Below are 70,418 nucleotides of genomic sequence, written 5' to 3' on the forward strand. Positions count from 1 at the left end.
ATGACGTATGTGATGGTTGAAGTGGTGTCCCAATTCGTAGGGGTTGACTTTCAACCCTACTCCTTGTAGCTCCGTTTCAAGGGCAAGGGTTAAGGGCTAGGGGTAGGGCTAGGGGTAGGGGTAGGGGTAGGGATGAAAAATAGAATCGGAATTGGGCCTTGGTCTCAGATTCTGCGTTAGCTAATGTTACCTTAGCTCGCCGTCATGCCGTGACCTGAGAATCGCTCTGGCCCTGCCCTGACCGGTCCAGTCCTCTTCATGTCGCGTGTTTGATTACGTCTGGGACGCTCGAGGGCGGCCACCAAGTGCTTATAGTGTCTGTGCTCTGTCTTTTTAATTCAATGAAACTTTTTTGATCGCTGAAATGTTATAGGAAGTGTGTGCCGCTGTAAAACCTCACCAAAAAGAACGGAAAGGAACGGAGTAATGCAGCGTTTGGTAACGGAAATGGAGTTACTGATTTTAAAAAAACAACGCGTTACGTTATGGGTTACTGAAAAAAGTAACGGCGTTACTAATAACGCGTTACTACCCAACACTGGTAGAGGATCAGATGAGTCCAGAGACAGTGATGATCTCTGTCAGGTCCAGAACACAAAGGGAGGATGGTGGACTGGACTCTGAGAGAGACAGTGGAGCTGCTCTCAGATCAGTTCAGGAGGGAAGGACCGAAGGAGTGGAGGAGTTTACCAGCTGAGAAGAGAAGCAGAGGACAGAGGTGATGGATCAGTGATTGTCTCTCTCTCTCTGCTCTGATTGGCTGACTGATGTCTCTCTCTCTGGTCTGATTGGCTGACTGTTGTCTCTGTTATTGTCTCACTGACTTTAGTCCAATAGTGCTGAAAGCAGCACAGACTGACTCCGCCCCCCTACTGACCTCACAGTCTCCAGTCTACAGTCTGGACTCTTCACAAGATCATCCAGATCCTTCCCGTCTGAAGACTTCAGGTTGTTCCACCTCAGGTCCAGGTGTCTCAGGTGGGAGGGGTTGGACTTCAGAGCTGAGACCAGAGAAGAACAGTTGATCTCTGACAACCAGCAGTACTCCAATCTGAATAAAGAATAAAATTAGTGAGTTGAGGACTAGGCCTGGGGCGACGTCATCGATTGTACGTCGATGCGTCGTCCGACCAAAACAAAAAATAGCGGTAGCAAGTGGCAGCAGCAACACAAATGAGCCAGTTGACTCTGATCACAGCGAAAACCAACTCGTATTTCTAAGGTATGGGACTATTATACCATAAAAGGGAGCAATTCTGTTGTTTGTCACACACACACACACACACTGTGACACAGGGTTTGCCAACTCTCACGTACTGGCCATGACAGTCACACATTCAACCTCAATCTCACGCTCTGACGCTCACCTTCTCTCTGGACTCATCTCAACTGTTTTCTCTCTTCAGCTTCTTGAGAAAAATCCTCACACACAAATCCTGACATGTATGAACCAATGAGAAGCTGAAGCTTCAAACAACTACAACAGCTCCAGTCAGTGAACTCACCTCAGAGTCTCCAGTCTACAGTTTGGACTCTCCAGTCCAGCACACAGAAGCTTCACTGATGAATCACCCAGCTGGTTCACACTCAGGTCCAGGTGTCTCAGGTGGGAGGGGCTGGACTTCAGAGCTGAGGCAACGACTTCACAGTGAATCTCTGAGAGTCGACACTCACCAAGTCTGTGATTAGAGAAGAAACAAAATGTGTGAGAGTAAAATCAGACAATTTGTACTAAACACACACAACATGTCATCATGTGATCAACATGTGCTCTTCACACTCTGGTTCAGTTCATCTTCTCTCTTTGTGTTGGACATGAAACAATAATCCTCATCAGGGCTGGGCTGGAAAAACCCATTCAGATTCAGATCCACCTCCTCTTGAATCCTCCAACATCCATTCATCAAAGCCCAGATGGATGTTTAATCCAGGCTCCTGCGCCGACACAGGTAGATGTGGTCAGGTGAGCTCAGGTGTAGAGCTGCAGGTGTCACCTGAATAACGCTCATGTAACGGAGGTGCACTCACTCACCCATAAAGGACGTGCAAACCGTTTTGCCAAGCGCTCATTGAGCTCTTGGCAAAACGGTTTGCATTGTCGCCTGCCGAGGGTTCGAACCCCACCTGGGGCAGTCCGAACCAAAACACAACGCAGAGGGCCAGACTGAAATCGGCTACACTCACACACATTGATTTTCTCCAAACATGAAATCAAGTCAAAGAAAATCAAGGTGAAATGTAGAAACATCTTTAGCAGCAGAAGATCTGACCACTAAAGTGTGTGTCCTGCACAGATCTAATCCACACTAAGGACACGCTCCAGGTTGTCATGGTGACATTTAAAATGGACTGATTGATTTCCATGGGTCACTGAGCAGCACACAAGAAAACATTCCACCTTACTAAAAGTGTGAGAGCTGGCGGCTGCACAGTGACTGAGATGGTTAAAGGGATAGTTCACCCAAAATTCAAATTTCACTCATTATCTACTCACCCTCATGCCGACTAAGAGCTTTGAGAAGTTTCAGAGTCCTCCGTTCCTTCTCTGAGTTACGGGGGGGGTCCACGCAGCAGTATTTGTCCATATAATGGTTGTGAATGGGGCCCACTTTTCTTTGTCCAAAACGACACACCAAAAACCATCCAAATACCTCCATGCTGCTCGTCTGTAATGTCCCTCATGTATTGAATTAATAATAATTAATAATAATTAATTTATATTATATATTAATTAATATTAATAATAATTAATTAATTAATAATAATTAATAAGTCTATATTTCAAGCTTGTTTGTAGCGGAAGCTCCCAGTGTCTCAGTTCACTGCTCTTCCTGTGTCTTGCACTGACTGGCAGAACAATTTCTCATGTTGGGGCTTCAATACAAGAGGGACATTACAGACAAGCAGCATGGAGGTATTTGGATGGTTTTTGGTGTCTTTTTTAACGAAGAAATATGGGCCCCATTCACAACCATTATGTGGACAAATACTGCTGTGCGGACCCCCCCGTAACTCAGAGAAGACTTGGAGGACTAAAGAGGACTAAAAAGAGAGAGAAGCTGCTTTGATCGTCCTTCACTCTTCTGACAGTTTGTGTGTCTGTGCTGATGATGGACACACAATTATGACACAGTCAGTCTGTTACACTGGAGCTGTAGCTGCTTCGGCTTCACAACCAGCCACAACTGAACCAGCAGGTGAAGCACAGGTGTGTTAGCGTACACAAACACACAACACTAGCAGCACACACACAGCAGCCTCTAGACTCCAAGGTAACAAGTGTCCAGTCAGGTAGAAACTGTGTGGAGCTGAATGGAAGCAGATCTATGTGCAGGATGTGAAGAAGCAGCTGTGACTGTTGACACACAGTGGCACAGTGACACAGTGGAGCTGCTGTGTGTGTGTGTGTGTGTGTGTGTGTGTGTGTGTGTGTGTGTGTGTGTGTGTGTGTGTGTGTGTGGAACTAATTGATGGTGTTATTGATCATGTCTGGACTCACTCAGCCTTCCTGCAGTTCCTCACAGCTGGGATCAGTCTCATTCGTCCCTGATCTGATGTGTTGTACTTCTTCAGGTCCAACTGGTCCAGAACCTGCTCTGACATCTGCAGCATGTAGGCCAGAGCTGAACACTGGATCTCAGAGAGTTCCTTCTTTGATCTGTTCTTTGACTTCAGGAACTGTTGGATCTCCTGATGAACTGACTGGTCCTTCATCTCCGTCAGACAGTGGAAGATGTTGATGCTTCTGTCAGGAGAGATTTCATCTCTGTCATCACTGTCCTCAGTCTTCATCTCCTTGAGGTTGTTGATGGTTCTCTGGATGGTTCCTGGACTGTTGTCTGTCTGACCCAGCAGACCTCCTAACAGCCTCTGGTTGGACTCCAGAGAGAGGCCATGAAGGAAGCGAACAAACAGGTCCAGGTGACCGTTTCTACTGCTGAGGGATTTCTGCATGGCGCTCTGCAGGAAGTCAGCCAGGGGTGGAGGAATGTTATTGATCTGTGGAATATCTCTCCAGTTTAGCCTGTAAACGTGATGTATTGCTTTTCTCTCTCTCTCTATGTAGTCTTCTCCCAGGAACTTCTTGAGGACCCCTCTCTTCCTGTTGGTGAAACAGTGAAACATGTAGACTGCAGCCAGAAACTCCTGAACACTCAGATGAACAAAGCAGTAGACTGTTTTCTGGAAGATCACACTCTCTCTTTTGAAGATCTCAGTACAGAGTCCTGAGTTCACCAAGGCCTCTGTGACATCCAGACCACACTGCTCCAGGTCTTCTTGGTAGAACATGATGTTTCCTTCCTCCAGCTGTTCAAACGCCAGCCTCCCCAGCTTCAGAAGAACTTCCCTGTCGGCCTCCATCAGCTCCTGTGGACTCGTCTCATGTCCTTCACCGTACTTGTTCTTCTTCCTCTTTGTCTGGACCAGCAGGAAGTGTGAGAACAGGTCGGTCATGGTCTTGGGCAGCTCTCCTCTCTGGTCTGTGGTCAACATGTGCTCCAGAACTGTAGCACTGATCCAGCAGAAGACTGGGACTTGACACATGATGTGGAGGGTCCTGGACGTCTTGATGTGTGAGATGATTCTTCTGGACAGCTCTTTCTTACTGGACCTCCTCCTGAAGTACTCCTCTATCTGGGCGTCAGTAAAGCCTCGGACCTCTGTTACCCTGTCGACACATGTAGGAGGGATCTGATTGGCTGCTGCAGGTCTGGAGGTGATCCAGACCAGAGCCGAGGGAAGCAGATTCCCCTGGATGAGGTTTGTCAGCAGCACGTTGACTGATGACGTCTGTGTGACATCAGACACAACCTCCCTGTTGTTGAAGTCCAGTGACAGTCGGCTTTCATCCAGGCCGTCAAAGATGAAGAGAAGTTTACAGACAGCCAGCTGCTCTGCTGTGACCTTCTGTAATGTTGGATGGAAAACATGGAGCAGCCTGAGAAGACTCAACCGCTGATCTCTGATCAGGTTCAGCTCTCTGAACGAAAGCAGAACCAGCAGACTGACATCTTGGTTCTCCAAGCCCTCGGCCCAGTCCAGAGTGAACTTCTGCACCGAGAAGGTTTTTCCAACGCCAGCGACGCCGTTGGTCAGAACCACTCTGATGATGGGTCTCTGTTGGACAGGTGAGACCGTTGAGATGTCTTCTCTCTGTTGGACAGGTGAGACTGCAGAGACGTCCTCTCTCTTTTGAAGATGCAAATATTTAGAGAACATTTTGACAAAGAAGTTGTTAAAGACTTTGTCTCTCCGTTGGACGGATGAGACCGTAGAGACGTTCTCTCTCCGTTGGACAGGTGAGACCGTAGAGACCTCCTCTCTCTGTTGGACAGGTGAGACCGTAGAGACGTCCTCTCTCTGTTGGACAGGTAAGTCTTTGAAGATGTCGTTGTACTTGATTGTAGTGTCATGGAGGGTCTTCTTCTTGGACGTTGTCTCCAGCTGTCTCACCTCATGTTGGGTATTAACCTCTTCACTCTGTCCCTCTGTGATGTAGAGCTCAGTGTAGATCCTGTTGAGGAGGGTTCCACTTCCTGTTCCACTTCCTGTTCCCTCAGTTCCTTCAGTCACTCGTTCACATCTGCTCCTCAGACTGATCTTATGTTGATCTAAAACCTCCTGCAGACCACGATCTGCTGAGAGAGAAGAGACAGAGTCAGACTGAAGACGGAGAGTCTGACAATCTGATCAGATTATTTTCATCAGCTACAGAAAAACTACAGACAACAAAGAGAAGCTTTGAATCATCATCTTAAATGTCAGTGCTGTGTGATGGAACAATGACTCTGGAGAAAACAACAGGTCCTGGTTTCACAAATGACCACATCAGCAGACAGATGTTCAGTCTCATTCTCACTGGTGTTCAGGTCGTCATTATGTCTCACCTGTCTGTAAGTCAGCTCCAGGTCCAGGACTAAACCACGGAGGTTGACTGTTGGCCTGGTCACTCTGCATGGACAGAGGGATGGATCCTGGAGACTCTGCTCTCAGTCTGAGCTTCTGACCTCTGCAAACACAAACATGTTTTTATTCCCTTCACACTGACACTGCTCAGCATCTGGATCCACTGGCTCAACATCTGGATCTACCTGGACACCAGTCCTACACACACAGTCTGAGCCCATTGGTTCCTCCTGAAGACTCAAAGCTTTACCAACATCTCTCAGCTACAGGTTCATGTTTAAAGAGGCTCAGTCATTTCTTCAAACAGCTGCTCACTCTAGTTTCTATCAAACCAACAGGAGGAAACACAGGAAACATTTGTCAGGGACTATTTATAGCAGTGGATTGATCCACATTTGGTGCTGTAGTGAGTATGTGGGGCAGCAGGACAGAGTCTAAATAAACTACAGTGTGTGTTGATGTCCCCCAGTGACACAGTGTGGTTCACTGATGTGTTTTAATGTGGAGCTCTATGGCTCAGAGGTGGACGTCCTCTCAGCCTGGGACACGTTGGACTCAGATGGAAAATCACCAGACTCAGGCTTCAACCTTTACTGACTCCATTTACTGCATTTAGTCCCTTCACTGAAGAATCTTGTTTCCTGACTCATTAGACATCATCTCTGTGAACAAATCCAGATGCTGCTGCTCAGACAGTGTCTACAGTGAAGCTCTGACATGTGAAACTCATCATTCAGGCTGTAAAATGATCCTGCAAACTGCTGTAAACTCTGTTAGAAACCAGCTCATCAACGTTCACCAAACCACCTGGAATCAGCCACGTCTTTAAAGCTCATGTTGATCAGCTGCAGGAAGAACATGGAGGAGGAACAAGTCCAGATGTTCTTTCAGGTAAAGGTAAAGGTAAAGGTACTTTATTAGTCACATATACAGCTAGTACAGTGAAATTCTTTCTCTGCATTTAACCCATCCCTGAGGAGCAGTGGGCAGCCGCGGTGCAGCTTTCATCAGATCAGTTCAGAAGAAACATTAAACACCTGGGCGATTATATATATATTAAGTGTTTACATAGTCTTGCACAGAAAATACATTTTTTAACAGCGTTTCACCGGCCCTCACCTCTGTCAGTCACCCCCTCCTCTTGCTCTCTCTTTCGCATGCAGGCGCGCGCACGCACACACACACACAAACACAAATACGACAGGTCGCGCTGGACTGCTAATAGACAAAGACAAATACAGTAGATAAACGCGCTAATTGTAGCCTACACTGTGGAAATTACCACAAGCAGCCCTGCGGGAAAAAAGTAGTTTTGTTCCAGTGGTCCTATGACCTCCTTGCTCTGTCCTGAGATGAAGGAGAACCTGTGTTTACTAAAAAACACACACAGAGAATTGTCTGTGAACCTCATGTAAATGTCAGGATTGTATTGCTCTATGCCTCACTACAAACACACATTGGGCCCTAGTTTCTTGGCGCAGCACAGGTGGCGCAAGGTAACGCAGCTGGTCTAATGCAAGTTTCGACCAGCGCAGCCTAGTGCAAAGTCAGATTGGAAGATTGGCAGATCGCGCTGCGCTGAGATAAGCGTGGCCGCGCAGCAGGGGGAGGCGTCACAGATTCAGCTTGGTGCAGTGGAAGTTTTGTGCGAAAATGTCCCGCCGAGGTTGCGCTGAAAGCTTGCCACCTCCAACCAGGTCTACTCTCAGCGCAGGGCGGAGCGCAGCAGGTGCAGTGGAAGTTTGACTGACTGACCTGCAGTGCACACACGTCACCAAGATCTCACAAGCAGATCTCCACAGTTCCAGACACATTTCAATGCAATAAATATCCACAATAACCACTATTTAATGCAACTAATGGAATCAACAGTGAATTTATATCTATATAGATTGTCCCGTCACATCTGACGTCAGATCAAAGCAGAGATCAAAGGCTGTAGCAGGGACGAACTGAAAAGCAGCTGTGGATGTCCCAAAAGCAGGAGGGGAGGGCTTGCGCTGGTCTAAGTCTGACTGCGCGGCCCACCAATCTTGCGAAATGGACCTGGGCCACACCCCGTTGGCGTGGCGAAGCTGCGCTGATGTTAGACTTCACCTGGTCTAAGAAACTAGGGCCCATTTTTTTCATGCCAGACATACCAGGCGAGTGGGCCATTTTTGCAAATAATGTAAATAATATATTTTATGCCATAGTTAGAGCCTTGATTATTTTTCCCCTAATCCCCAAGACCAGACCGAACAGCTATATAACATTTAAAAATAACTTCATAATATTTGTCTGTGTGTTTATATATGTGTGAAATTCGTTTTCCGTTTTTTTTTTCCCCCTCTATATTTGGTCATATAAATGTTTCTACATTCATATGAAAAAAAAGATGTGAAATACTTAATTGTACCTCACAGGGTTGAGGATTTATAAGAATTCATACACAAAGAGACCAGGCGAGAGGAAAATAGAAGAACATTCCAGAGACGTTCTAATATGAGGAGACAGACCACTCTGCCCGTTTTGAATGGGGAAAGCTGCGACGCCAAAGATGGCGCATGTCCCGCCCCTTTTCACCAGCAGCCAATCACCTGCGTTGCCAGAGCTGAACTAGGCCAATCATGTTGTTGCACCAGCGCATGCGCACAAGTAGATTTACGACAGACCTACCTATCTGGTGGCAACAACAACGAAAACGAAATGAACGAAAGAGCTACCTCGGGGCTATGTATACAGAATTCACCACATTCACATCAATAAGCGTTTTACAATGAACCGATCAGTCCACATTTTCTTTAATTTAATTTTTGAATGTATACCGTAGATGACCATTTATTAGCCCGGGCGTTTAATATGCTAAATCGACTTGGAGCCCAGGCGTTTATAAGAACCAGGCGCGTATTTGCAACAGGCTACAATTTATTTTTGCAATGAGCAGCACCAGACCATCATGCAAAGAACAAGGAGGTCACCATAGGAACACTGGAACAAAACTACTTTTTTCCCCGACGCATCTTTATTGACATCAGACAATAAATAAAAAGACAGTTTGTCTGTGTAACCGCGACACAGGGAGCTGATCAGAGCAGTGTTATGAATGATAACGGAAGGGGGGGTCGATCGTGGTAATTTCAACACTGTACATTAGCGCATTTATCCATATCCCTATATCCCTCAGTCTAGCGCGCCTGTGTTTGTGTGTCTGTGTGTGTGTGCGCGCCTGCATGCGAGAGAGAGAGAGAGCGAGAGGAGGGGCTGACTGACAGAGGTGAGAGCCGGTGAAGCGCTGTTAAGAAAAACTTTTGTTTTCTGTGCAAGACTATGGTAAACACTTAATCGCCCGGGCGTTTAATTGAACCGGCGTTTATTATGCCAAATGAGGTCGGACCCCGGCGGCTATTAGAGCACAGGCGCGTATTTGCACGCGGGCGATTATTTGGTCATCTACGGTAGTTTTGTTCGTTTCATTTGTTAACCTAAACTTTCAAACTGGGCCCCCTCCCCTGGGGGCGTTAGCCTCCTGTCCATGATAGCAGCAGCAGCAGCAGCAGCAGCAGCAGCAGCAGCAGCAGCAGCAGTCCACTCCAAAAAAAAAAACACACAGTCCGGGTGAAGCACTGGAGCCTCTATTGTTTTATTGTACCGACTACGAGAGGCTTGTTGTGAGCTGAGAAGCGGCTGTTAGCGGCGGATGCTAACCAAAGCTAGCGGCGGATGCTAACCGCTACCGCTAGTCGAAGTTAGCATCAAGCTAGCGCAGCACAACGCCCCTCATGCTTGTTACCGGTCGAGGCTTTAGTTGTCAGTGATGGTCGGTAATCAGTCCGTGGCTCCAGCGGTTCACTCGGACTGTATTTATTTATTTTAACTGAATGCTGCTGCTGAGACGACATGCTAGCACTTAGCATCCAAGACAGCTAACGTTAGTGGGGAGCGGGGGAGCGGGTGGGAGGGGGGAGCAGACACAGTCACCACACACAGAACTAGGAGCCCATAGGTGATGATTAAGACGGATTTCATGTAAGTCTAGCGTTTATGTTTGGGCAAAAATCTCCAGACTCAAGCCGATATGTCTCCAGGTAGAGCAGGGCAGACCGGTGTAGGTATGCTCGGGCTGCTGTGCTGCTAGCTAGATCACGGACTCAGCCGTTACAGCCGTACAGTGACGGCGGTGTCGTAAATCCGTGAGCATTCGCAGTTGAGTACTCCCTGTGGAAAAGTAGCGATTTAAACGTCATTCTGCGGTAAAGTCTATGTTTTTGCATGTATGTTTTTTCCGCCCTGCTATCACGTTAAAGGGTGGATTTGACCATCCCTCCATTCATTTAGATAGGGGTCTGGTCTCCTTGGGGTTTTAGTGGCGTCGCCAAGATGGCCGCCGAGTGGCATGACTTGCCTAGAAAGACTTTGAACATTCCATAGACCATGTAGGTTATAAATGTGTTTCATCCCCCTGGCACTGGGATTGGAACGCATATTATAGTGTGGCAAGGTGAAGAGGGCCCGGGCGGGGATTGAACCCACACCTCCCGGGTAAGAGTCATGCGCGCTTGCCAGTCACCCAAAGGGACATCCCCTTGGCCAAGTAGCCAGGGCGCATGATCAATTGGAGGCATAGTGACAGGACCACCACTGTCACATCTCTCCCCCTCTTTTCACAAGCACGCCCTCGTGCTTCCACGCAGGCTGCCACACATTAGGAATCCATGGACCCACCCCTAGTGCTACATGGATCCTGCCAACAACGCCAGAATGTGGCAAGGTGAAGAGGGCCCGGGCGGGGATTGAACCCACACCTCCCGGGTAAGAGTCATGCGCGCTTGCCAGTCACCCAAAGGGACATCCCCTTGGCCAAGTAGCCAGGGCGCATGATCAATTGGAGGCATAGTGACAGGACCACCACTGATGTGGCAAGGTGAAGAGGGCCCGGGCGGGGATTGAACCCACACCTCCCGGGTAAGAGTCATGCGTGCTTGCCAGTCACCCAAAGGGACATCCCCTTGGCCAAGTAGCCAGGGCGCATGATCAATTGGAGGCATAGTGACAGGACCACCACTGTCACAATAGCATACAGTAGTTGTGTGCTGTAAGATGCGTTCCAATCCCTTGGCACTGTACTGTAGTTATTATGTAGGCTACAAGATGCGTTTGTCAGCCCTCTGGTCTGGTACTGTTATTATGTAGGTAGGCTATAAGCTGTCAATCTCCTGGCAAAGGTTTCTGCCTACCCACCAGCTAATTTCTGGCTACGCTACTGCCTGAGCAGTTAGTATGTAGTCTGTAATTTCCCAGATTGGGATCAATAAAGTATATCTATCTATCTAAGTATATCTATCTATCTATGAAGACACTGATCAACTCACAGTCACTATGAGCTGCAGGACCTCAACACACTCAACACTGGTAAAGAGGCTGGAGCAGGTCTCTTACCGGGAGTCTGACGCTCGAGGGCCAGGTCCAGGATTGAAGACTGGAGGATCAAGTCTGGATCGGTCACTCTTCACAGACCAGCAGGAGGGTCCAGGTCCAAGACTGAAGACTGGAGGATCGAGTCTGGATCGGTCACTCTTCACAGACCAGCAGGAGGGTCCAGGTCCAAGACTGAAGACTGGAGGATCGAGTCTGGATCGGTCACTCTTCACAGACCAGCAGGAAGGTCCAGGTCCAAGACTGAAGACTGGAGGATCGAGTCTGGATCGGTCACTCTTCACAGACCAGCAGGAGGGTCCAGGTCCAAGACTGAAGACTGGAGGATCGAGTCTGGATCGGTCACTCTTCACAGACCAGCAGGAGGGTCCAGGTCCAGGACTGAAGACTGGAGGATCGAGTCTGGATCGGTCACTCTTCACAGACCAGCAGGAGGGTCCAGGTCCAGGACTGAAGACTGGAGGATCGAGTCTGGATCGGTCACTCTTCACAGACCAGCAGGAAGGTCCAGGTCCAAGACTGAAGACTGGAGGATCAAGTCTGGATCGGTCACTCTTCACAGACCAGCAGGAAGGTCCAGGTCCAAGACTGAAGACTGGAGGATCAAGTCTGGATCGGTCACTCCTCACAGACCAGCAGGAGGGTCCAGGTCCAAGACTGAAGACTGGAGGATCAAGTCTGGATCGGTCACTCCTCACAGACCAGCAGGAGGGTCCAGGTCCAAGACTGAAGACTGGAGGATCAAGTCTGGATCGGTCACTCTTCACAGACCAGCAGGAGGGTCCAGGTCCAAGACTGAAGACTGGAGGATCAAGTCTGGATCGGTCACTCTTCACAGACCAGCAGGAAGGTCCAGGTCCAGGTTCAGGACTGAAGTCTGGAGGCTTTCCTTTAGACCAGTCACTCCTCAGAGACGGACAGGTGGATCCTGGAGACTCTGGTCCGTCCTCCTCTTCCTCCACATTAACTCTCATCTTCAGGACTTCAGTCAGTCTGAGAGGGAAACCAGAAACACTGAACAACACTGATGTTAGCTTCAGATTCAGCAGTTAAGGGGAAATTAAATTCAACAGCTGAGCTCTGAATCCTCTGTTTATTTCACCTCTTAATGTTAAAACTGTTTCATTTTGTGTTGAGTGTAAAACTTTAACACTTTAACAGTAAAAGTTTTGTGTCTTATTCTTTTGGTTTTTAATCAGAATCTGGTCTGATGTGGATCAATTGTGTTTCAGACTCTTTATCTTCTCTGACAAATGATTCAGAGCTCAGCTGTCTGACTTAAGTTCACACACACACACACACACACACACATACACAAAGAGAATATAATATGGTAACAGTTTTTCTTTCTCATGTCGGTGTTTTGTTTTAAAACTATTTACTTAAAAAAAACCTGGTCCCAGTGTGGATAAATCTCCAAACGCCGTCTCAGAAAAAACTAAACGAATCTTTAGTGAAACGATGACGTCTTGGCCTCAGCTCTCTAACCTGTAACCTGGGCAACACCGCTGGACGTAGAAACTACAACAACAACAACAACAACAATGGCGGACTACTGTAAAACTACTCTGACTCTTCTTCCCTCCACACTTCACAGGGACTGAGACTATGAGACTTTAACGGTGAATAATAATGTTGGTTTAACACTAACCTAAAGCAGCTCTTACTCCTGCCGTCTGAACTGAAAACTTTCACTCTCTCTCGCTCCTCATCTTTCACTGGGGCGGAGCCAGGCAGCCAGCTCACCTGCAGGAGTCACAGCACAGCAAGCGTCTAACGGTGCGTTCACACCAAACGTGATGGACGCGATGCCATCGCCCATAACGCAAGTATCGCGTTGCTTGACACATTTGTCACATTTTTCACACATTTTTCACCATCGCTTCATCGCGCTATGATGCAACCCACCTCCCGCTATTTTCTTTCTCTCGTCAACCATGGCTGAGAAATATTAATAAATATAAATACATATGAAATATTAACAAGGAGGAAGCTGTAGGTCCTCTGACCCTCTGCAGGCATCGTTTTTATTACAATCGCGGTAAAAGTACGACGCCGTGTCGTAAAGCTCCGGGAAACGGCCATGAATGTATATTATTGATCTGAGGAAAACACACACTGCCCCGGGTGTTTTTTTTTTTTTTTACACAGCCACAGTTCTTCTCTGAAGGAGGGTCTGGTGAGCGAGACTACAGCCACAGTAATATTCTTCTCCACCATGTTTTGAAATCTGTGTCTGTGACGTGGTTGAATATCAACACTGATTGGATGTCGCGGCACAGCGTTGCGCGATGTCGCTTGAAAAGTTCAAATTTTTCAACTTCAAGCGATGATGCGATGGACGCGTCATCGCTTCATCGCGTCGCTCGTATCGCCCGAAACGCGTCGCCCGACGCGCCATTGCGTGTCATCGCGTCATTTACATTGACTTTTAATGGAAAGTTGTGGCGTTCATCGCGTCCATCGCGTTTGGTGTGAACGCACCGTAAGTTTAAATAATTAGAAAATAACTCACAAACCAGCCATACTTGCTACAGCTTTGTAACTCTTACTAAAATGTTTATGTATGGCGCTAGAATAGTCTCAAAATGAATTGCACACATGCATGCAGAAGCACACAGAAGTGCACAAAAAAAGATTCACAAATGTATTTGGGGTTTATATGACTCAAAACACAAATACATTTTCAGTGCACACACAAATATGTTTCATTCCATATAGTACAAGTAAAAAAATTCCACACAAAAAATAGGATTCATAAACATATTTCCGAGGCATACAGAAATGGAAAAGAATTTACATACTGTATATAGGCTTTACACATAAAAGTAGGCTATTTGCAATCTTTATCAAATACATATTTGGAGCTTGTTGGATTGATATAAGGACTGTTGGACCTGCATTTACAAAGTGCTTTTAATTTGTAAACCTCGCTGCATTTGTGTGTGAGACTTTTGAGACTCCCCTGACGTGACTCCGATTCACAAATGCATTTTTTCTGAGAGGGATCGTCTGTAGCCAATCAGATGTCTCACTCCTTTACAGCCAATCATCTGAGTCCCTCCCCACAAGGGGTGTTTTATGTCGTCATTAAAACGTGCATAGGCGGTCACAGCCTGGAGGTTTTTAGCCCACCGGTAGTGTCTATTTTTTAGCTAAAACAAAGATTTTGTCTCAAACATGTTATTTTGATTATGCACGGTGAAAAACGAGGATCTAGAAGTAGTGTTGGGCAGATCTACTGATTACTCCTTTTAAGAGTAGCCTAATCAAGTTACTGTTCTGATTTCTCGTATGTTGCAAGTTACATTATTCAATTTTCAATTTCAATTTTAATTTATTTAAAAGGGACAATGTACAGTTAAAACATAAATGTTGCTATTTGATGCACTATACCAGATTATAGCTTTAAGCTAATTTGCATCTGTAGTCCCTTGGCAGGTCACAGTCCCTTGGCAGGTCACATTTAGTTATTAGTTAATTTAACCAGCTCTCTCCATGGGTCAGAGAGGCAGACACTCTAACTACATTTAAGTCTAGGCTTAAGACCTTCCTTTATGACAGGGCTTTTAGTTAGGGCTGGTTTAGGTAGCTATGAACCATTTTATAGCTATGCTGCTATAGGCTTAGACTGCTGGGGGACACATCAGCTGTGTCCCAATTCAGGGGCTGCAGCCTTCGGAGGACCCAGCCTACGCGGTCTCCGGAGGCAACGGCTTCGGAGGCTCCTCCGGAGGCCGCATCAACGGTCGGTAAATGGGACGGTCTAGCCTTCGGAGCATTTCCTGATCCCAACGTAAACAACGGCCGAACGTAAACAACGGCCGGACGTTAAACATTTAAACGTGGCGCTTGTAACGGCTCTACCGCTCCTCCACTCCTCCTCCTCCTCCTCCTTTTTTTTTTTTTTTTTCAAGAAGTAGAATCAATACAAGGGCAGTTATCATTAATATACTAATAAACAAACCATTGAACAGCAGCCAGGGGGGGGGGCTTCAGGCTATTAAGTGAATAGAGAATAAAGAGCACAAGTAATGTGTTTTCATAGCTTTCTTATTAAAAGTTGTCACACACACCTCTGCTCCTCACCTGTGCAGCCAGAGCAGAGCAGAGCAGAGCAGCGGGCAGCCGCACCTCCGAGCCGGCCGCAGAGCCGGGTTACCGTGGCTACAGCACAGAGCTGCTCGATAGCTAGCGGCTAGGTTGCTAATAACAACAACGGTGCAGCAAAGCATCTTGGGATACGGGAGGCCGCGAAGGATGGTAGCGATGCATCCTCCGAATGCAGGGGAAAGGAGGACGCATTTGGAGGCTGCATTTGGAGGACCCTTCGAATTTGGACGAATTGGGACAGCCTTCGCGCAGCGCTGTGACGTAATCGGCCTTCAAATGCAGCCTCCGAAGGATGCAGCCCCTGAATTGGGACACAGCTATCTGGTTACATGGAGCCCTCCTCTCCTCTCCTCTCCTCTCCTCTCCTCTCCTCTCTCCTCAAACTGTTAGTAAAAACAGCCTTGCCTTGCCTTTATTCCCTCAAAAAAAAAAAAAAAACCCCAACACAGAGTCAGAGATGACCAGGGCTGGGTAAAAAATTCGATTTAATCGATTCTGGATCGATTTCATTTAAATTTTGTAATATCGATTCACAGCGCGTGAGATCGATCTCTTCCTCCAGTAGTCTCGTGCCTGATGAAGCAGCAGCGCGGTTACGTCTGACGCTCTGACTCACAGTAACTACCAGCGGAGTTTCTTTCTTCCTCTTTGTAGCTGTGCAATGTAGCTATTGCTGTGTTTGATATGAATAAAAACCAAACCAAACCAAACTACGAGCGGAGTTCACGTCAGCTCAGGTGATCTGCAGGTTATTGTTTCACTTGAGCGCTCCGCCGCTGTGTGTGTACGTGTGGCAGCGGTGCAGCGCTGACACACACACAGACATCTACAGGAACCGCATGTTCTTCAAGCCGTAGGTGAGCCAACATAGCCTACTGTATGATACGTGTTACCGCAGAATAAAGTACACGAGCAGCTCCGTGTTTTCAGTGGGACTTTTCTCCTCCACTTTATGACCGTCGGATCATAACACATGACGCCCAGACTCCGGAGGGAGGCGACCTGACCGGGCCGGACTCGTCATAGGAACCGCTCCACACATTCACCGTCACTTTATTTACCATGGGCTCCGTTTCTACATTTCCTCGAAAAGAGGGAGGGAGGGAGCTTTAGCTGCTGCAGACTTGACTTGGGGCAGTTTGAGGTTCTTTTTTTTTTTTTTTACCATTAATATTATTTTTGCACTTAAAGAAACAATGCCTTAATTATAAATTAATTAATTAATGCAATTTGCAGTGATGGAATGTTGCAGTTCAAGTTCACTTTCACTTGCAATTCCTTTCTAATTTCAAAATTGCCCTTTTGAGAATTGGAACAGTTTTATTTATAGTTCAAATTTAAACTGTCACATTTACAAGTTTGCACTTAAAAGCTGTTGTTTATGGTGAAAAGAAAAAAATAAAGAACAGTGTATTTTGTAACACAGAGTTGAGCCATTTTCATTTTGAAAAATGAAAATGGCTAATGGCTTAATCGATTTAGAACCTTAGGAATCGAATCGATTCAGGAAATTGGCCACAATAACCAGCCCTAGAGATGACAGGTCCAACTCTGAGCCTAACTGGAAACCAGCCGTATCCCCTTCCTCAAACACATTTCTGAAATAATATCAGGGGAAGAGTCCAGTTGATCTCTGACCTGTTGTTTTCATTCACCAATCAGCAGGTTTCTATCACAATGTGAAACATGAAGCCTGATGACCAGCCTGTCAGCGTCCTGCAGTCTTTATCTTTATTATCAGTTATTGATTAACACTGATCTTGCTGTTGATCATATATTGCCTTTGCCTGGAATTACTACTGAGTAGTTAATAATTATCTTCAGTCATCGTCCTGCTGTGAACCCAGAGAAAGGAAACGTCCTGGTTTCTGATATTAGACCATGTTCATTAGATCAATAATTATGATCATTACAACACAACAGACAAAGTGTAATAGTTATTTCTCTCATTGTGTTGTGTTTTATTCTCGTCAGGTTTCAATCTCAGTTTTAATCTGTCATTGTGAGCCACTGCCTCCGCCTGTTGCCACTCTCTCTCCCTCCCCTGGACTTTGCCTTTTTATTCTTCTGTTGGTCAAATATTAACTGTTAATGCTGGTATTTCTGTAGCTAATAAAAGTTAAATGATGTTCTGAAGATTCACAGTCTTTGTAATTCATTAGAGTTTAACTGTATATTTAAAGGTGCACCGGTGAGTTAATTTTTTGAGATCTCCCTTATGTATTTGACCTGCGATTGAAATGTAGGCTACTAAAAATATCAAATTGCTCACAACTTTGCATCGAGTAATTGTATCTTGACCTTGTCTCAAGTCCCAGAGTGAATGAATTCCATAGATTTTGTGAAGATTTCAACAGTTTCCAGAGAAAAAGATGTTCCAGTACTGGATGCCAAAGCCTAGTGTGGGTAAATCTCCAAACTCTGTCCCAGAAAAACAAAACAGATCTTTTGAGAAACGATGGCATCATAGCCAACAACAACAACAGCAATGGCAGACTATAGTAAAACTACTCTGACTCTTCTTCCCTCCACACTTCACAGGGACTGAGACTCAGAGACTTTAAAGTATCTATTTTGGGGGCTTTTTCACCTTTAATGGACAGGGGGGTGGGACTAGATAAGCTTTTGCTTCTCCCGCTTTCCCTTTCGGCCACGTGTTGACATGCCCGAAATAAACAAATTGATTGACAGGAGAGTTGAGAGAGAGACAGGAAATGGGAGGCAGATAGGGCTGCTCGACGCGGCATTTGAACTCGGGCGACCTGCAGTGAGGACTATAGCCTCAACACATGGGGCGGGTGCTCTATCAACTGAGCTAAACACCACCCCAGACTTTAACAGTGAAAAATAATGTTGTTTTAACACTCACCTAACGCAGCTCTTTCTCCCTCTGCCGTCTTAAAATGGCGTCTGAACTAAATACTTTCACTTTCTTTCGCTCCTCCTCACTGTTTTCACGTCCAACACCTCAGTCTGGGGCGGAGCCAGGCAGCCAGCTCACCTGAGTCACAGCACTGAAATTTCCTAACAAACCAACCATACATGCTACAGTTTGACAGAAGAGAAACTTGACACATTGTTGATACATGATGTATACAAACATGTCACAGGTGAAGCATTTCTCATCAGCTTTATTTATTTTTTCTCTCCACAATACCTGTTTTCTGCTGACGTTACTACAATAAAGGTTCATTCCCCCAAGTGGAAAGCACACTCCAGAAATGTTATGATCACAAAAATAAGGACAATGATGTATTTTTCCCATTGATCTAATCTGACTTCTGACCAAACGTCACCTTCATGAATGTCAGAAACAAAACAAAAAAGCAGCTAAAACAGTTAATGCACTGTATAACGTAATACTGTGAAGTATCAAAGCCAGCTGCTGGTTGCAGGAGTAAATCTACTGTGTGTTAGTCCTAACTGGTTCTCCTCAGGTGACTACAACTAAAACTGTTATTTCATTTCTTCTTTGGTCATGCAGACTTGTGTTTTTACTGTTTTAGTGCCATTTAAATACTTTTGTCTCTTCTATAGATAAGTGTGCACATACAATACATTGATAAAACAGTTCCCTGCTGGCGATTATCACCTTTACTACACCTGCACACAGGTGAGAGAGCCTGTTTAAACATCAATCTCACGTGAAGACACTGTGCTTTACTGCCCCCTACAGACCATCTAGAATGTGGAGATGTTGTTAGAGCAAAAACCTCCAGTCTTCACCTCGTGTAAAATAAAATGATGAGTTGAACCTTGATAGATGTGACCAGGTCATTCATGTGTCTTCATTCTGTTTGTTGTGTTGTATCATAATAATAATTAGTGGCCTGATCATGTCGACTGTATTGACTTTATCAGCTCTTTTGGGCAAAATTGTAAGTTTATGTTTATTGTAATTGCATAGACATACAATGGAATTTCGTTTGGCAGTCTCTCTCCTGTAACAGCAAAGAACATTTAAAAAAAATAAAATAAAATAAAATTTAGTTTCTGTTTAGACATTTAGTCTAAAATCAGTTCAACTCTGCTGCTCAACACTTGTTTAATTATCTGAAACAGGTGAATTTATCAACTTTATTCTCAGTTTAAAATGTACAACTCAGGTCTGATATTTAAGGCAGAAGCGGACGGCACAGTGAAACATGCAAACAATAAAATCTTGAACCTACATGACCGGAGATTAAAGAACTGTCTTCTGTGACATAAGGAGAAGAGAACAGAGGAAGGAAAACCACCTAAACCACAGGAAGAGTTTTAAAAGGTAACACCACATGAGTTCTGAATATACATGAACACCTCAGAAATACTATGATAAAAGGAAAGTGAAGAAGAACACACTGAACTGCTAATTGTGACAGGAAATCATCAGTGTGCACAGTGTTTGAGCTGCAAACTTTAACATGAACATTCATAAACATTTTTCTGCAAATGAATCAAAAGTGAATCTAACCAGCTCCCAGCATTATGACGTTATAGAGTATTTAATGTCTGTTTATTCAAATAAACTCAATGCTTTAAGTCTGCACTCTCACAGCATGAAATTAGTCAGCCAATCAGAGATGCATGATGTCATCAAGGCCATCGGACTCGCTGACCGAGACTGGGACGCTTGTGGTCAACCAACGCTGGATGAGAGGAGAGGCGGCTGCAAAGGAAGACGGAGAAAAGATTAAAACCAAAACACAACCAGCATTTGTGCACTGTTGTTGTTGTTGTTGTTGTTGTGATCTGCCTATTCTCACCTGCAGCATGTTTTTGTTGATGTTGATGTTGTTGTTTTTGTCTGTCCTGACTTCTCTCTCGTCCTGCCGCTGAGATGGACAGTGCCGCCATCTTACAAACACTGATTCGCTCCTTCTTGGACCCAGTCCCGCTGCCGGTGCTCCTGATTGGCCCGTCGCTGCTGCTGATGACCCTCCCTCCCGAGCTCTTGGTTCTTCCCGCGGCTCGGCTGCTGATTTTCTCGGCCCCGGAGCCACTGAGTTTGGAACCACTCCCCCCACTGCTTATACGGTTCCCTGCTGCTGAGGTGTTGAGCCACCCCCCGCTGCCCCCGCTGCTCACCCTCCTGGGGCTCTGGGCTCTTTGGCTGGTGCTTCTGCGCCCGGTGGCTGAGCTGTAAACAGGTTTCCATTCACCGCTGCCAGAGCTGCTGATCTTGTAGCTGCCAGCTGCGCTGCTGATTCTGCCGCCGCTACCTGAGGTGAATAACTGACCTCCGCTTCCGGCACTGTTACTGCGCCGGACGACACAACTTGAGCTGAGTTTGCCGCCACTCCCGGCACTGGTAAGTTTCGTTCTACCACTTGTGTTGCTGTTTGTTGAACTAAGCACTGGGTCCTCATTTCCACCGATTCTCTCTGCGCTTCTACTCAAACGTCCACTGCTCCCACCATAAACCCTCCACTCCCCGCTTCCCAAGCTGCCTTGCCTCCTTCCTTGACCAAACGTAACCTCTGACAGGCTGTCTTCACTCTCTGACTTCAGTAAGCTGTCGTTGCTAGCTGGATTGCTGATAATGTTGCCGGTACTTCCACCATAATATCTCCCCTCTTGACTCCCTCTGGACGCACCATTGCTGCCAGTCACAGTGTTCCTAGACCTATGACTGGCAATGTAAAGCACTGACTCCATACTTCCTGCCCTGCCAAACCGCCCAGCCTCTGGTTGAATTGTTGCAGGGTGCATGGCCGTCGACTGGCACTCTTCACTCCTTGAGCGGGGTAAGCTAACACGGTTATCCACCCTGTTCTTATTTTCAAAACTGTTTGTGTAAGCCATGAACTCTCCACTCCCTCTTTTACTAAACCTCCCTGTATTTGCTCGGCTTGTCACATTATCTGTGGCCTCTGACTGGCCTTCTTCGCCCTCAGTTTTTGATGCGCTCAGTCTTCTATGTCCAAAACTGCTGCCATAAACCATAAACTCTCCACCACCTTGGATTGTTTTCCCTGCTGTAGCAGCCTCTGAATGACTACTGACTGTACTTGATGAAGTCAGGACAGTGCTACTCAAACTAACTGCTGCCTTGCCACCCCTGCTGCCCTCCACAACTCCTGACTCAATAGCCACACTGCTGCTTATGCTGACAGCCTTTTTCTGATCTCCTCCAACAGACAAACTCTCCCCATTGATCACTGTGACACTCACGCCACTATTACTGCTCTCACCTGCCACGACTTGTTCTCCACTGAATGATACCGACTTGCCTTCCTTTTTTGTCTCAAGAGTGCACGTCTCGACTGATCTCACATGGCCAGTTGGCTCAGTTAGGCATGATTCCTTATTATTACCTTCAGCAACTGGATCCTTAGTCTCAATTTTAACATGTTCTTCTGTAACAACAGGGCAAAGTTCTTTGTCAATCATTGTCATTGACACTTCTGTCTCAGCTGAATTCAGCTGTACACCTGTAGTCAAGCTTGCATCTGTTTTTGTTGAGTTCAGTAATACGTCCGTTACTGCTGAACTTTGCTCTGTGGGGACAGATGAACTCAAAGCCACATCAGAATCTGTTACACTTACACATGTTTTGGATTCTGTGGTACTCAACAATGTTTCTTGAACCTCCACTGTTACTGACGCCATAGGAGCCTCTGTTACCTTGTTGGTATCATGGAAACTCTTGACTACCATTACCTCATTTGTTCCCAGTTCTAGTGTCTCCAAAATATCTGTACTTGCTGTTGTACTCTCAAGGTTGTTGTTGCTGACCTGGCTACTTAATGAAACAGTCGAAATGATTGACTCTGTATCTGCTTTCTCTAATTGCTTTTCTATGTCCTCATCATTCACTTCGCTGGGAGTCTCCTCCTGAACCACCTCAAGGACAACTTCAACCCTATCGCTGCTACTCTCTGAGAGTGGCTCTTGCTGTATTTCTGTTTCTGCAGCAAGTATCGTTTTGATGATCTCGGTTTGAATGTGTGTTTCTGTTTCATTGACATGCGAACTAGCTTCTCTGGCAGTTTGCTCGTATTCATGTATCTGATCCACATCAGACTTCACTGTGGTCCCTTCAGGAAGAACTGAAGAGTTGTAGAGGGAGTAAGCCAGATTGGAAGCTTTGATCGATGTCAGTGTTGAGTTCTGTGGGTGTGTCGTCTGGGCATTTACTGACTGGGTTGCAGTTACTCTTTCAAAAATGGAGGTAACTGCTGGTGTTTCTTTGACAATAAGGCCACTGCCTGACTGGGTTGCAGTTACTCTTTCAAAAACGGAGGTAACTGCTGGTGTTTCTTTGACGGTAAGGGCACTGCCTGACTGGGTTGCAGTTACTCTTTCAAAAATGGAGGTAACTGCTGGCGTTTCTTTGACAGTAAGGGTATTGACTGGCTGGTTTATAGTCACTGATTCGGAAACAGAGGTAACTACTGGTGTTTCTTTGATGGTAAGGCCACTACCTGACTGGGTTGCGGTTACTCTTTCAAAAACGGAGGTAACTGCTGGTGTTTCTTTGACGGTAAGGGTACTGACTGGCTGGTTTGTGGTCACTGTTTCAGAAACAGAGGTAACTACTGGTGTTTCTTTGATGGTAAGGCCACTGCCTGACTGGGTTGCAGTTACTCTTTCAAAAACGGAGGTAACTGCTGGTGTTTCTTTGATGGTAAGGGTACTGTCTGATTGGTCTGTGGTCACTCTTTCAAAAATAGAGTTAACTACTGGTGTTTCTTTGATGCTAATGGTGCTGATTGGCTGGTTTGTGGTCACTGTTTCAGTAACAGTGGTAACTGCTGGTGTTTCTTTGACAATAAGGGTACTGTCTGACTGGTTTGTGGTCACTCTTTCAAAAACAGAGGTAACTGCTGGTGTTTCTTTGATAGTAAGGGTACTGTCTGACTTGTTTGCAGTCACTGTTTCAAAAACAGAGGTAACTGCCGGTGTTTCTTTGACGGTAAGGGTACTGACTGGCTGGTGTGTGGTGACTCTTTCAAAAACAGAGGTAACTGCTGGTGTTTCTTTGAGGCTAAGACCACTGCCTGACTGGGTTGTGCTTACTCTTTCAAATATAGAGGTAACTACTGGTGTTTCTTTGATAGTAAGGGTACTAACTGGCTGTTTTGTGGTCACTGTTTCAAAAACAGAGGTAGCTGCTGGTGTTTCTTTGACGGCAAGGGTACTGTCTAACTGGTTTGTGGTCACGGTTTCAAAAACAGAGGTAACTGCTGGTGTTTCTTTGACGGCAAGGGTACTGTCTAACTGGTTTGTGGTCACTGTTTCAGAAACAGAGGTAACTATTGGTGTTTCTTTGATGGTAAGGGTGCTGATTGGCTGGTTTGCAGTAACTGTTTCAAAAACAGAGGTAACTACTGGTGTTTCTTTGACGGTAAGGGTACTGTCTGACTGGTGTGTGGTCACTGTTTCAAAAACAGAGGTAACTACTGGTGTTTCTTTGACGGTAAGGGTACTGTCTGACTGGTGTGTGGTCACTGTTTCAAAAACAGAGGTAACTACTGGTGTTTCTTCGATGGTGAGGGTACTCACTGGCTGGTTTGTGGTCTGATTTGTGGTCACTCTTTCAAAAACCGAGGTTACTACTGGTGTTTCTTTGACGGTAAGGGTACTGACTGGCTGGTTTATGGTCACTGTTTCAGAAACAGAGGTCACTGCTGGTGTTTCTTTGACTGTAAGGGTACTGTCTGACTTGTTTGCAGTCACTGTTTCAAAAACAGAGGTAACTGCCGGTGTTTCTTTGATAGTAAGGGTACTGCCTGACTTGTTTGTGGTCACTGTTTCAGAAACAGAGGTAACTGTTTCAAAAACAGTGGTAACTACTGGTGTTTCTTTGACAGTAATGGCACTGCCTGACTGGTTTGTGGTCACTGTTTCAGAAACAGAGGTAACTGCTGGTGTGTCTTTGACAGTAAGGACACTGTCTGGCTGGTTTGCGGTCACTGTTTCAAGAACAGTGGTAACTGCTGGTGTTTCTTTGACAGTAAGGGTACTGTCTGACTGGTTTCTGGTCACTGTTTCAAAAACAGAGGTAACTACTGGTGTTTCTTTGACGGTAATGGCACTGCCTGACTTGTTTGTGGTCACTGTTTCAAAAACGGAAGCAACAACTGGTGTTTCCCTGACGGTAAGAGTACTGACTCTCTGGTTTGCGGTCACTGTTTCAAAAAGAGGGGTAACTACTGGTGTTTCTTTGACGGTCCAGGCGTCTGCCACCTGATGATTTCCTCCCCATACACTGATTTCTCTGTCTGGCATCAATATTTCAGAGGCAGCAGGGTATGCTGAAGCACAGGAGGAAAGGAAGGTGGGCCTGGAGTACAGTTGAAGACTTGAGACTCTGTTTGAAATTGTAAAGAGAAAAAAAAGTTGAGAACGGGGCAGAAATTATTGTTCAAACCACAAAGGCATAAAACTAAAGTCCAATGAAAGCATATAAGTTTTTATGTCAAATATGCAAAACGACTGGTTTGTCCTGTTCTGTAATGACGACACATTGAGGTGCATGATGTCATTTATCTGTTAGATTTCTGTTATCACTGGCTCATACCGTTCTTGATTCAATCCGTCCAACAGCATCTTGTAGTCATGTATCTCTGTCTCAAGCCTGTTCTTGATGTCCAGCAGGATGTGATAGTCATAATTCTGCTGAGCTGCAGTCTGCTGCGCTGAGTCCAAGTCTCTGCACAGATCATCTGCTCTCCGTTGCAGCGCAACCAGCTGCAGGACAAAGGACTCAGTCAGCTCTTCCCCAGAGTCCTCCAACAGGATGTTCTACACAAGCACAGAGATGGATAATGGTTAGTGTTGTGTAGAGGGCAGTTTGTGTGTAACAGCGTTTAAAGGGATATTCAGGTATCAGTTTAACCCATGGTCTCCTCCAAAGATCAAGTTTACTGGGTCTTGTCGTGCATTAGACCATGGGTTAAACATACGCCTGAATATCCCTTTAAAATCTTTATTTAAAGAAACACTGGTTGGTTAAGGAGTCTCCAGTACTGTGATGACTCATGTGCACCAGCCTGTGTCAGAGTGGAGTGAATCACTGAGAGTCGCTGTGAGCAGGGTTTGAACCTGCGCGGGGAAACCCCATTGGATTTCGAGTCCAACGCCTTAACCACTCGGCCATCACAGCCCCTTCTTTCTGTCTCAGTCCATCAGACACTGTCACCTGCAAACGACCTCACGTGTGACGCTGAGTAGATGTCTGACATTTTACTTCTTAAAATTCAAAATACACATATGTTGTATAGTTTGGCAGCATCTGGTGGGAGAATGAAGAATAACCCAACATGGTCTCAGTTAGAGGAGGCAGCACCATGGGTTTGAACATCTGTAGGAATCCAGCTATTTAAATCAATAGGTAATCGCCAATATTACGCTGTGAGCAGGGTTTGAACCTGCGCGGGGAAACCCCATTGGATTTCAAGTCCAACGCCTTAACCACTCGGCCATCACAGCTGCTCTCTATTGGCATAGTCAAGACAATTTCAATGTTTGACAACCTGTGAACACTGTCATTATACATCTGAGTTATGTTTTTATGTAGTAGAATCTGCACGTCCTTTATGTTGGCTTTCCCTCGTATTATGGGCTGGGACCCTATTTGTACTGTTGATGAAGTTTGGTGTTGTTCGTGAGCATTATTTGTGGCTATGAGTGGCTTTTTTGATGGAGGTTGGCTCGTGGCTACAAAGACAGCAGTGTTTTTCTATCTGGCTGTCTGTGCTGAAGTCGCTACAACTACGGTGCGTTAGACAGTGGGTTGAATTTACCCTGGAGTAAACCTGCAAATGACCACACATGACAGTTTATAAAAGAATGGATCTGAGGTGCTGAGTAGATGTCTGACATTTTACTTCTTAAAATCCCAAATCTGCAGAGTAAGCATGTTGTAAAGTTTGACAGCATGTCATGGCAGAATGAAGAACAACCCAACATGGTCTCAGTTAGAGAAGCAGCACTGTGGGTTTGAACATCTGTAGGAATCCAACAACCTATATCAATAGATTATGACCAATGCAACGCTGTGAGCAGGGTTTGAACCTGCGCGGGGAAACCCCATTGGATTTCAAGTCCAACGCCTTAACCACTCGGCCATCACAGCTGCTCTCTGCTGACACAGTCAACCTGTGAACACTGTATTTATTCTAACATTCAGTCTTGTCTTCATGAAGTGTAGAATCTGCACGTCCTTTACTTTGGCGCCATCAAGTGGTGGAATTTCAAATAAACCTTCTCTCCTCCTTGGGGAGTCTGAAGATAAGGCTGGAGATTGAGACTATACAGTGATATCAGTGAAAAGCTGTGAGCAGGGTTTGAATCTGCTGTTGGATTTCTAGTCCAACATCACGTCTGGTCACATGTCAAGACGAACAATTGGTCTCTGACCTTTGGCCTAAACCAGGTCATCAGAAACATCCTAGCAAATGAAATGATGATTATTAGTCTTTTTTATGATTGGTTTGTCTATCATGTCTTGCTTTGTCTTGCCTGAGGTCTAAGTATCTGCATAAAATGTTGGAATAGGCAAGGCAGGGCAATTTTTGTATAGCCCGTTTTTACAAACAGTTTGTCTCAAAGGGCTTTACATGGCATCATTACAACATCCTCTGTCCTTAGACCCTCACATCGACTGAGGAAAAACTCCATGGAAAACCCTTTTAACAGGGAAAACCAGGAGAAACCTAAGGGTGAGCAACAGAGGAGGGATCCCTCACCCAGGACGGACAGACGGGACAGAGATGTTGTTACAATGAAATGCAATATAATGAACACCTTCTCTCAGCCCTCAGTTATAATAAATGGTAATAAATATGTATGAGAATAATATCATTATACAAACTAGCGACCCTGACCCTCACCCACCGCAACCAATGACATCACCCGCTCTGTCTCTGAAAGCTCCACACAATACATACCTATTACAAGCCCCGGGTTTTTGGTCACACGTTTATGTCATTTGGTGCCCCCTATGGGCCGACCTTGAAATGTTTTGGATGGTGTATTCTTAGTCCCCTTCTGAAGATATCAACCGAGTTTCATGACAATTGGAAAAACGGGTAATGATTTGGGACCAAAATATGCTATGCCCCGTCCTTTGCAAGGATATTTTGCTTGACGGCAGCCATGTTTTTCGACCGATTTTGCTCATTTATAACAGAAATGACTGCCTCGGTCCCCCGATGCCATGTACCAAGTTTGGTGTTCACAGCATAAATATTTCAAAAAAATCTATTCATTTTACTGTTTTGACATTATGCAAACTAGCAAAAAATCTATTAAAGCAGCGTTAACGGTGCAAGGGGCTTTTTTGTAGAGGACGATCAGGTGGATGTGTGTATGAAATTCTAAGTCAATAGCACTCATGGTGCAGCAGGGCAAGGAGAGCCTTTCAAAGTTTACACTCTATGTTATAGCGCCCCCATTAGGCCGATTGGGGTCAAATTTTGTGAAGAGCATTATTCTTATGCAGTTGAGCAACTCCGTGCACCGACCTCCTGCTCCAGCTGCCTCAGCTCCTCCTCCAGTTCAGCTGCTGCTCCTCTCAGCTCCAACAGCTCCTCCTCAGCGGGGTCAAAGGTCACCTCCAGGGGAATCGACACAGGCACCTGAACACAACACAACTGATTGAAATGCTGTATTCATCTCCTGTAAAATAAGAGCGTGCTGCTGCAGGCGGCTGTCTGTGTACCTGGGTGTTGTACCAGAGTTGGTCCTGGTCCTGGTCGAGCATCGCTGCGTCGGAGTATCTCATGGCGTCCAGCTGGTGCATCAGGTGTGATGGCTCAGCGCTCTGCACCTCCACAGCCACGTCGCCCGTCACCTGGGCCAGGACAGACTCTCGTTCCTGCACAGACAGGAAGTCAGACAGGAAGTCAGACAGGAAGTCAGACAGGAAGTCAGACAGGAGACGTGACGTGGCTGCAGGTGTGCATCATGTGCATCATCCAGGTGAGTGACACTGTTCCCTCTAAGGTGTTTTACTGTGAAATTGCACTCTGTTCCCCTCCTCTTTGCCCAGAAGACAAAAAAAGTTGCACACTCAAATATCCCCGACTAGTTTACTGTTTATTTCTCCCTAATGTGCGCTTCGAATTGTGAAATGTATGACCTTAACCGTGGTCTGTAGTGCAACTACGATTTAAGTTTTTGCTTGAGAATTATTATTACTGTTTCGTATAAAAAATGCTTCTGTGCCAAGAGTTGATGACACCAACTTGATGTTAGTTATTTTTTTCATATTGTTCATATGGCAATAAATGCAAAATCTATTTTGCCAAAACAATATTGTATTTTGTTATCATGAACTGTAACTGACCTAGATATGGAGCAGCCTAGGTAATGTTGTCAAAATAATATGTTATTAATCATTATAGTAATAGCCAATAGTATTGATATTTGGAGTTGGAGAGGTGAGGCCATAGCACCAGCATGTGGATGTACTGTGTTCGCTTAAGCTGTCGCTCACAGTTGCTCAAGCAGCTCATCAGGGGAGTTGAATTTCTGCTCAGGAGTTTTGAAAATTAGAGGGAACATTGTTGTGTGTGTGTGTGTGTGTGTGTGTGTGTGTTTGTTGCTTCACCTGCTGATACTGCATCTCCATCTCCATCATCTCCTGCGTTTCATGGTTCAACACACTCTGCAGCTCCGGCAGCGTGTGACCCACCAGCTCCTCCCCCAGCTGCCTCAGCTCGCTGAGCTCCGCCTCCAGACGGGCGCACTGCTCGCTCTCCCTTTCACTTCTGTTTCACACATGCACAGCAGGGGATTATGGGATACGTCTGCACACACATGCTCTTTACGAATATCACTCTGTGTGTCAAAGGTGTGTGTGTGTGTGTGTGTACCTGGAGTTGAGGTGAGAGATGGTCAGCTCTGCACTCAGCAGATCCAGCTTCACCTCAGCCTGGGCCGAGAGACACTCATTGATCTGTGAGAGAGAGAGAGACATCAGAACCAGGCTCTACTCAAATTACACAACCACAAAAACTATACGTCATTTACTGGGAGAAGAAAGCGCCACTGCTGTAGATGCAGTAAAACCTATTTTTATTATTTATTTTTTGTTTATTATTATTAATTATCATAAGATTATTAGAGCGAGAAAGAGAGCTGAGTGAGTTTTGAAGCTGTTTTTAGAAAAACTTTATTAGCAGCAGCAGTTGAAAGCAGCGACACCAGGCCGATCAGAGGGGGGTGAGCTGGACTCCTATCAGGATCTCAGACATCTTGAGGCAATTGAATCAAGTCAACTGGACTTAGTTTGGTCTCTGAAGACGTTTCGCCCCTTATCCAAGTGGCTTCATTAGTTTCTGTAGACTAGACTGACTAGTCAGACTAAACGTCTTCAAAGACAAAACTACCGTACTTTCTGGACTATAGAGCCACCTGAGTATAAGCCGCACCAGCTAAATTTTAAAAGAAAATACATATATAGGCCGTACCTGAATATAAGTGTCAGGTTTTCATGTTGTAACATGAGATATTTACACAGAAAGACAGTAGGGAACTGTGACAGTCTGTTCTGGTGACGCTCCTCTCCTGCATTTGTTTACAACAAAAGAAAGCAAAAAATCAATAAATGGAGCGGTGGATAACATATACAATGTTACGGCATGTGTGTTTATGTAGTCTTAACTGTCCTAAACAAAAGATTACAGGTGGTTACGGAGTGCGTTTGTGTTGTGGCGCAGCAGAGACAAGAGCTGGGACACCGGGGCGGGGAGAAAGTAGCGGCTTATAGTCCAGAAAGTACAGTAAGTCCAGTTGACTTGATTCAAGATGCCTTTGACCTGGACAGATGAGGATTTGCACAGACAGGATCTCAGACGTTCTTTGGACTTGAGTCAGGACTTGACCTGGATCTGAATCTGGACTCGATCGACCTCATTTAGGACTTGTCAGTCCTGGTGTGATGACTTGACAGTATAACGATCCCCTTGAGGACTTCAGGGTCCTTTAGTTTCCAGAACCGGTTCAGCCTGTTTGTTAATGAAAGGTTTGTTCTTACTGTATAAGATCAGTTTCAGTCTGTGACATTTCAGACTCGCTCCGACTGGTTCTGACCTTTAAGTCTGACAAGTCCTGACCTGAGACACGCATCGGTCTGGATTCCTGCGCTGCTGCTGCACATCATTATCTGTCATATACTTTGATGGTTCCTCTGTGGTGTCAGCAGTGACTCACCTGGTCCTGCAGCTGGGACACGGTCCCCAGGTATCGGTCCAGCTCCCTCAGGACGGTGGGAGACTTTCTGCTCAGCTCCTCCTGGATCAGAAACTCCAGTCTGAGGTTGTCTTCTTCCAGACACTGGACCTGCATCCACCAATCAGAGGAGAAACAAAAACCCATCATTATTTACTCATTTACTTTTATTTTTCTGGTTCCTACACAGCTACGTTAGAATAAACAGCTTTTACAGACTGAACTGAATCCATCCATCCATCCATCCATCCATCCATCCATCCATCCATGTCTAAATAATAAATAAATCCTGTTGTGAACATTAGAAGAGAGAACTTAAATAAAAAGCTACAACTGAGACGTGTTCAGATCTCAGAGACACGTTTCAGTCAAAGCACACCTCCATGTTACTTCTGTATGTTCTCTCGCTCTTTACATGACTTTACATCAAAGAATAAAAGGCAGAATCCAATCAATAGAAAAGCAATCAAGCACTAATCTTCCCCCTGAAACCTCGGTTTGTGTGTTGATTCATGTGGTAGAAGTAGAGAAGTAGAAGTAGAACCAAATAAAAGTGTGTGCATTAATCTCAGTTCAGTTTATTTGATTTGATTTATTTATTAGCACATGAGAGGAAAATATGTAACAAAAACAGCACGATGAAAGCATAGAACAACAAAAATAAAACATACAATATATAGAATACATACAACATATTACAGATGTGCAGGAGAAACAAAAAAAACCCTCAGGGCTTGTCAAGTGTTCAAACATTTAACATAAAAATAAGATGTACAATAACGTGCAATACATCATAAAACAGCTGAGAGAAGTTCTGTTATGTACTGATGTAGAGGAAGACAGGTGGTTATCGCTCAACTTGGGTCAATAAAAAATGAATTATTTGCTTCTTGAAAGAGTTTATACTTGTGCAGCTTCTAATGTGTTTGAGTTTGATTATCTATTGTGTGTGTGTTGTGTGCAATATGTGTTATGTTATGGGATATGTGCAATGCTGTTATGTCTTGTGTTTGCTGAGGTTGTACTGTTTTTTGTCATTGTGGCCATCAAGGCATTTATGGTGCAGCTACAGAGTCCAAGACAAATTTCCCTGAACGGGACAATAAAGTTTATCGTATCGTATTAATGTTCAGTGTATAATGAAGGTCTCTGCTCCTACCTGCTCTAGGTACGACGCCAGCCTGGTGTTGAGCTGCTGCATGGTGAGTCTGTCTGAGGACGGGCTGAAGCTCCGGCTGCCGTGCGGAGCTGCAGCAGGGGCCGTGCTGTAATGCACCGAGGCCCCGGGTGCATGGTAGACACGGTAACCCAGGTAACCTGGGTTCGCCGCGCCTGCACGAAGGATCTGCAACGTGTTCATCTCATCCTCTGAAGTTGGACTTTCTTTAAAGAAATAATAAAAGAGCTAAATGCAGAGTCTGAGTCTGATTCAGCTGCTACATGTTTCCATCCCTTCATCCAGCTGCTGTGAACTCCCCGATGCTGCTGCTGCTGCTGCTGCTGCAGGTGTGTCGGGGCTTGATGGAGCTCAGGTATAATCTGCTTTAACCTTTAAATCCAGATTCCTCATACAGGTTTTGGCAGGATGGCCGTGCCCTGCAGAGATTTACTCTAAAGTTCAGAGACGCATTAAAATCAGGTTTTCACTTGTTGGCAGCTGCTGCTACAGATTATTATTAAGTTGTATGACCCGAGGCAGAGTGACGGGGAGGTTCAAAAGCAAAGACGAGCAGTTGGAGAAGAAAAGCCGTTGTGACAAACACAACGTGTAAAAGGTCAGAGCTGCCACCCAGTCTCTGTAGGTCAGGGTCATCTGTCAAGAACCTCTGAGAACACGGTGACACAGATGGATTAATGTGACTGTCACACCCTCCCTCATTCCTGAGAGAATTCAGCTCCATGTGATGATGAAGACGTGGATCAGTTGGAGGGTTTCTGTGGAGGTGGAGGGGGCCGAGAGAAGACCGAAAGTTACACCTTTATATGTCAGTTTGAGAAGAGAAGACCGAAAGTTACACCTTTATATGTCAGTTTCAGAAAGCAGAACTGAGTATGTTTCCTCACAAACACAAGAAAGAAAGAAAGAAAGAAAGAAAGAAAGAAAGAAAGAAAGAAAGAAAGAAAGAAAGAAAGAAAGATGTTTTCAGGTTACATCAATTCTCTTCAATTCAAAAATAAGCTTTATTTGTACCTGGAGGGTAATTTATTAATATGTGAACACGTCCAAACAGCAAAGTGCAAAGAAGATGAAAAACAGACAGTGCAGGCAATTCATGTTATAACACGATAGATAGATAGATAGATAGATAGATAGATAGATAGATAGATAGATAGATAGATAGATAGATAGATAGATAGATAGATAGATAGATAGATAGATAGATAGATAGATAGATAGATAGATAGATAGATAGATAGATAGATAGATTCCAGGGTGTGTTTGTGTGCGTGCGCAGCACTGTACAGTGTATTTCCTCCCATCCTTTGTCTCTTCTAAGCTCTTAATTATCATACAGACTGAGTCTCTGAAATAAAGAATTCTATAATAAATAAGGCATTAGACATCAGACTGTTTATTTATCCCACACATGGGACATGTGGTTGTTGTAGTAGCATACGAGGTGTAAAAGCAGAATAAGATAAGCAAATATAGATCAATAAATACATTAATCAGTTTTTTTGTTTGTTTTGTCTTTTTGCACTGCTCTTCTCAACCAGTTTTTAATCTTGTTTCTGTGGCTGATATGACATTTCAATTTCCCTCTGGTAACTAATAGTTTTTCTTTCTTGATCTATCTATCTATCTATCTATCTATCTATCTATCTATCTATCTATCTATCTATCTATCTATCTATCTATCTATCTATCTATCTATCTATCTATCTATCTATCTATCTATCTATCTATCTATCTATCTGTCTGTCTGTCTGTCTGTCTGTCTGTCTGTCTGTCTGTCTGTCTGTCTATCTATCTATCGTTCTTTCTATCTATCTATCTATCTATCTATCTATCTATCTATCTATCTATCGTTCTTTCTATCTATCGTTCTTTCTATCTATCTATCTATCTATCTATCTATCTATCTATCTATCTATCTATCTATCGTTCTTTCTATCTATCTATCTATCTATCTATCTATCTATCTATCTATCTATCTATCTATCTATCTATCTATCTATCTATCTATCTATCTATCTATCGTTCTTTCTATCTATCTATCTATCTATCTATCTATCTATCTATCTATCTATCTATCTATCTATCTATCTATCGTTCTTTCTATCTATCTATCTATCTATCTATCTATCTATCTATCTATCTATCTATCTATCTATCTATCTATCTATCTATCTATCTATCTATCTATCTATCTATCTATCTATCTATCTATGTGTTGAGGTTCGGTCTCTGTCCAGTAGGGGTCGCTGGAGGATTCACCGTCTCATCTGAACTCAACACACGAAGCAGAAGCCGTCAGCCAATCAGAGGCCCGCGTCTGTCGGTCCCTCCTGCGCATGCGCACTGCAGCAGCTAATGTTGTTGACATCATGATCATGTCCTAAAGCAGCAGCAGCAGCAGCAGCAGCAGCAGCCGGGCTTTAACGCTGCTTCCCGCGGCTCGCACTCATACACGGCCTCCTCCTCTCCTCCTCCTCCTCCTCTCCTCCTTTTCCTTCCTCCTCCTCCTCCTCTCCTCCTTTCCCTCTCCCTCTTCCTCTCCTCCTCTTCCTCCTCTCCTCCTCCTCCTCCTCTTCCTCCTCCTCCTCCTCCTCCTCTCCTCCTCTCCTCCTCCTCCTCCTCTTCCTCCTCCTCCTCCTCCTCCTCTCCTCCTCTCCTCTTCCTCCTTCCTCTCCTCCTCTCCTCCTCTCCTCCTCTCCTCCTCTCCTCTCCTCCTCTTCCTCCTCTCCTCCTCTCCTCCTCCTGCTGCGGCGCGGCTCCATGGAAACACCTCGAGACTTGGTGAGCTCCGCGGCTCCATCACCGGTCTTTGTTGTGGTTGTGGTGGTTGTTGTGGTTGTGGTGACAGCGGTTGTGTGTCCGTTAACTGAACTGAACACCGGTGCTGCTGTGTGTGTGTGTGTGTGTGTGTGTGTGTGTTGTCTCGGTAACAAAGGCTCGTGCAGCTTGGTCACCGTGGTTACCGGTCATTCTCATGTGTTGTCTCATGTCGCGTTGTTCCGCGGCCGCCGCAGCCAGGTGAGCCCCGCCCACCACCACACATCCATCCCATCCCAGTCCCATCAACCATCAACCATCAACACGCTGCGTTGCTAGGCGACGTTTAAACCCGCCGGCTGGAGGAGAGTGAAGACTGACAGAGACCTGGAGGTCATGTGGTCTGGTCCGTCCTCTCTGCACTGCAGTGGTTCTCAGACCAGACACTGAACAGCAGCAGCTGTCATGTGTTTACTGTACAGGTGTGTGTGTGTGTGTGTGTGTGTGTGTGTGTGTGTGTGTGTGTGTGTGTTCAGGTGATTCTGTGAGGACACACACTGATGCAACCGGTGGTCTGTAACTTCACCGGCCTCACGATTCAGTTCGGTTAGGATTCACAAGTCTACGATTCGATTCAATTATAAGATGCATCACATCCTCAATTTTCTATGTTGCCACGCGCAAGGTGGACTCAATACAGACCCAAAGCGGACGTCCGCTTGACTCGTCCGTACTGGGCGCACAGTACGCCTGACTCTGAAGCAGCGTCAGGCGGCTCACCGCCACTGAAACACTCATGAAACCTCAGATTGAATCCACGGGGCCGTGAGCGACTTACATCTCACTAGGTAGATCACGTCCGCTGCAGCGGCCCTGGGTTTGATTCCACCCGTCAGTCCTTTTGCTGCGTGTTATTCCCCCCTCTCAGTTCTCTCCAGCTGTCCATTTAAATAAATGCATGAAAAGCTGAGCCGGTGGCGGTGACATCACTGCATCGATTCACAATTGTCCAATTAAAGGGATATTCTGGCGTAAGTTTAACCTCATGGTCCAACCAAGGGGGCAGTTGTCGGTCTGAAAAGTGAAGCTCACTTCCGCGTTCAAAAAACTGCAATCCCCCCGGCTTCCTCTGGGGGCTGGTGTCAGAAAGCAGCATTCTCCATAAACCCCCATGTTAAAATCACCGATTTTACATCCTCAGTAAACATGTTAAAAGCCTGGTGTCAGAACGTTTTTGGTCTCAATCGATAGTTCCTACCCCCGCACACACTCTGAGGGGGGTGAATTTTTTTTTTAACTCTACCGTTTTACTGTTATTAGGTTAAAACTCTGGCCAATCAGGGCGCGGAAACGTTGAGTGACAGGTCCGAGCAGCTCCGTGGACAGCTGCTTCGAGGCCAGTGGGCGGGTCCTCGGCCGGCCAATCCAACATGGCGCTGTTCAGGCCGCCATGTTGGAGTCACAAAAACGACTCCCCAAAACCAATGGGTGACGTCACGGACGCTACGTCCATTCTTTTTACAGTCTATGGGTCCAACGCACCGTAACACCGAGTTAGACTCCCCCTGGAGAGATGAAGTCTGCTAACCGCTAGCTTCTCTAGTTGTAGCAACTTTAGCAATGACCGCACCATAACAAACAGCGCAGTATACGGATCCACTATCCACCGATCAAAAAGCCACTTATAGCCACATATAATGCTCAGAACAGCACCAAACGTCATCAACAGTACAAACAGGGTCCCATCCCATAATACGAGGCATCAAACATCTGTTAGCTTAGCCTGGTTTCTATTGAAAAGAGACGAAAACAACTCACCCACTCTCCTCCAGTTATACGCTATGCAGCAACTTTCCACGTCCGAGTCCAGGCACTGACAACACACACCGAGGCCGACTGGCAGCACAAACATCTGGTTTCAGCACAAACATCTGGTTTCAGCACAAACATCTGGTTTCAGCACAAACATCTGGTTTCAGCGGCCACCGACAGGCAGTGACCACCACACTGACCACTTGATTCCCCCAGGTCCAGCATTTAGACTCCACCGGCTCTCTCCCTCTGTCACTTTTAGCCTCCGTTTCCAGCACATAGCCTCCACCGCAGCTGCCCCTCTTTCACTTTTCTCCTCCATTTCCTTCAGCTTGTCTTCAGTAAACTCGGTCTGAAACTGATAGTGGCGCCGATGGAAATGAAACCAGTCGTTGTTGTTCTCAAACTCCATAAACTCAGCCGTGTCCGTGATGTCTCCTTCACTAAATTACAGACAGTCTCTTCCGGGCAACGAACGGCGTCCTGATCGCGCGTGTGATGTCGCGTCTAATCTCACGCTTGTTTACGTGATTCTCTACCTTCATTTCCCTGTGAACACTCGATAATAACTTTTATAAACTGAGAGGCAAGATACATAGGAACTTTGGCTGCATTATATGGAGTAATACACACACATTCATCCTTGAGCTGAGGGACTCTACTTCACTCGGTAATCGCCTCCACGCCAGCTGACTACCTGTACAAGCAGACAGATAGGATATGGGGGAATCAAGTGGTCAGTGTGGTGGTCACTGTCTGCCAGTGGCCGCTGAAACCAGATGTTTGTGCTGAAACCAGATGTTTGTGCTGAAACCAGATGTTTGTGCTGCCAGTCGGCCTCGGTGTGTGTTGTCAGTGCCTGGACTCGGACGTGGAAAGTTGCTGCATAGCGTATAACTGGAGGAGAGTGGGTGAGTTGTTTTCGTTTCATTTCAATAGAAACCAGGCTAAGCTAACAGATGTTTGATGCCTTGTATTATGGGCTGGGACCCTGTTTGTACTGTTGATGACGTTTGGTGCTGTTCTGAGCATTATATGTGGCTATAAGTGGCTTTTTGACCAGTGGATAGTGGATCCGTATACTGCGCTGTTTGTTATGGTGCGGTCATTGCTAAAGTTGCTACAACTAGAGAAGCTAGCGGTTAGCAGACTTCATCTCTCCAGGGTAGGGATGTATATCGTTAGGATTTTATCGATACCGATACCCATACCGATACTCCTTATCGGTACTGATACTTATCGATACTCTTATCGATACTACAACATGTAATTTAGTGTAAAAAATAATGATGTTAAAAGATTCAACCCTTTTTTTTTGTTTGTTTTTTATTAGGGGGGCAGCAACCAGCATAAAAAATTGACAGCAGAGAGGAACACCTCCTTTAAACCCTGAGCAAGTCAACAGTTAACCTGCAGAAGCTGCAGTTAATCTGTCATCATGATAAAATAGGATCTTCTATGGATCTTGATGAATATTTAGCTTTTTTACTCTTAAAGTTGTATTGCTCTGACTCACAGTTCACGTCAGCTCAGGTGATCTGCAGGTTGTTTTCACTTCATTGCTACGACGCTGCGCCCTGTGTGTGCGTGTGTTTCTGTGTACAGCGCTGACACACACACACACACACGCTGCATCCACAGCAGCCGGTCCATGTTCTTCACGCCGTAGACCAGTCAATTTATGAGACGTGTTACCGCAGAATAAACGACACAAGCAGCTCAGTGTTTCCACAGTCGGAGTTTTCTCCTCCTTTCTTACCGGAGTGACATCAGGTCGCTCTGACTGCACTCTGCTCCTCACAGCAGCAACATGAAGCTGCTGGAACCTCCTCTGTCTCCTCACTGACCTGCTGCTGTAGCTACTGGACACTCCCTCCGCCTCCGACATGACTTAAAGTACTTTGCTGGGTCTCGGTGCGAGGCTTCAAACACATGACGACCCGACACAGGCGAACGGACCGGGCCGGACTCGTTCGCTCCACACGCACCGCCGTGTGTCGGCGCGGCGGCGCGGCAGCGCGAAGAGACGCTGCTGAGACTCGCCGGCTTGCCCGGTCCAAGTGCTGATTAGAGCGGCAGGGATCAGCTGCGGTGACCGCCGTGTAGCGGTTCTGTTGCGCTGACAGACCCGGTGGAAATTGGGGGGTGACAAGCTGCTGTGGCGGCAGTGTCATTATTACGTGACGCTTAGGGAGACGTTCAAAAAGTACCGATAAGAGTACCGTTAGTCCAGAATCTTAACGGTACTCTGGTACCGACGCAAAAAGTACCGGTCCACGGTATACATCCCTACTCCAGGGGGGGTCTAACTCGGTGTTACGGTGCGTTGGACCATGGGTTAAACTTACGCCGGAATATCCCTTTAAGGATCTCGATGCATCTGTAGCCACGTTTCCATCAGCGTGTTTAGATGCATCTAGATGTATCGCATCGGAAAATGATGATGAACAAACTAAAATCCCCTGATTCGCACAAACTGAAATACGCTCGTTAGAGCCGGGTTTGGTTGATTCAAAGGGATGGAAACAGTTTTGTTGGAATTAAGTCTGACGTAACCACTTTCATTCCAACTGCTCCCGTGTTGCAGTTCACTCACAAGACGATATCAGGATTTCCGCTACACATCGCCATGGCAAAATAAAAGCCCCCACACCATAATGATGATTCTTTCTTATTCTTTTATATGTTAAAACAATGTAAAGCAGGGTTTCCACTAACAGTCACTATGGACCCCCTACTACTAAAAATTCTAGAGGAAAGACTGAACATGGTGGACAACATAAGATTTGTGTGGAAAACTCACGCGACTTTGTAGTTTTCACCAAAGTCTGTACTTTTAATGGAAACACACAGGATTCAACTTCTTTTGATGCGCATTTCCCAGTAATTCGAATCACTTTGGATGGAAACATGGCTTGTGAATCTATTATTTTCGGTGCCTCTAGATGCAACACGGGCTGATTCACTCAGTCAGTTCTCTATGATCATAAAGAGTGTGGACCATGTTCGACCAATCTCACTAATTGATCGAGCTGCTTTCGAGGCTTTAGATTGGTTCAAGGCTACAGCTTAGAGCCAATCAACGATCAATAACACACTGCAGGTAACTGATTTAGATTGTGTATTCTCCCTCAGGTGGAGCGTCCGTCCAGCAGGAAGCGCCGGGACTCGTTCGGGGTGTTGGACGGTTTGGAGGAGGACCGGAGCAGCTGCAGCACCGAGTCCAGCGGAGCCAGCGGCGGCTCCAGCCCCGAGGACAGCGAGGACGAAGAGTTAGGAGGAGGAGGAGGAGGAGGAGGAGGAGGAGGAGGAGGAGTGAGTCAGCTCATCCCCACCTCCTCCTCCTCCTCCTCCCTGACACTCATCAAGACCAACGGACAGGTGTACACCTACCCCGACGGGAAGGCCGGCATGGGTCAGTGGCCACATGACATCATCATCACACTGATTTCATTCAGTTTTTCCAGCTCCGACTGCCCAAAAATGTTACAAAAAACAGTAACACTTTAATTTACAGGCCGTTAATTATGTGATAATGTCAAGAAACAGCCAAGAAATAACAATTCATTGTGTTATAATGTCTAGAAATAGTGTTTAATTTCATTATAGTAATGTCGAGAAATATAGCCAAGAAATAATGATTGATTGACATGGTGGAGAAAAGTTCTGGCCTTTCCCAAAAAATTCAAAGCATGTGTAATCTTTTGCTTTTATGAAAAACATGACGTCACTATGAAATCGACCGTTATTTCTAGGATGTTTCTAGACATTATGACGCAATTAATTGTTTTGTTTTTTTTACATTATCACCAAAATGAATGGCCTGTAAATTAAAGGGTTACCCAAAAAACAAAAAATACAAAGCATATTATCCAAAACAATAATCTTTCTGTGGAGTTTAGTTTTTAGCAGATTTCTGTCCATCTAGACCTGACGAACACTTTCTTTTGTACGTTGCCTTTTTCTTTCTGCTATAAGTGCAACTGCAACCTGTACGTCAATGCAAAACAGTATCATAGCAAGTATAACTGTCTTAATCTACATAACTTTGCATCATAATGTATGTTTTTGTAATCAATATTTACATTCCTTCCAATTTGATACAAATTAATAAAATAATATAATAAACATTGACCAAATTCAGCCTCTTTTTTTGTTTGTTTTTTGCCCCTAATCAGACAGCGTATCCAACATTTCTAATGTTGCTAAATTAACACTGCAGACATAGTTTTAAAAGAAAAGTCTTCTTCAGAACATTAAGACAGTAGTCCTTATTCATTTCTTGAGTTAATATTGATGGTTTATTGAAAATAAATATGATTACACAGTGGTTTTCAAACTTTTTTAGATCAAGGACCCTAAACTGACACAAATTAGACCACGGACCCCTCATTGGACAAAATTTTGAAACCAACACCAGAAATACACAAATATTTGTTCTGAGACTGAATAACATTACGTTTTTTAGTACAAATTAGAGCCAGTGGTGTGAAACTCTGGAAAAAAATGTAATGTTTCTGGGGAAAATTTCGAGAAAAAGTTGGATACCACTGGCCTACAGGATGTTAAAGGGTGTGTATCTCCTTGTGCATGTTGCCCATTTAAAGGTTAATGACAGATAATCATCCACAGGGCTCTGAACTTTTATCGTGTAAATATATCCCCACTCTCTGCCTTCACAATAAAAGCCCCTCAGTGCACGTTGAGGAGGAAACAAACAGTATAGCAGTAGACAACAACAACAACAACAGTGTGTGTTGTGTTTCACCAGCCACGTGTGAGATGTGCGGCATGGTGGGGGTCCGCGACGCCTTCTACAGTAAAACCAAACGCTTCTGCAGCGTCTCCTGCTCCAGGAGTTACTCCTCCAACTCCAAGAAGGCCAGCATCCTCGCCCGGCTGCAGGTACCCCACTTATACTTAACCAAGAATCATCTGTTCCATATACAGGACATGAAGTTGACTTATACGTGACGAATGAATGGTGTGTGTGTGTTCTTGTACATGCTACGTTGTGAGGACCGGAACAAGTTTTTAACAAACAGAGTGAGGACATTTTTGGGAGTGAGGACATTTTGGCCGGTCCTCACTTTTTCCAAGGGCTGTTTGAGGGTTAAGACTTTAGGTTATAATTAGGTTTAAATTAGGTTTAGAGTAATGGTTAAGTTTAGGTTATAATTAGGTTTAAATTAGGTCTAGAGTAATGGTTAAGTTTAGGTTATAATTAGGTTTAAATGAGGTTTAGAGTAATGGTTAAGTTTAGGTTATAATTAGGTTTAAATTAGGTCTAGAGTAATGGTTAAGTTTAGGTTATAATTAGGTTTAAATGAGGTTTAGAGTAATGGTTAAGTTTAGGTTATAATTAGGTTTAAATTAGGTTTAGAGTGATGGTTAAGTTTAGGTTATAATTAGGTTTAAATGAGGTTTAGAGTAATGGTTAAGTTTAGGTTATAATTAGGTTTAAATTAGGTTTAGAGTGATGGTTAAGTTTAGGTTATAATTAGGTTTAAATGAGGTTTAGAGTAATGGTTAAGTTTAGGCATTTGTTTTGGATGGTTAAGGTTAGGGTAAGGGGCTAGGGAATACATTATGTCAATGACATGTCCTCACAAAGATAGATTTACAAGGATGTGTGTGTCTGTGTGTGTGTGTGTGTGTGTTGCAGGGGAAGCCTCCCACTAAGAAGGCCAAGGTTCTCCAGAAACAGCCTCTGATGACCAAACTGGCTGCGTACGCTCAGCACCAGAACCAGCACGGAGTCAAGAAGAGCCGTGAGTTCCTCCGTCGCCTCGTTCTACTGGTTCTACTGGTTATATTGGTTATATTGGTTCTATAGACCGAATCTCCTTGTTGTTTACATTCTACTTCCGGGTAGAAAACCAGCACGTAATTTGAATGAGATCAATAGTAACGAACGAGAGTTTAGCTATATATCATATTTTTCACGCCCTATCACCGTTTAGACAAATCTGAAATGATTGAAGAAACATTACTATTTCTGTGTGTGTGTTTTGTGTTGCTGTGTGTTGTATTTATTCAGTTTGGGGGAATCACAGTGTCTAGAAAGCATCGGTGGCTCAGCTGACAGGGACAGCTAACGGTAGCTAAGCTAACGGTAGCTAAGCTAACGGCGGTAGCTAAGCTAACAGCAGGACGTCAGCTGTTAAAACCCTCCCGTTGTGGGACACGACATGAAACTACTCCAGTTAGCTCAGTCATGTTGGAACTCAGATATCCGCTGGAGAAAATATTTTTTCATGGAGCGTTTATTGAGTCACTGAGTTATTAAAGTTAAACAGGTAGCTAACCGTTAGCCCAGCTAATCTATGATAACCATGACTAATTACAAAAATGTGCACACGTAAATAGTAATGTTTGTCCAATCATTGGTTTTATAAACTTTACAAACATCAGATTAGTCTAAACGCTGATATAGTGACATGAAAAAGTAGATAAATATAGAGAAACTCTCGTCCGTCACTATTGTTCGAATACTGGTTTTCTACCAGGAAGTAGTTGTAAACAACAAGGAGATTCGTCCTATTGGTTTAACAACGATAAAATTCACCATCTTTCCTCTGACTTTTATTTTGAAGGGCTGAGTGACTTTTATTTTGAAGGGCTGAGCCGTGAGAAGATCTTAGATCCATCTCGGTGTAGTTTTCCATCTCCTCTCAGCTTCAACAGGTCGGTGTCTGTCAGCCAATCAGAAGAGAGGGGGATGAGACTCTGTCTGAGCCTCTCTTCTGATTGGCTGTTGACTGTTTTCTGACCTGGCGACTTGGTGACTGCTTAGTTGTGACATCACAAAGTCACAGAAGTCACAGAGAGCATCAAACGTGTATTAATCCGCCAAGGAAAGTAGATCCCAACACTTATATATGACTCAACGACGTTGTGTTGCAGTTCCCGTGGAGATGTTTGACTGGGGCCGTTACCTTGGAGACGGGGAAGTGACAGGAGCATCGGTCAGCTGCTTCAAACATGTGGGTGATGCACTCACACACACACACACACACACACACACACACACTCAGGTTCTGTTCTGGCTGTTTTTTTAATGTCGTCAACACAACTCTAAAATGCTGATGTCATGGTGGCCGTGGTGATGCTGAGTCATGGTTTGTCTGTGGTCCAGGTCCCGATGGGCCGGCTGTGGGGCGACATCAGTGAAGGCGTCCGGGTGGAAGTCCCCAACACCGACAGCGGTCTGCCCATGAAGGTTTACTGGATCGCTGGCGTCGTTAAACTGGCAGGTACACACACACACACACACACACACACACACACACACACACGGGACTAGGGATGTGCACGGTTCCCCGAGTACCCGGGTACCCGAGTAGGTAATCTGCTATCCGGTTATGAATTTATTACCCGGTTAACCTAGGATTAAAAAAACAGCACGTTAGAGCAACAGTCTAGTGTCAGATCAAACTACATCATCATGCCGTGGTTCGGCTTTTTAGTTTCGGATCAAGCAACGTGATTTTCTGCTGTGTAAAAGCGTTTTTGGATCGAGCCTCGGACTTTCAAACCTTTTACAATAATCTGTGGTGGTTCCCTCGGAGACGACAGGTGTCATCAAGTCTGTTAGAAAATCTGCTGCTTTCAGTTTACAAACATTTTGAAACCTTCCCAGTTATTTCCTGAAACGATGCGAGGCAGAGAGGAGCGAAGGCACCAACATGTAGTGGACTAATAAATAAGCACCGCTAATGATTTAAAAAAAAAAGAAAAGAAAAAAAGTGTTCTCCTCCTCCTCCGAGGCAGCTGCGGCATAAATGCCCTGCATGCGCTCAGCGCTCAGAGCGCATGCAGCGCATTTATTCCCCGGCATAAAGATGCACATCTACCCCGTATGTGCATCTTCAACTCCATCTCTACTCTTATTCTCCAGCTGATATTTAGTCTGACAACGCTGTGTGTCAGTGATGCGACTGTCTGACGGACAGAGAGCATTTATGCCCCGGCTGCTCTCTGTCCCTCAGACATGACGTCATTTTATTTTTTTAATTTTTATTTTTTATTACAGTAATCGGTTACCCGGGTAACACCAGGTTAGGTTACTCGATTAGGAAATTATTCAAAATGCCCATCAACAACATTCAATGTTTGGGGCGAAACCGAGCTCGGTGTGTGTGTGTATGTGTGTATGTGTGTCTCAGATGTTTGACTGACGGATGACGGATCCAATATCAGTGGCTGATGAATCGTGTGCACCGTGACGTATAATCCGTGCGCCTGCATTATCCAATGTGAAAAAAACTACCATACTTTCATCCCAGGTTTAATCAAAAATAGTATTTTGCACAAAGTTTGGTCTACATCGTCTGTTAGATGAGTTATTACACTAATGTTAAGACTCAGAGTGGAATCAAAATCAATTTTCTTTTCTGAATACCTTTAACGTTGCTGTTAATGCTGCAGCCTTTGACTGGAACACCCTACAAAACACATTTAAACTTTCTGTCTTCACCTCTCTCTCTGTCTTCAAACTAAATCTGCTACAAATCACAGACGACTTCTGCACTTGCTAAATAGGCCTTCTTGTCATGCCCTACTGATTAACTGTTTTATTGTATTGTATTGTATTGTATTGCATTGTATTTTTCTAAGTGTAATTTATATAACCTTGTTTTCACTTTTTAGCACTCCCCTCCCCCTTCCCCAATTTCCCGCAATTTGCTTGCCTGGGTAAATAAAGGTTACTCTCTTATTCCAGCACTCTAGTAATAATAAGCTGGTGTAGGTGGATATGATGAGTTAAAACAAACAAAAAACATTAGAAATTTGGACATAATTAAGATATTTACCATAAGAAGCGTGTGCTGCTCTGCAGGTTTCAAGGCTCTGCTGAGGTACGAAGGCTTCGACAGCGACGCCACCAGAGACTTCTGGTTGAACCTGTGTGTCCCCGACATCCACCCGGTGGGCTGGTGTGCAGCTGGAGGGAAACCTCTGGTCCCCCCCCAGAGTGAGTCCACTACCGCCAGGGAGGGGGAGGGCGAGGGGGGGGCGGGGGGGGTCAGGAGGACAGTAAGACAGGTGATTGGCTGATGTCGTCTGTCTGTGTTCACAGGTATCCTACACAGGTTCAACAACTGGAAAACCTTCCTCGTTAAAAGACTGACGGGGTCCAAGACGCTGCCGCCGGACTTCACCTCCAAGGTTACACACACACACACACACACACACAATGATGCTGTCGTTAGCACTTTTGTCTCTCTTGATATCCACAGATACATCTGTCACATTAGCAGCTGGTAATTTTTTTTTGTTTTTGTAACTGAGAATTACCATCGTAGGTATTACGTCTGCCACTGCTGCAACTCTTATGTTTCATTTTCACTATTAGGCTACCATATTTATTTATTATTATCATTACTGTGAATAATCATGCTGCTTGAGCACTTTGTACTTTGCCCACCTCATACATGTTTCGGTATTGTCTAATGTGTTGTCTAATGTCTAATTGTGTCTTTTTATGCCTCACTTTCGTATAGTAGCTTGTGGTCTGTGTAATTCTGTGTATTTTATCATTTTTATGTTATGTGTAGCCTGGACTACAGATGGAAATTAGCTGTGAGCTAAATCTGGTGCAACCATCTTTTCTTTTTTTCCTGCAAATGATTAATGTAATTGCACACTGTCCCTTATTAAACCAATAAACTAAACTAAACTAACTAAAACTCCGAACTCGGGATCTCCCAGTTGAAAACTCAGATTTCCGACTTCAAACCATTTAGAGACGCACCACGACCAGAACAACCAAAAACATGTTGGACCAGGACAAACAGTGCATTCAAAGTGCCTCATGTATCTAAGATGTTTTCATAAAAAAATAAAAAAGAAGAAGCATTTTAAAATTGTTAAACAGATCATTTAAAATCCAATAACAACATGAATTTACTGTGTTACACAACATCAGTAGGGTAACTCATTCAGTGCCAGAGTTGTTTCCCTCAGTGTACAGCCAGTGCAGCACTTTTGAGGATTTCTGCTACTTTTCAAACAGCCACAGAATATGTTGTGCTATGACTAAAATTACACAGAATATCTCAAATGAAAGGGGAGACACTCAACTTTCACCAGGAAAAAAATTAAAGTTCGTAGCATGTTCCACTTTTTAGTTATCCTCATTTGAATACAGCGTGTTTTCTCCAAATTCAGCATTTAGTTGTTTAGTTAATGTGTAACCGTATGTAAATATTGTATATTTCATAACATTGTTGTAATGTATTTTGGCATTTAAAAAGCATTTTACTCTATGTTTTACCGTTGACGGTGACGTAGGAGTTTGGGAAAACCTGAGTTCTGATTTGTCTCAAATGCAGCATAAACCTGCAGTCAAACTGTATTGACAACTTGACGAAGACAGAGGACGAGCAGTTAACTCATTGAGTGCCAGCCCTTTTATAAAATGGTCAGTGCCTGGTGCCAGCGTTTCGGGGCATTTTGAGTAATATTTCAAGACCCACAGAATATTTTGTACTATGACTCTGAAAACACAAAATAGCTCAAAGGAAAGAGGAGACTCTCTATTTAACTAGGGAAAAAACCATTTGTTTGTACCTTGTTCCATTCTTGATTTATCTTAAGTTGAATAGAGCCTGGTTGCACCAAAAAGACCACTTTTTTTCTAGAAAGCTGAGATTTTTGTGAAAGAGAGTCTCTCAAGAAAAACAGTGATTTATCCGTTTTAATTTTGGCTTCAAAAACATGTAAGACATCTGAAAATTTCATTTCACATTTTTCATTAACCCCCCCCCCCCCCCCCCCCAAAAAAAAAACAACAACAACTAAAATACAACAAGTACGAGCAGTTGCTGCCCCTTCACTCTCTCCTACCCAGCATTTACCAGCCGCAGAAAAGTGCATTTGATGTCATTGGCACTCAAGCATTGGATTTTGATTGACATACATATACTGTATGTCAATGGCACTCAATGAGTTAAGGAGGTGATTGAACTCTCAGACTGACAGACTCTCAGACTCTCTGACTGGGCCCCCTCTCCTCTCCTCTCCTCCAGGTGACGGAGAGCATGCAGTTCCCCTTCAAGAAGCAGATGAGGGTGGAGGTGGTGGACAAGACTCACCTGTGTCGCACCCGCGTGGCTCTGGTGGAGCAGGTGAGACACGGAGGGAAAGGTCAGAGGTCGCTGTCCTCCGCCAGAGGGGTAGAGTGACTCTGTGTGTGTGTGTGTGTGTGTGTGTGTGTGTGTGTGCAGGTGATCGGTGGGCGTCTCCGTCTGGTGTACGAGGAGTGCGACGACGGCACAGACGACTTCTGGTGTCACATGTACAGTCCTCTGATCCACAGCATCGGCTGGTCTCGATCCATCGGACACCGCTTCAAACGCTCCGGTGAGTCAGCTGATCCATGAGTCAGCTGATCGGTGAGTCAGCTGATCCATGAGTCAGCTGATCCATGAGTCAGCTGATCCATGAGTCAGCTGATCGATGAGTCAGCTGATCCATGAGTCAGCTGATCGATGAGTCAGCTGATCGATGAGTCAGCTGATCGGTGAGTCAGCTGATCGGTGAGTCAGCTGATCGGTGAGTCAGCTGATCCATAAGTCAGCTGATCCATGAGTCAGCTGATCGGTGAGTCAGCTGATCGGTGAGTCAGCTGATCCGTGAGTCAGCTGATCGGTGAGTCAGCTGATCGATGAGTCAGCTGATCGGTGAGTCAGCTGATCGGTGAGTCAGCTGATCCGTGAGTCAGCTGATCCATGAGTCAGCTGATCGATGAGTCAGCTGATCGATGAGTCAGCTGATCGGTGAGTCAGCTGATCGGTGAGTCAGCTGATCGGTGAGTCAGCTGATCCATGAGTCAGCTGATCCATGAGTCAGCTGATCGGTGAGTCAGCTGATCCATGAGTCAGCTGATCGGTGAGTCAGCTGATCGGTGGGTAGTAGTAGTAGTAGTAGTAGTAGTAGTAGTTTATTCGATCTTTAACACAAAATTATTTACAGTTGAGCATCAATCCCAGTCGGTCAACCTTCCATAAAACCATCATTAGTTCAACTAGTTCATAAATAGATAGAAAAGGTGCAGGCTGAAGCTCTCTAGCTTATAGATGCTGTCTACTACCCTTTAATTCAATTTTCCATTAAATCCATTAGAGCTCTTCATGGTTTCAGAGTCATAGAAAGAAACAAGTATCCAACAATTAACAAATGAAGCCAAAAAATAAAATAAATAGATAATTTCAGTTGCAATCAGAGTCATAGAAAGAAACAATTATCCAATAATTAAAGGGACAACGAGGAGTTTTGGAAAGCGAAGGGTTTTCATACTACATTTCCCATGAGCCTCTGCGCGCACGGTGAAATTCAGAATGTTTTCATTCATCAACAATGAAAGTCAGAGGTTCACATACCGTCGTAGTTCCCACCATAAACCGCGATTTGGCGGCGTTATTCTCATGACTCGCCGGTCAGTGTCCAGGAAACCGAAAGTAAAGAAACGCTGGTCGGCTCGCCCAGCATTTCCACCACCACTAATAATAACAAAATAACCATAGAGACAAAACCATAGATTTATCTAAAATGGACCATTAACAAGTGGTAACGGAGATTCATCCACATTAATATCAGACTTTTTTATAACCAAATAGAAACTCCTCGTTGTCCCTTTAACAAGTGTAGCCAAAAAAAATAAAAGAAATAAATAATTTAACAACATTACAGTTGCAATCAACACCCAACTATTCAATCCTTCAGCTGATCGATGAGTCAGCTGATTGAAAGATAAAGTCCATCAGGTTTTCAGCAGCTGTAGAATCAGTGTGTGTGTGTGTGTGTGTGTGTGTGTCTCCAGATGTGTTGAAGAAGCTGGACGGCCCGGTGGACGCTCCTGGACAGCTGTTTGCCAAGGTGAGAGTCTGGTCACCAGCAGCTGATCGGTTCTGGTTCTGGTTCTGGTTCTGTCCTGGTCCAGGTGGATCTACCTGACTCAGCACAGACCGCCGGCCAATCAGAGGCGGCGCTGGGAGGGGAGGGGCGGGGCCTCAGCCGCTCACGCCTGCGTCCTGTGTTTGTTGCCAGGTGAGGGAGGTGGACCAGACCGGCTCGTGGTTCGAGGACGGGATGAAGCTGGAGGCCATCGACCCTCTGAACCTGTCGGCCATCTGCGTGGCCACGGTCCGGAAGGTGAGCTCGCTGCACAAACACAACATCTTAACAAGAATATCTGTCTTAATTCTAGTCTAAACAATCTCATTCTACTTAAAATAAGACTCATCACATAAAAAGCAGCTTTTTACTTCTTTCAAGCAGATTTTCACTTGAAATAAGTAGAAAAATCTGATAGTGGGGCAAGTGCATGTGCAATCATGTGCTATGGGATAGTGCAATATAAATCGATCCTGCACTTTATTCTTTTTTTTTTTTTTTTTTTTTCAACTTTATTGCAAGGTTTCTCACCTTCACAAACATAGTCATAATCATTTCATTTTCTTAATTGTACCTTGCATTTTTTTTCCAAGTATATATTCCAAAGTAAATAACAAACAATAAAATAAACAAACAATAAGATAAATAAACTAACTAAATAAACTAACATCAACTAATGAGAAAATAAGCAGTGGTGCATGTGTGCGTGTTCATGTATCTGTGTGTGTGTATGCATGTGAGCATCAGTGTTGGGGTGGGGACCATTTAGTTCATCTCCTTAATTTGATTGAATATGTCCACTGTTTTTATCAGCCTTTCTTTACAGTATAACTTATTCCAAATATGTATTTGTTCCCTATTTATAATCATCATATAAGCATCGTGCAATTAAATTCAATTCAATTCAATCTTGCACTTATGCACTCGTCACTTTAGCACATAGCACTTTAACTAGCACTGTAGCTCTTTATAACTTCTCAGTAATCTTTCGGTCCCCTTACCCACTCTTTTAACCGTCTATGGTCAGTTAACTGCTGGTTTATTTATGTAGTTCATATATGTTTTGTGTAAGATGTCGAGGTGTTTTGTTGTCCTAGTCCTGCCTCTTGGACTTTTTACTTTTTGTACTTTTTATCGTCATTGTCTTTATGTCTAACATCAACCTGCCAATGGGACTGGGGATGGAAATTAGCCACTAGGCACATGTCAATGTCCATCAATATGTACTGTTCCCATTTTTAAATAAATAAATAAATCTGAAATCTGAAAATCCTCCTTATTATTACTAGACCAAAAAACTCGCTTTCACTGTCAGATTTTTCTACTTATTTCAAGTGAAAATTTGTTTGAAAGAAGTGAAAATGATCTAAAAACAAGTTAATTTTTAGGTGATGAGTCTTATTTTAAGTGGAAGGAGATTAGTTTAGACTAGAAATAAGACAAATATTCTTGGAAAGATTTAGAAAGAAACCAACTAGAAACCAATCACAGGACCACCCACTGTGGGTTTAAATCCCTGGGTTTCTGGCATTAGTCTCAGAACTGAAGAAGCCTCTTGGATGAAGGTGAAACGTCTTCAAGAAAGAAAAGAAGTCCCGTTGCTTTTTACTACGACTCCACAAGAGAACGATTTAGAGTTTTTGCAGTGCACTGTCGGCCAATCAGATCAGGTAACAGACGCTCTGTTAGCTCCGGTAGCTCCTCATGCTAACAGCAGTGTGTTGCCATAGTAACAGACCCCCCCCCCACAGGTCCTGGCGGATGGATACCTGATGATCGGCATCGACGGCTCGGAGGCGGCCGACGGCTCCGACTGGTTCTGTTACCACTCCACCTCTCCCTCCATCTTCCCCTCCGGCTTCTGTGAGATCAACAGCATCGAGCTGACGCCGCCCAGAGGTGACGACACACACACACACACACACACACACACACACACACACACACACACACTAGTGCTGCACGATTTGATAAAAATGTGTGTTTTGTGATTACAGAGTGTATTTCTCTACTCAAAACATAGGAAATACAACAGCTGAGACCTGAAATAACTAAATATTCAAAATCAGTCAATAAATAAAAGAACCTTCTGTCCAGTTTGCAGATCATTTTCCGAAACCGCTCCTTGTTAAAGGAGAATTCCGGTCATTTTTGACCCCTAAATCGTTGTCCTGATGGTCAGCCAGTGTTGGTTGGAGCAAAAAACGCGACTAAAATTGCTGCAGGCAAACCAGAGTTACCATGGTTACCCGGTGCTAGGGATATTAGCCACAACGCTAATCTATGGGGGCAATTCTTTCAACCACAACAAACACTCAGAAAACAATCAGATATCTCTGGTACATGACTGGAATCCTTAGAGACACCACTGAACTCATATAGTGTACGGTTATACTGAGTATAAACAGTATAAACTTTATGTTTTTACAGTATCAACAGTATAAAGTTTGTGTTTTTGCAGTATAAACAGTATAAACTTTATGTTTTTGCAGTATAAACAGTATAAACTTTGTGTTTTTGCAGTATAAACAGTATAAACTTTGTGTTTTTGCAGTATTAACAGTATAAACTTTGTGTTTTTGCAGTATTAACAGTATAAACTTTGTGTTTTTACAGTATTAACAGAATAAACTTTGTGTTTTTGCAGTATAAACAGTATAAACTTTGTGTTTTTACAGTATTAACAGAATAAACTTTGTGTTTTTGCAGTATAAACAGTATAAACTTTGTGTTTTTACAGTATTAACAGAATAAACTTTGTGTTTTTGCAGTATAAACAGTATAAACTTTGTGTTTTTACAGTATAAACAGTATAAAGTTTGTGTTTTTGCAGTATTAACGGTATAAACTTTGTGTTTTTGCATGTAGCCACTGAAACATCCCAGAAAAACATTACTATCCCATCACAGAGCGCCTGCTCTCCCCGCCACAGAAACTAACACTTATTCCTTGTTGTGATGATTTCTTTACAACAATAAACGGTGGAGCAGAGCAGTGGTAACGTCCAAAATATCTCCGACTATGTCCCGTCTCCTAGGTTACAGCAACCTCCCCTTCAGGTGGTTCGAGTATCTGAAGGAAACCAAGTCTGTGGCGGCGCCGGTCAACCTGTTCAACAAGGTGAGAGGAGGAGGAGGAGGATGATGATAGCGACCATGACAATGATGATGATGACGATAATGATGACAACAACGATAGCCACCATGACAATGACGATAATGATGCATTGTTTTCCACAGGTTTGCAAGGAGACTGTGGCGGTAGCGGATCGTCCGACAGGGGGGCGGGGGTCGCTCCGTATCGCTTTCGCTTTTACCACGCACTGCTGTTATGCATGCGCTAGGGTTTAATATTTTTCCCGAAAATAACATGAATCAGATCCCGGAATAAGACGACCCATTTCCCGGGAAATAGCTGCAGGGTTTTTTTGTTCATTTTTTTTAGCCCATAGGCATTATGTATATGTATCATTCAAATATGCGTTCCTAAATCCCAAAATGACATTTTGTATAAAATTATTACACAGTATTTGTATCATTATTAGTGCAAAAGGATACAGTTTACGCTATCAACAGCAATAATAAATAAAGCTACTGCGCGTCGTGCGCAACATCTGCAGCAGCGCTATGCCAGGTGGATTATGTCCAAGACTTGTCTTCTGAAAAGTTAGGCAACCCTTATATAAAACCAATATTTTACAGAGTTTAGTTATAAAAACAAAATATGTTAAAGTAAACCATTGAGTGATTCCTAAACCATTCTCTTAAACTAAATCAATTACCTGGCTAATGTGCTTTCTTTGGGATATTTCTCATGCTGAGATTCTAAATGTTGCGCAATGCACTTGTTGATCCCCCAGAACACTTGATAACCCGGTCACACAACTTACACTTTGCGTTGTCATTCTCCAGTTTTTGAAAATGCCCCCACACAAAACTGATCACAGACCCAGACATCATTAGCGGAGGCAGCCTGCTGCTGAATAGTGAGCCTGTATTACCGTAGTTACGGTGGCACCGTCGCCTCTATCAACGTTACTGCATTAGACGCGCACCATTGATTTTTTTTTATTAGGCTATTTTCCCGGTTTCCCGTCATAACCTTTCCTGGGAATCGAGAAATAGTTTTGATCAGATTAAATCGAGGGATTAAACCCTAGCATGCGCACTTCTCTCTGTGTGTGAGAGAGAGAATGTCAAAACGGAGCGGCGCTACGCAGAGATGAATGAACGGAACGATTGATGGAAAAAAAAGCAGAATCAATTTGTGGCGCTTGGTCTTGGTTCTGTGGCGCTGCGCCACACATTTGTCTATGAATGGGAAACACTGTGGTGACACTGGCGACAAGGACGATCATGACAATGACAGAGACGTGTTTGACGACGATGATGATGATGATGAGGATGTGCTGTCTTCCTCCAGGACGTCCCGAACCACGGCTTCCGTCCCGGGATGAAGCTGGAGGCCGTGGACCTGATGGAGCCCCGGCTGGTGTGCGTCGCCACGGTGACCCGCATCGTGCACCGGTTGCTACGGATACACTTCGACGGCTGGGAGGACGAGTACGACCAGTGGGTGGACTGCGAGTCGCCCGACCTCTACCCGGTGGGCTGGTGTCAGCTGAGCGGCTACCAGCTGCAGCCGCCCGCACTCAGCCAAGGTACCACGCTGCTACACTCTGGACCAATCAGAGAGCAGAGAGGTTAGGTCAGACTAGAGCACTGTAAAAGAGAGTAAGGACAGCATTGGTCCAATGGCAGCGCCTCCTGGTGGAGGAATATGGGTTTTGCAAAAGCGCCCAAGAACTGACATCTCTGCATTGTTGGTGAATGAGCAGTGTGGTGTTTTCAATAATTTAAGGACATTTATAGATCACCCACGTTAATAGCATCATTGAGGATCCTTTACAGATAAACATTAACACTAGAGCACTGGAAAAGAGAGTAACGACACCACCATTGACTCCCGTGGTAAGGGTTTAAGGGTCTAAGGGTTTAAGGGTTTAAGGGTTTAAGGGTTTAAGGGTTTTGGGCCCCTAGTGGCAGGATATGGGTATTGCAAAAGCGCCAAGAAAACTCATTCACTCCAATGTATGTGTGTTGCCCACTGGCTTGTAAATTGATGAAAACGGATGTGTTTTTGTTTTTAGGTGTCTTGGTCATATCAGATTATACTTATAATTTGTTTATTACAAAATGTAGATTGAAACATTCATGTAGACAACTATTTTTTTTTACTCACCTATGTGTTAATGTTTATCTGTAAAGGATCCTCAATGATGCTATTAACGTGGGTGATCTATAAATGTCCTTAAATTATTGAAAACACCACACTGTTCATTCACCAACAATGCAGAGATGTCAGTTCTTGGGCGCTTTAATGCAATACCCATATTCCTCCACCAGGAGGCGCTGCCATTGGACCAATGCTGTCACTACTCTCTTTTCCACTGCTCTAGGTTAGACTAGAGCAGTGGAAAAGAGTCACGACACACATTGGTCCAATGAGCAAGTGTGGTATTTTCAATAATTTATGGACATTTATAGATCACCCACGTTAATAGCATCATTGAGGACCCTTTACAGATAAACATTAACACATAGGAGAGTAAAAAACAAAACAAAAAAAAAACAGTTATCTACTGTACATTAAAGGGACAACGAGGAGTTTCTATTTGGTTATAAAAAGTCTGATATTAATGTGGATGAATCTCCGTTACCACTTGTTAATGGTCCATTTTAGATAAATCTATGGTTTTGTCTCTATGGTTATTTTGTTATTATTAGTGGTGGTGGAAATGCTGGGCGAGCCGACCAGCGTTTCTTTACTTTCGGTTTCGTGGCGAGTCATGAGAATAACGCCGCCGAATCTCCGTTTATGGTGGGAACTACGACGGTATGTGATCGTCTTCCAACCTCTGACTTTATTCTTGATGAATGAAAACATGAGTCTGTCTTGCGCCGTCTTGCGAATTTCACGGTGCGGAGGCTCATAAATGTAGTGTGGAAACACTTCGCTTTTACAAAACTCCTGGTTGTCCCTTTAATGTTTCAATCTATATTTTGTAATAAACAAATTATAAGTATAATCTGATATGACCAAGACACCTAAAAACAAAAACACGTCCGTTTTCATCAATTTACCAGCAAGTGGGCAACACACATACATTGGAGTGAATGAGTTTTCTGGGCGCATTTGCAATACCCATATCCTGCCACTAGGGGCGCAAAACCCTTAAACCCTTAAACCCTTAAACCCTTAAACCCTTAAACCCTTAAACCCTTACCACGGTAGTCAATGGAGGTGTCCTTCTCCAGTGCTCTAAACGCCACTAAGCTGAAGCTCCGCCCACTGAACCACCGCCTCGTCTCATTGGCTCGTTTCTTCTGCCGTGTCTCAGTCGTGTTGAAACCGACTCATTGATGTGTAAATGTTGTTCAGGTTCCAGAGAACTTCAGTCGGCGGCGTCCAGACAGAGGAAGAAGTCTCAGCAGTACAAGGGCCAGAAGAAGAGTGAGTGTTGGCTCCTCTGATCAACAATCACCGATCAGATTGATTGATTTCACATTAATAGATTAGTCATAGCAGTAGGTTCGTTACCTTTAATTGTTGGTGCAAGCTATTTTTAGAACGGCGGAGCAGAGCCGTGAGCTGCTCAGAGCTACACTACAGAGGCTCATTATGGGATTTCTTCGTTTCCCTCATCAAACTCATCAAATACACAATCCAACAACTCCACAACGCTCTGGTGGACAAGTTGTGAGCTGCACATTCACCACGCTATGAGATAATAACACAACGTTACCACACAGAGTTGTTGTAGAGGGAAATTCATGCAAAACCACTGATGCACGTTGCCTTCAGGGACAGTTTTTCATCATCAGTCTCTGTATTTCCCTCTACAACAACTCTGTGTGGTAACGTTGTGTTATTATCTCATAGCGTGGTGAATGTGCAGCTCACAACTTGTCCACCAGAGCGTTGTGGAGTTGTTGGATTGTGTATTTGATGAGTTTGATGAGGGAAACCAAGAAATCCCATAATGAGCCTCCGTAGCGTAGCTCTGAGCAGCTCACGGCTCTGCTCCGCCGTTCTAAAAGTAGCTTGCACTGACAATTAAAGGTAACGAACCTACTGCTATGACTATAGGGATTATGGTGATGGGCCAATTTGACTAAATGTTGAACTATCCCTTTAAATCAGTTTATCAGCCATCATTATGAATCAGTTATTGGATCAATATCAACCAAAGGAAAAGCTGAAAGTTTAACGTCTCCGTCTCTCAGAGAGGAAGTTGCCCATCGCCAAGCGACCGGTCAGTCTCTCCGGTGCCGTGGTAACGGGCGTCCCCAGGAGCCTATCAGGAGACGAGAACGAGACTCCGCCTGATTACCCATCACCCCCCACACCGGCTTCAGCCGCGCAGCCGCCGTCTGCAGAGCCGGAGAGCCCCAACGCAGAGGGGAGGGCAGGTACGGACAAACATCTGTCTGTGTAGGTTCATTTATATCTGCAGAAGTCTTAATTTTTTTATTTTTTTATTTTTTTAATGGAAACAGGCAATGACATACAAATTTAGAAACATACAATGTAACACCACGGACAAAAACACAAACAACAAAACAGAACAAAACAAAACATGACAAAATAAAACAAAGCAGGACCAAATGGGACAGAAAAGTGCTAAAAAATAAAAAAGGATGTAAACATACACAGATTAAATGTACATTTACTACACAATATACATTTAATCAAACTTACATTTTTCCCATTTTTTGTTTTTTGTTTTGTTTTTCTACCTTTTCTTGATTTGTTGCAAATATTATTTCCAAAATAAATTGGCTTCACACTTTATTTATTTGATTTGATTATTATTCATATGAGCCACGAATCGTTTTCCTTCCACTTCACAGTGACGCTCCACTTTCTACCTCTGGGGGCTGGGACCAGAAGAGAGCAACTCTCCATTGAGCCCCATGTTAAAACAGCCTTTAGACTTTACAGCTTAAAGAAACATATTTACAGCCTGGTACATTTCATTTTTTTGGTCTCTACTGATAGTTTCCATCTCCGTCAACACTGTGGGGGGGGGAATTTTTTTGTACCACAACCGTTTTAGTTGTTTACGCTTCAAATTGGTGCATAAATTACGTTGAGTGACAGGTTCACAGACAGTTTACCGGCCGTTAATTGGTTGCTCCGAGGCCAGGGGGCGGGGTCTCGGCCGGCTAACCGCTGCAACTCTCCAAATATGGCAAGTAGACAAAATCCAAGATGGCGGTGCAGTTCAAACCCCTGTTAGTAGCGGCACAAAACAGACTCCCCCAAACCAATGTGAGACGTCACGGTGCTACGGACATTCTTTTTACAGTCTATGGTCTGATCTCAGGATCTGGTTTAAGTTTTGAAACAACACATTTTCAAGACTTGATCCAATCCAATCCAATAATTTCCCAGCTTGGGATCAACAAAGTATATCCATCTATCTATCTATAGGTGCGTTTCCATCAGCTGTTTAGATCATCTAGATGTATCGCATCGGAAAATGATGATGGAAACGCCGTGATTCAAATTAAAATTCCCTGATTTGCACAAACTGAAATACGCTGCTATGGCCGGGTTTTGGTTGATGATTCGAATTAAGTGACGTAGCCACTTTCACCCCGTCTGCTCCCGTGTTGCAGTTCACTCACAAGACAACATCAGAGTTTCTGCACCGCCACAGCAAAATAAAAGCCCCCCCACACCTTCATAATGATGTTACTGCTCAGTTCTTCATAGTTCCTCCTCAGTAAAAACCAAACTTATCAACCAGCGAATCCAGCGTTTATCATTAATAAAGTCTCTCTCTCTCTCCCACACACACGGACAGGTCGTGTTATGAAGGTAATAAACATATGCGCTAAATCGTGCTAATGTGTTCAAATCAGACCGTCAGTCCGGCCGGCCGGGGGGGGGGGGGGGGGGGGTGAAAGTCCGTAGATGGAAACACACAGGATTCTAATTTCTTTTAATGCGCATTTCCCAGTAATTGGAATCACTTTGGATGGAAACATGGCTTATGATCCAGAATCTGATTAGATCACTTTTCGAACAACTGTGAACAGGTTCCTCTTGGTGACAGAAGCAGAGATGTTTCCACAGTTTGTGATGTTTGAGGTGAACAGGAAGTTTGGATCTGACCTCCTGTGTGTTCCTGCAGGTTCTCAGAGGAACCAGGAGAACTCCGACGGAGCCGAACCTCGAGCTTCCGACCGGACCGAGACGGAAACCAACGGGTCGTCTGGAGATTTCTTCAGCCACCAGGACCAGTAGGAGCCTCGTCCTCCCTCCATCCCTCCATCCCTCATCCCTCCATCCCTCCATCCCTCTCTCTCAGAGACTCGTCCTCACGGATACTTTACTGTCAGTGACGAGCGCAGGAATTCACAGTTTCCAAGTATTTTTATTCCAAGCATCAGCTCGGTCGGAGCTACGGGAGCCTGGAGGATCAAACCAACCAGCCAGCCAATCAGGACGTTCGCTTCCTAACCACAGTGAAAAAAAAAGAAAAAAAAAAAAGGTGAAGACTGTGTTTTTTTTAATCGAGGTTATTGATCGGCCTCTTGTTGTATTTATTTTTTTCTAACGAGCCGAAGTTACCGGAGGTTTTGACTGAGCCGCCGCCGCCGTTTCACAAACTCCGTCGTCTCATCTCAGCTTCTGATTGGTCAGGAACTAAAACGACTTTAACGTGACCTGACGCTGGGTCGGAGACGAGGAGGAAAAAGGAGGAAAACTGAAGGGAACAACTGAAAAAACACAGAATAATAATGATACTGGATGATTAGTGTGTGTGTGTGTGTGTGCGTGTGTGTGTTCTGGTGGTCGACGCTGTTTTTATCTTATTTATTTGCTCCACAGTGAATCCACAGTGAAGTTGAACTCAATCAGAATAATTAATAATTAAAGGAGATAATCAATGAGAAACGTCACGTTAATCCATTAATTATTCCATTAATTAAGCCATTGTAGTTACAGTTAATGCAATAATTCAACAATCAATAAACTAATGAGTAGAGCTGTCAACACCATGGTAACTCTTTAACACAGTCCAATTTTAAGGGAAGCTGAATATTTTAATATATTTATTAAATATCTTAAATTTCCCTTTAAAGTTCAGTTTGGACAAATAAAACGTGGAATTAATCTCAGTTAAGTCAACTAATAATCATCAATAATCAGTTTTTATATGTTTAAAACATGTGTATTTTGGGGGTTAGGGTTACCCTAACCCTAACCTAACCCTAACCCTAACCCTAACCCTAACCCTAACTGCTAATACCTCACCACAGATTTAACACAGATTATCTCCAAAACACAAATTAAATTAAATTAAATTAAATTAAAACTATATGTGATTAAAATATAACACAAAATATAATTTAACAAGAAATAAGTGTAATAATAATAATAAAGTAAATTTGATTTATGAGTTTTACGAAAAGAGAAGAGATTAAACAGGTTTCAGATGTTACAGTAAAGTGTTAATAATATAGGTTTTATGAAATGATCAATAATCTATAAAAGGGCCGTGCATCAGCAACATATTTAATTTTGTATTTTAATTACAGAACGACGACGTGAACGCGCTTCAGTTCAGACGTCGACATGGATCATCAACATGTCGACGGAAATAATTAATATTCATGAGAAAAGATTAATTTAGAGGTTTTTAATGATGTCATCATATAAAAACTCCTGGTGAATCTTTGATGACACAACTGAATGTGAATATTGTTCGTTTGTGTGTTTGTTACAGTCCGGTGTGGTCGACACGAGGTTCAGTCTCATCTAATAAGGAGTCACAAAGATTTTTAGTTCATAAAAACACAACAACAACAAGGACTAAAGACTTAAAAAAAGAAAAAAAGACAAGTGACGTGATCCTGTGACGTCACAGAAAACTGAACGGTGCCAAAATGAAACTTGTTACTGTTAAAATCTGACTGAACCTTTAAAGTCCAGTTCTGCCAGAATAGAACAGTTTAAAAACAGACAGGACGAAAAAACACAAACCAAGTTTTAATCATTTCACATATTTCTACTTTTTTTTTTTTTTACATTTTGTCTTTTTCATGTGAAAGTTTTACTGCGTTGTGTGTTTTTCTGGCAGCTCGGGGCTTCCATACCGATGTTACAGGGCTCTAAGTGTGAAATCTGAAGGACGTGTGTGTGTGTGTGTGTGTGTGTGTGTGTGTGTTAGGGATGTAACGATATGGAAAACTTGTCAATTATAATGACCAAATTATCACGGTTATCGATATAATCGCGATAAAGCTTCTTTATCAGGAAATGTTCCTTCAGTGCAAGTTTAAATTATCACGTAAACTACCTTTAAAACTAGTTGAAAACGTCACAATAAAACATTAAAAATACAGTTTCTTGAGCTGAAGTTACAGACATGTAACAACAAGCCGTCGATATGGACTCAGGTTCTTAGTTCGTCACTGTCAGTGACCATAATTATTGATTAACTCAAGAAATTGTATTGTTAATGTTTTATTGTGATGTTTTCAATTAGTTTTAAAAGTATTTTAAGTGACAATTTAAACCTGAACTGAAGGAACATTTCCTGATAAATGATAAACTTAGTCGCACTTAACAATATTGCAATTGATCCTTTGTCAAGTCCCGCCCTCCATGGTTACTGTTGCTAGGTTGGACGAACAATGGTCACGGAAGGGTTAACTGCCATTGAAAACCATTGAAAATTAGGCAGATTTAAATTGCTTGTAATGGAAATTTTAATTAACTTATCTATCAGAAAAATGGTGTCCGTGATAGAAGACAGACGTGGCTAAAGAGCGGTTTGAACGGCATTACCTGACTTTTCCAAAAAGCGGGGTGAAATCATTGTTTTGGTCACTCACTAGCTAGTAGGCTAGCTAACGACGCTAGCTAACGTTAGCTACTAGCTAACATTAGTTACTAGCTAACGCTTAAAAAACCTTCACAAAGTTCAAAAGACATTAGCAATGGTAACGTTACCTTTGCTAGATAACTTTTAAGGTTAAAGTAGTATATTACTTTATATATGATATATGATACTGAATGATTAGTTATGTGTGTATACATAGGCTATATGTTAGCCTATGTATATAACATAGTTATATTCATAGGCTAAGTATGTTTATTGATGTCTTAGGTTTGGGGAATGGGATAAAGATGACTCTGGGAATACGTTCCAGATATCGTGAGTCGCTATTACAGGAACCCCAGGCACATTTGAACCATATTGAAAAATTATAAAGTAGTTTTTGCCGAAAAAATAGCTGCTGTCTACCTCTCTGGTTTCATAGGGTTTCATCCCAGGGTTGTCCAACCTTAGAACCTTAGAAAGCGCTCTGATTGGTGGATCAGCAGACCAATCAGAAGGCAAACAAAGGGTCAACTACATCGATAACTGTGGTCCCTATTTGGTCCCTATAATCCTGTATCTTTACATCCCTAGTGTGTGTGTGTGTGAACATGGACCGTCTCACGCACTAAACTTGTTGCTGTTTTTTTAAACTCATCACTTGTTGGTCGCACAACTGTGTGTGTGTGTATTTGTATTTGTTGTCGTCCATTTGTGTGTGTTTGTGTGTCTGTGAGTCTCATCTGTGTCACGGTGCTATTTCTCTCTATCATTAATGTTTGTTTGTCGATAAACGTTTGATAAAGTTTCTATGGAATGATTTATATGGTGACACAGCTGTTGTAGTTGTCGTTGTTGTGTTTTGAACGCAGCTTGTTCACAGTAGATTTTGTACGAGGAGAAAACGATAGAAGTGTTTAAAGGGATAGTTCAACATTTAGTCAAATTGGCCCATTGCCATAATCCCTATAGTCATAGCAGTAGGTTTGTTACCTTTAATTGTCGGTGCAAGCTGTTTTTAGAACGGCGGAGCAGAGCCGTGAGCTGCTCAGAGCTACGCTACGGAGGCTCATTATGGGATTTCTTGGTTTCTAACTCATGAAACTCATCAAATACACAATCTAACAACTCCACAACGCTCTGGTGGACAAGTTGTGAGCTGCACATTCACCACGCTATGAGATAATAACACAACGTTACCACACAGAGTTGTTTTAGAGGGAAATACAGAGACTGTTGATGAAAAACTGTCCCTGAAGGCAACACGCATCAGAGGTTTCACATGAATTTCCCTCTAAAACAACTCTGTGTGGTAACGTTGTGTTATTATCTCATAGCGTGGTGAATGTGCAGCTCACAACTTGTCCACCAGAGCGTTGTGGAGTTGTTGGATTGTGTATTTGATGAGTTTCATCAATGAGGGAAACCAAGAAATCCCATAATGAGCCTCCGTAGCGTAGCTCTGAGCAGCTCACGGCTCTGCTCCACCGTTCTAAAAATAGCTTGCACCGACAATTAAAGGTAACGAACCTACTGCTATGACTATAGGGATTATTATGGCAATGGGCCAATTTGACAAAATGTTGAACTATCCCTTTAAAGGAGTTAATTGTGTGTGTGTGTGTGTGTGTGTGTGTGTGTGTGTGTGTAACGGACGATTAAAAAAAACACTGACACTGACCCAGAGACTTTAAAACTGTGACCAGGACCGGGTTCTGTCTCAGTGTTTTTGAACAAGAACAAGAAGATTTTGGACGTGAACTTCAACTGAGACCGAGATTAAAAACTGGAACACAAAATGCAAAAACGAGTCCTGAACCGAGACCGAGACTGGATCAGCTCCAAACGTTTTGGATCAGGTGTGAATTTTAAAAACCCCGGTTCCTATGGAGCTGCGACTCTGTGGGTCAGAAACTGGATTTGTCGTCGCTAAGCGTTGAAAACGTCGACGTGTTTCTAAATGTTTCCTGTATAAAACACTTGTTTTTCTACCTTGGATAAAAATGTGAATGAATCTGAACGATGTGTTTTTGTCCCACACTGATGAAACCTGTCGTCAAAACGTGTTCATGTTCATGATGTTTACTGAGCAAATGTGTTGTTTTTTTTAAATATACAGTATATATATATATAGATATAGTTCTATTTACTGGAAATGTATCACACGACATGTAGTTCTGTACGGACGGTAACTTTCATGAAGCTTCTTTTTAATACATTGTGCAATTTTTGGCAGCATGATTGTGAAGAAAAAACATTTAATTATTAAGTGTAAAATAAACGACTCACTTTACATTTTTTATGCAATAAAAAAGAAAAGAAACTGAGAAAATAAAAAAGCGTTCTTTGTTCTTCTACTGAAAATCATGTTCAGTCGTGTTGAATGAATTTATTTAGAACATGTCTAAAAATATATGTATATGTACTTTTCTTTTAAATTCCCACCCCTCTCTACTCATCACTAAAGGTTTATATTAGAGCTGCAACTACTAGTCCAGGCTATCTAGCTCATTTTGGACCCAAAAATAGAACTAATTGTAACAGAATGTTTTTCACCATACATTCATTTTCAAAGAAACTTGTAATACAAAATATGTTACATTTCATAGATACTTTCATTGTGTAAAGTTCCATTGTGATAGCAGTAAAGGAAAAAAAATAGCCCTATTGGGATGTATTGTTGTCTGGCCTTATTGGCACCATAGACTTTATATAGTAAATCAATCTTGGATTGATGAGAATTAAACATATTTCCCCAACTAGGATTTCTTAGGACTTTTAGTATGTTGTTCTGGACACCTCATAGAAATGATGTATGGTGAAAAACATTCTGTTACAATTAGTCTATTGGAAAACGCTATTTTGCCTGGACTATTATGAATATTTCCATTATCAATTAATCTGTCAATTATTTAAATGATTAATCGATTAGTTGTTTGGTCAAAATGTTAAAAAAATGTTGAAAAATATCAATCAGACCACCAGACTTCATCCTCAAATGTCTTGTTTTGTCCATAAACCAAAGAGAGACTCAGTTTATTGTCATAAAGGAACAAAGAAACCAGAAATATTCACATTGAAGAAGCTGGAATCAGAGAATTTGGCCTTTTTTTCTTTAAAAACTACTCAAACCGATCGATTATTAGATTATATATTGATTGATTTGATTAATTTATTAATCGATTCATTGTTACAGCTCTAGTTTATATATCTTTCTACTACATAAATATCCATATCAATATATACACACACACACACACTGCGTCTGTTTTTTACATGAGACTTTATTGATAAGTGCTACATGTCTTTGGGTTGATCGGTGAAAATCGAGTGAAAGGGTCGACTGCAGGGCGGGTGGAGGGGGGGAGGGGGGCGGGGCTTGTGGAGCGGAGTCTGTGATTGGCCGGTTTACTCGTAGAGCCAGGCCTGAGCGCAGGAGGCGTAGGTGACGAACTCCTCGGCCTTGAACCACAGGTCGACCTCTCTCTTGGCGTTTTCCAGGGTGTCGCTGCCGTGGATGATGTTCCTGAGGAGGAGGAAGAGTGAATTCAATATAGTGACTATATAGTGACTCACTGGTCACCATAGACGGGCTAACAGAAATTAGCCTCGCTATCCAGAGTCTGTGGTCAGTTTAAAACGCTTGTTAGGAAATTTGCTCCAACGTTTGTTGTGGGAGTCTGTGGAAGCAACGACCGGACAACTCTGACAGCCGGACACATTTATTGAGGCTGCTGCACTACTTCATTTATTTGGTAGCTACACCGGTCACTACTTCATTTATTTGGTAGCTACACCGGTCACTACTTCATTTATTTGGTAGCTACACCGGTCACTTTTTTTGGTAGCAACATAAAGAGTAAAGCAATATATTAACTCATTGAGTGCCGCGCTCCTTTCCAAAGTTTTAGTCAAGTGTACCGGCAAATTAGACCATATTTGACTTTTTATTTTAGAGCCATAGTGTATTCTATATTATTGCCATGTAGTATATTATCCACCTCAACTCTTTTCTTTAATGTCTTGTATTATCTTATGTTCTTCTTTGTGTATTTACTAGAGTAAAGAAATGTGTAGACTAATGCCCTGCTTCACAGGTTCTTATATTTAACCCAGAAAGAATCTGTCTTGTCAGGTATCTTGAGACATGTGTTTCTTGTCTATTGCCCTCCTTTGGTGGGTTGTAGTTTCTGGGGACACTGGACACTGTCTATTCTTAAGTTTGCTTGGTCAAGAGGTTAAAAGTCAGAAAGCTAAGGATAAATTCTGTTTTTAGATCCTGTCTTTGTCTGACCATCCTGGTCAGTTATGTCCTTCTGTGGGAGAAGGTGGAGTGTTAGAAAACGTATATAAGGTTTGAGGTTTCAGGCCAAGAGAGAGTCATCTCAATTCTTGGCACCAGAGATGCTCCACGATTCGGCATTTTTGTACACTGTTCTTCTTCTTGTAATAAACTCTTTTTGAATGCAAGAAAAGACGTGTCGGCGGTGATCCCTTCTCTTCATCAACACATCAATATACCACATTTTTGGCGTCACGAACTCGGACGTGTTTGAGGCCTCCTTCGGCGTGGGCTGGCAGCTCCACTGGGCAGAATACCGCAACAGCCCGGGCTTTTATTAAGGGTGAGTTTGTCACATTAGAGTGCGCTATTTTGCTCGAAGGAGCTGCTGTCTGTTTGCTGTTGGGTCTCACCGTTAAAGAATCTTTGTGTGGGAATTTGTTGCTTTGATGATTTGAAGTAGATTACCGTTTTAAATTTTACTTTACATATAGGGTGCCTTAGGTCTTTGTTTGTCTTGGTCTTTTGTTGTTTGGTTTTTGGTTTTAGGATTTTGTTTGCGTTATTAGAAACGCAAAAAAGGGGGAGAAGGGGGTGACGTAATGGTATAAGGTGGGTTGGGAAACATTTTATAGTGGGATTTTTTGATTAAGATAAGGGAAAGTTAGAAAAGTGGGTGACGTAATGATATAAGGTGGTTTATTTAAATATTTAATAGTCGGAAGCGGGTGACGTATTGGTTAGAAGGTGGGTGTAATATTTTGATAGAGGGAAATTTAATAAAGGGGATTAGAAGTAAGGAAAGAAAAAGTTTAAGATATAGGTGATCACATTAATGTTTTGTGTTTGTTGTATGTTATGTTTTGTGTTTGTCGCTTTTTGTTGTATATATGGCTAAAGTAATCGATTACGTTAAATAAGTTATAAAGATAAATAAAAAGTTTGATTTAGTGATAATATATATATATATTTTTAAAGTATTAATAATGATGAACATTTTGTAAATAATAATAATACTGTGATAAAAGGTTAAAAGTTTGACTAATAGATAATGAAAATGAGAGTAAAAAGATTTAAGTGTTTACATTGATGAGGCATTGAACTATTTGTCTGTCTTCCTTTCATGGTGCGAGAGTTCAAAGAGGAGGCAAAAGGACAAGGGGTGTGTCTGGAGGCGAAGGGACAGCTGGTTTGCATCACAAGGACTGAGGCTTGCGGACAACAGCGCTTGCATCCGGATCCAGTGATAAAGGCCAGTGTGATTTTATCCACAAACTCTTACTGATAAATGTACCTGCATTTATACCTCTGTGCACACATTTACAGTTCATACTGTCGATGTGATTTGATTGCTGAATAGTACTTCCAATTACATTTAGTGCACACACCTGTAGTCCTACATGCATCATACATATGTTGTAGTTAATTAAGAAGAAATCTTGGCAACGGACTGATCATTTCATTATAGAGATACTGGGGCTTGGTTTAGGTGAAGTTGTGTTGCTGGCTTATGATTTGATTTGGTTATTACTAGGTAAAGATTATTGATTCTGTAGTTGAAGAGCTTCGCGTGTGGACCTGGCGTTTTTACCTGTAGAACTTTCTTTTGATTTTTGTAGTTGGCAAATCTTTTTCATCCGTTTTTCATTAACTGTGGCAACCAAAAGAGCATAAAGTAATTAAAATATAATTAGTAATAATTTATTAGATTTAATAAAAAAAATTTCAATAAAATAAAATAAAGTTAATTTGGTTAAAATTAAATTAGAGAAGAATATCAACATGTCAAAAATAGATAATTTAAAAGTAATCACCCCCATTGAAGTTGTCCAAAAGAATAATCCGTTGATTAAAGGGATAGTCGAGATGTCAGAGAAGTGGCATAAGCGTTGGTCTGATATTGATCAACCGTGGCCAGTCGTAGGGACTTTTAATCCAGACGTAATTAAAACAATGAAGGTGCTTGTGTCTATTTATAAAGTAGGTGAGAAAGCAGGGAAAAAGGGAGAGAAGCGTAAGCAGAAGAGACAGATGGAACTTGAGATGCTTCAGCTGTTTGAGATTGAGGGACAGCAATGGTCAAGGGCTAGAAGAGAGGAGAAAAATAGGGTTCAAGGAGAGATAGAAAAGAATGCAAGAAGTGTAGAAAAGCTAATGGTAGAAAGTAATATACCCTTCTCACATTTGGTCCCAGTACAGAGACCCCCACCTTATGAGAAGGAGGTAGAGCTTAGAGAACTTTATCCTCAGCTCCCAGTTATTACTCAGGAAGGAGATTATCATATTACAGATGATAATGATAAAATAGTAGAGATAGGGAAAGCAGAGACAACTCTAAAAATGTATCCCGGCTCCAAAAGAAAAAGTAAAACTGTGCATTTTAAAGCTAAAGATAAAATTAGAGTTAGAAAAATTGATTTTGAAGATGATGATCAAAGTGATCTGGAAGGAGCTATCGGAGGATACGATCCTGCGGTAAAAAAGATTCTAGCCAGAGCAGAGAGGAAAGGAGCTAAGTCAGGAAAGAAAAAGTGTCCCACAGATGACAGCGAGAGTGAAGGGGAAGATAGCGAGGAGGAGTTAGGAGAATTGAGTCCATCATATATGGAGTATCTAGAGAAAAAATGCCTTGAGAGAAAGGAAGAAGAAGATAGACAGGAGTGTTTAAAATTAATCAATGAGGAAATGGAAAGCTGTATTTCACGCCTATCCGTAACATCCACACCTAAAGTAAAAGAGTTTTACGAGGATAAACTAGAAAAATTGCAGGCTCAAAAAAGTGATCTGGAAACCCAAAGTGCTGAAAAATCAAAAACAGGATATAATTTCCGTTCGAGGAAAGATAAGAGTGCCAGTTTTATGGCTCCAGTAATCATTAGGGGACAGAATTTGGAATATAAACCCTGGCAAAGCACAGACATGTCTGACATTTTGGAAAAATTACCAACCCTTCAAGATGGAGCCCATCCTTGGATATCTAAATTAGAAGAAATCATGGTGGGAACACAATCTGCTGTAGGTGACATTAAAAAACTGCTTGCTAACATTCTAGGGGTTCCAGCCATGGAAGAAATCTTCGAGCGAGCGGGACTTAATCGCTATGCGGGTACCTCTGTAAATGATTCAGAGCTATTTTCTGCAAATAGAGCTAAAGTGTGGGGATCTTTGAAAGCCACATTCCCCACAATTATGCATCCTGATAACATTTTGATCGAATCATTGGGACGTGATGAAAATCCTCGTGCGTATGTGTCAAGAGCGTATCAGAAGTGGAGAAGTGTTATGGGAAATGATCCGGATGGCGCTCCGCTGGAGCAAATAATGTTGCGAACCAAGATTCAGATGGGATTGCCCCAGCCAGTTAGGAGCAAGTTAGCAGAAGTGGTAGGTCTAGGAAACATGATTAATAGTGTTTATACAGATCACATTGCACACCTGGTAGACCTCCATAGGAAAAAAGAGCAGGAACAGAGGGAGCAAGATCAGGAAACTCTTAGAAAAATTAATCAGATTCAGCTGGTAGAAAATAAGAGGAAGGAGAAGAAGCAGGCACTAGTTATGCAGAATCAGCCTGAGATAAATCAGTTCACACCACAGCCACATTTGCAACCACAGTTCACACTACAGCCACAGCCACAGCCACAGCCACAGCCACAGCCACAGCCACAGTTGCAGCCACAACCAAATCAGTTCCAGGCACCACAGCCTTATGCAATGGTACCTTTTGCTTATAATACACAGCCAACCTTTAATCCACAACAGCAGGTATGGAGAGGAAGAGGTCAAGGAAATGTAGGGAGAGCAAGAGGTAATTTCAATCCCAATGTTCCACAAGCTCCTGAAGTGTGTTATATTTGTGGATTGACTGGACATTTTGCACGTAACTGTAACAAAGTAGGAGGAAGAAATTTCAGGGAAAATTTCAGAGGAGTCTCAAGAGGAGACTTTAGAGGGCGGCCAATGGCATTCCGGGGACCGGTGAACCCATTTAGGGGTCCGGAGCCGGGATTCTAGGGCTGCCCTGAAAATCCGAAGGGGAGGTGTCAGCTGGTAGTGTCAGGGCCGGAGCAAGATCCAACAATAATGGTGAAAGTAAATAATCTGCCATTAGAAGTAATGGTAGATAGCGGAGCGGCTTTCACCTGCATTCGGCCTGAAGATGCTACACATCTCCCTATGTCTGGTCAATTTATACGGACAATCGGGTTTGAGGGAGTAAAACAGCTGGTACCTCTTACAAAACCAATTGAGCTCTGTTACAAAAATCAAAAAGCTACAATACCTATATTGGTATCACAACACACACCGATTGCACTTTTGGGAAGAGATGCTTTGTGTAGATTGAATTGCATAATAAAATGTACTCCAGACGGCTGTCTGGTGGAAATGCCAAATGATACTGTTCATCAATTGTCAATGAAGACAGATGTCGAAGCTTCTTCTGTCTTTTGGATTGGTGATCTCAGTGCGGGACTTTTGGAGCCTGTTAAAATCTGGGAGAAGTTTATCGCAGCAAATATGCCTGATGCGAAGCCTCCAGAGTATCCATTGCATTGCACATTGAAGTATTTTAAAGATGCTTCTCAGTCAAATTCTGAAAATTGGTTGAATCATCAACCAAAGCAAGTTGAACTCATTTCATGTTGTATTATTATGGGCCCACAAGGAGCAGCTATGATGATTGATATGAATGAGTATGTGAGTGAAGAATTTGACATTGAAAAAAGTGTGCCGCATGTGACTTTGATGGTGTCTGAGGATTATGAACAGAAACATATAGGAGAAATGATGGTTGAGGCAGGGAAAGCTGTTTTTGTACCAATAGAAAATAATCTTTCTATTTGGAGAAGTGAAGATCATCGCTTTCTTAAAATCATGATCTCAGCTCAAGGTCATGGACAACCACAAACTGTTCAAATGACTCATGAAGCAATTTGCAGTGTGAAAGTGGACACAGATGGTATGAAAGAGGAGATGTTGCAGCAAGTACC

General features: G+C 43.5%; 6 protein-coding genes and 3 non-coding genes across 9 annotated transcripts in view; 2 read left to right on the forward strand and 7 right to left on the reverse strand.

Annotated features, from left to right (window-relative positions):
* Positions 1–547: 547 nt before the first annotated feature.
* Positions 548–3,972, reverse strand: LOC146982319 (ribonuclease inhibitor-like). Its single transcript, XM_085785359.1, has 4 exons — positions 3,500–3,972; positions 1,506–1,679; positions 878–1,051; positions 548–693 (listed from the first exon to the last, which is right to left on the reverse strand). Exons 1-4 carry the CDS (start codon positions 3,952–3,954, stop codon positions 687–689), a joined length of 810 nt encoding a protein of 269 aa, XP_085641485.1. The 5' UTR covers positions 3,955–3,972; the 3' UTR covers positions 548–686.
* Positions 3,973–5,877: 1,905 nt separating this feature from the next.
* Positions 5,878–12,310, reverse strand: LOC146982320 (uncharacterized). The gene is made up of 3 exons (XM_085785570.1): positions 11,326–12,310; positions 7,241–7,280; positions 5,878–5,991 (listed from the first exon to the last, which is right to left on the reverse strand). Exons 1-3 carry the CDS (start codon positions 12,294–12,296, stop codon positions 5,878–5,880), a joined length of 1,125 nt encoding a protein of 374 aa, XP_085641696.1. The 5' UTR covers positions 12,297–12,310.
* Positions 12,311–19,547: 7,237 nt separating this feature from the next.
* Positions 19,548–31,957, reverse strand: LOC146982321 (uncharacterized). Its single transcript, XM_085785571.1, has 10 exons — positions 31,757–31,957; positions 30,580–30,708; positions 29,241–29,323; positions 28,976–29,135; positions 28,067–28,240; positions 27,888–27,977; positions 24,941–25,164; positions 24,147–24,730; positions 20,181–22,466; positions 19,548–20,083 (listed from the first exon to the last, which is right to left on the reverse strand). The coding sequence occupies exons 1-10, from the start codon at positions 31,955–31,957 to the stop codon at positions 19,992–19,994; spliced, it is 4,023 nt and encodes a 1,340-aa protein (XP_085641697.1). The 3' UTR covers positions 19,548–19,991.
* trnas-cga (transfer RNA serine (anticodon CGA)) lies at positions 25,444–25,525 on the reverse strand. The gene has a single exon. It is a non-coding gene; the product is annotated as a tRNA-Ser (tRNA).
* Positions 25,770–25,851, reverse strand: trnas-uga (transfer RNA serine (anticodon UGA)). Its single transcript has one exon. It is a non-coding gene; the product is annotated as a tRNA-Ser (tRNA).
* Positions 26,416–26,497, reverse strand: trnas-uga (transfer RNA serine (anticodon UGA)). The gene has a single exon. It is a non-coding gene; the product is annotated as a tRNA-Ser (tRNA).
* Positions 31,958–34,508: 2,551 nt separating the features above from the next.
* Positions 34,509–58,610, forward strand: LOC146982325 (MBT domain-containing protein 1-like). Its single transcript, XM_085783323.1, has 18 exons — positions 34,509–34,558; positions 39,482–39,761; positions 41,118–41,251; positions 42,012–42,117; positions 43,253–43,332; positions 43,485–43,602; positions 45,189–45,323; positions 45,429–45,517; positions 47,380–47,478; positions 47,578–47,713; positions 49,173–49,228; positions 49,400–49,504; positions 50,998–51,145; positions 52,284–52,366; positions 53,669–53,906; positions 55,688–55,759; positions 56,533–56,718; positions 58,449–58,610. The coding sequence occupies exons 1-18, from the start codon at positions 34,538–34,540 to the stop codon at positions 58,559–58,561; spliced, it is 2,199 nt and encodes a 732-aa protein (XP_085639449.1). The 5' UTR covers positions 34,509–34,537; the 3' UTR covers positions 58,562–58,610.
* A 5,801-nt stretch (positions 58,611–64,411) lies between these two features.
* Positions 64,412–70,418, reverse strand: part of LOC146982326 (nucleoside diphosphate kinase B-like) — a 21,360-nt gene continuing 15,353 nt past the window's right edge. Inside the window, exon 5 of the mRNA XM_085783332.1 lies at positions 64,412–64,671. Within this exon, the coding sequence (XP_085639458.1) occupies positions 64,554–64,671 (118 nt within the window). The 3' untranslated portion in view covers positions 64,412–64,553. The remainder of the gene's footprint in view (positions 64,672–70,418) is intronic.
* The window catches only part of LOC146982327 (uncharacterized), a 4,996-nt gene continuing 1,787 nt past the window's right edge, over positions 67,210–70,418 (forward strand). The window contains exons 1-2 of the mRNA XM_085785501.1: positions 67,210–67,569; positions 68,197–69,144. Coding sequence (XP_085641627.1) covers positions 67,210–67,569; positions 68,197–69,144 — 1,308 coding nt within the window. The remainder of the gene's footprint in view (positions 67,570–68,196; positions 69,145–70,418) is intronic.

Source organism: Trachurus japonicus, chromosome 8 (genome assembly GCF_045865225.1).
Source record: "Trachurus japonicus isolate A0001 chromosome 8, Traja_1.0".
Taxonomy (NCBI): domain Eukaryota; kingdom Metazoa; phylum Chordata; class Actinopteri; order Carangiformes; family Carangidae; genus Trachurus; species Trachurus japonicus.

Coding starts and splice junctions, on each gene's coding strand:
- LOC146982319 (XM_085785359.1), bottom strand. CDS start 3,954: ATGCAGAAATCCCTCAGCAGTAGAAACGGTCACCTGGACCTGTTTGTT. Junction 1,680..3,499: donor AGGAACTGCAGGAAGGCTGA/GTGAGTCCAGAC, acceptor CTCTAATCACAG/ACTTGGTGAGTGTCGACTCT. Junction 1,052..1,505: donor TGTAGACTGGAGACTCTGAG/GTGAGTTCACTG, acceptor TTCTTTATTCAG/ATTGGAGTACTGCTGGTTGT.
- LOC146982320 (XM_085785570.1), bottom strand. CDS start 12,296: ATGAGAGTTAATGTGGAGGAAGAGGAGGACGGACCAGAGTCTCCAGGA. Junction 7,281..11,325: donor CCTCGAGCGTCAGACTCCCG/GTAAGAGACCTG, acceptor TGTGTTTTTTAG/TAAACACAGGTTCTCCTTCA. Junction 5,992..7,240: donor TCTCAGGACAGAGCAAGGAG/GTCATAGGACCA, acceptor AAGCTCAGACTG/AGAGCAGAGTCTCCAGGATC.
- LOC146982321 (XM_085785571.1), bottom strand. CDS start 31,957: ATGAACACGTTGCAGATCCTTCGTGCAGGCGCGGCGAACCCAGGTTAC. Junction 28,241..28,975: donor TGGAGATGCAGTATCAGCAG/GTGAAGCAACAA, acceptor CTGTCTGTGCAG/GAACGAGAGTCTGTCCTGGC. Junction 22,467..24,146: donor GACCACAAACAAGTCAGGCA/GTACCCTTACTA, acceptor ACAACTCTTCAG/TTCTTCCTGAAGGGACCACA.
- LOC146982325 (XM_085783323.1), top strand. CDS start 34,538: ATGGAAACACCTCGAGACTTG. Junction 34,559..39,481: donor TGGAAACACCTCGAGACTTG/GTGAGCTCCGCG, acceptor ATTCTCCCTCAG/GTGGAGCGTCCGTCCAGCAG. Junction 42,118..43,252: donor GCACGGAGTCAAGAAGAGCC/GTGAGTTCCTCC, acceptor GTTGTGTTGCAG/TTCCCGTGGAGATGTTTGAC.